The sequence below is a fragment of the Gracilinanus agilis genome, chromosome 5 (assembly GCF_016433145.1).
Source record: "Gracilinanus agilis isolate LMUSP501 chromosome 5, AgileGrace, whole genome shotgun sequence".
Classification (NCBI taxonomy): Eukaryota; Metazoa; Chordata; class Mammalia; order Didelphimorphia; family Didelphidae; genus Gracilinanus; species Gracilinanus agilis.
Genome location: NC_058134.1, coordinates 294,595,757 through 294,657,218, shown reverse-complemented (window position 1 = coordinate 294,657,218; position 61,462 = coordinate 294,595,757). Strand labels below are relative to the sequence as shown.

Here is a 61,462-nt window from a genome sequence, read left to right as displayed (position 1 = left end):
AATGGTCATTTTTATTATGTTAGCTCATCCTACCCATGAGCAATCAATGGCTTTCCAATTGTTTAGATCTAGTTTTATTTGTTTGGAAAGTCTTTTGTAGTTGTTTTCATATAATTGCTGCGTTTGTTTTGGTAGATAGATTCCTAAGTATTTTATATTGTCTAGGGTGATTTTAAATGGTGTTTCTCTTTCTACCTCTTGCTGCTCTAATGTGTTGGAAATATATAGAAATGCTGATGATTTATGTGCATTTATTTTGTATCCTGCAACTCTGCTAAAGTTGTTGATTATTTCTACAAGCTTCTTAGTTGATTCTCTGGGATTTTTTAAGTAGACCATCATCTCATCTGCAAAGAGTGATAGCTTAGTCTCCTCTTTGCCTATTTTGATACCCTCAATTTCTTTTTCTTCTCTAATTGCTACTGCTAGTGTTTCTAATACTATGTTGAATAATAGAGGTGATAATGAGCATCCTTGTTTCACTCCTGATCTTATTGGGAAGGTTTCTAATTTATCCCCATTGCATATGATGTTTGTTGATGGTTTTAGGTATATACTGTTTATTATTTTTAGGAAAGGTCCTTCTATTCCTATACTTTTCAGTGTTTTCAATAGGAATGGATGCTGTATTTTGTCAAAGGCTTTTTCAGCATCTATTGAGATGATCATGTGATTTTTGTTTGTTAGACTGTTGATATGGTCAATTATGTGGATGGTTTTCCTAATGTTGAACCAACCTTGCATTCCTGGTATAAATCCCACCTGATCATGGTGGATGATCTTCTTAATTACTTGCTAGAGTCTCTTTGCTAGTATTCTATTTAAGGTTTTTGCATCTATGTTCATTAGGGAGATTGGTCTGTAGTTTTCTTTCTCTGTTTTTGATCTCCCTGGCTTTGGAATCAGTACCATATTTGTGTCGTAAAAGGAATTTGGTAGGACTTCTTCTTTGCTTATCATATCAAATAATTTGTATAGTATTGGGATTATTTGCTCTTTGAATGTCTGATAGAATTCACTTGTGAATCCATCAGGCCCTGGCGATTTTTTCTTAGGGAGTTCTTTGATGGCTTCTTCAATTTCTTTTTCTGATATGGGATTATTTAGGTATTCTATTTCTTCTGCTGTTAATCTAGGCAATTTATATTTTTGAAAATATTCATCCATATCTCCTAAATTGTTATATTTATTGCCATATAATTGGGCAAAATAGTTTTTAATGATTGCCTTAATTTCCCCTTCATTAGAGGTGAGGTCTCCCTTTTCATCTTTGATACTGTCAATTTGGTTTTCTTCTTTCCTTTTATTTTATTACATTGACCAGTACTTTGTCTATTTTATCTGTTTTTTCAAACTACCAGCTTCTAGTCTTATTTATTAATTCAATAGTTCTTTTGCTTTCGATTTTATTAATTTTGGCCTTGATTTTTAATATTTCTAATTTTGTTTTTCATCTGGGGATTTTTAATTTGCTCTCTTTCTAGTTTTCTAAGTTGCATGCCCAATTCACTAATCTCTGCCCTCCCTAATTTGTTAATATATGCACTCAAGGATATAAATTTCCCCCTGAGTACTGCCTTGGCTGCGTCCCACAGAGTTTGGTAGGATGTCTCATCATTGTCATTCTCTTCAATGAAATTGTTGATTGTTTCTATGATTTCTTCTTTGACAAATTGGTTTTGGAGAATCATATTGTTTAATTCCAATTGGTTTTTGATTTGCCTGTCCAGGTGCCCTTACTAATAATTATTTTTATTGCATTATGATCTGAGAAAGTTACATTTATTATATCTGCTCTTTTGCATTTGTTTGCAATGATTCTATGCCCTATTACATGGTCAATCTTTGTGAATGTAACATGTGCAGCTGAAAAGAAGGTGTATTCCTTTTTGTCCCTACTTATTTTTCTCCACATATCAATTAAATCTAATTTTTCTAGGACTTCATTCACCTCTCTTACCTCTTTCTTATTTATTTTTTGGTTTGATTTATCTAGATCTGAAAGAGGAATATTTAGATCTCCCACTATTATGGTTTTACTATCTATTTCCTTCTTGAACTCTGCCAGTTTCTCCTTTATGAATTTGGATGCTATGCCACTTGGTGCATACATATTGAGCACTTTTATTTCCTCATTGTCTATATTGCCTTTAATCAGGATGTAATGACCTTCCCTGTCTTTTTTAATCATATCTATTTTTACTTTGGCTTTGTCAGAAATCTTAATAGCCACTCCTGCCTTCTTTTTCTCATTTGATGTCCAAAAGATTTTGCTCAAGCCCTTAACCTTAAACTTGTGTATGTCCACCCGCCTCATATGTGTTTCTTGTAGACAACATATGTTAGGATTTTGTTTTCTAATCTACTCTGCTATTTGCTTCCATTTTATGAGCAAGTTCATCCCATTCACATTCAGAGTTATAATTATCAGTTGTGCATTCTCTGACATTTTTGTATCCTCCCCTAGTTCTACCCCTTCTTCTTGCACTATTTCCTTTTAAACCAGTGCTTTGCTTTAAGCCGGTAACCCTTATCCCCTCCCTTGATTAACTTCCCTTTCTACCCCCTCCCTTATTATTCCCCTATTTTTATTTTTAAAGGCCTAATGAATTCCCTCCCTCTTCTTCTCCCCTCCCTTTTTTGACCTCCCCACTCCCCTGCTCCCCTTGGTTTATCCCTTCTGACTTTCTCAGTAGGATTAGATAGAGTTTTATATCCCAGTGGATAATATAGCTACTCTTCCCTCTCAGGGTTAGTTACACTGAGAGTAAGGTTTAAATATTACCTCTTAATGCTCTCTTCTTCTCCTTCTTATAATAGTATTTGTCCCCTCCCCTTCCCATGCCCTCGTTGTGTGTAATAGAATATCCTATTTTTCTTATTCAATCAAGTTTCTCTTAGTGTCCCCTACTATTCACCCCCCTCTTTCTTACCCCCCATATCATCTTAGACCATTTAGTATTCCAACCTCTCCCTATTAATTATTCTTCTGATTACTATAATAGCGAATACTATAATAGTTAATAGAGTTCTCTACAGAGAATTATACATAGCATTTCTCCACATAGGAATGCAGATAATTAGATCTTATTGAAGCCCTTAAAGAGGCAAATTTAAAAAATATGAGTTTTCTTTCTTTCCCCTTTGTTTCTTATTTACCTTTTCATGTTTCTCTTGGTTTTTGTGGTTGGATATCAAATGTTCCATTTAGTCCTGGTCTTTTCTGTGCAAATACTTGGAAATCTTCTATCTTGTTGAAAGCCCATACTTCTCCTAGAAGTATATAGTCAGTTTTGATGGGTAGTTGATCCGTGGTTGAAGACCAAGTTCTCTTGCCTTTCTGAATATCATATTCCAAGCCTTGCGGTCTTTTAGCGTGGAGGCTGCCAGATGCTGTATGATCTTGATTGGTGCTCCTTGATATCTGAATTGTCTCTTTCTGGCTTCTTGTAAAATTTTTTCTTTTACTTGGAAGCTCTTGAATTTGACTATTATATTCCTGGGGGTTGTCTTTTCAGGGTCTAGTGTAGAGGGTGATTTTTGGATCCTTTGAATGTCTATATTGCCCTCTTGTTGTAGAACTTCAGGGCAATTTTGCTGAATAATTTCTTTTAGTATGGAGTCCAAATTTCTATTAATTTCTGCTTTTTCAAGAAGACCAATGATTCTCAGATTGTCTCTTCTGGTCTCGTTTTCTTGGTCTGTCACTTTCTCATTGAGATATTTCATGTTTCCTTCTATTTTATCAGTCTTTTGACTTTGTTTTATTTGTTCTTGCTGTCTTGAGAGATCATTGGCTTCTAATTGCTCAATTCTAGCCTTTAGGGACTGGTTTTCGGCTATAATCTTTTGGTTTTCCTTTTCAATCTGGTCATTTCTGGTGTTCAATTTGCTTATCAGTTCATTTGATTTCTGAGCCTCACTTTCCAATTGCAAAATTCTGTCTTTTAAACTGTTATTTTCTTGCCTGATTTCCTTTTGAGCTATTTCCCATTTCTCTAGCCAAATCTTTTCCAACTTTCTCGTCATCTCAGATTTGAACTCTTCAAGAGCTTGTGACCAGTTTTCATTATTTTCGGAGGGTTCGGATGTGATTGCTTGTTTGTTCTCCTCTTCTGCTTGCTCTATTGTCTGGATTTTCTCTGTGTAAAAGTTGTCGAGTGTTAAAGATTTCTTCTTCTTGTGGTTAATCTTTCTCTTCTGGGCTTCCTGATTCTGGGTTGCCATTTTAAGCCCAGCACCTTCTCAGCTTTATCCTCACACTCAGGGTCTGTCTGCGCCCCTTAGGCTCCTAAGGTCTCAGGTCTGGTTATTCTCAAGGTCAAGCCTCCTGGTGGTCCCCCTTGCTTGATCCTCTGCTGGAGGCTCGTTTACAAGTCTCAGGGAGCTGCTTCCACAGTCGTATACCCGTCTGCACTGGTTCCCCACTCAAGGTTTCAGAGCCTTCGCTCGCGCCTGAGTCCGCCTCCACCCGAGCCTACGCTCAGTGTCAGCGCTCAAAGTCCGCACACATTCTCTAGCCTTTTGGGGTCTTAAGTCTTGCTGCTTTCAGGAGCAGGCCCTGGAGCTGCCAATGACTCAATAGGTGCCCCAAACTTGCTCTAATTCTTTTGCGCTGGCTTTGGAAATGTAGGTGTGTGTCGGGGGGAGGGGGTTGCTCAGCCCGCAATTTAGTGAGAGCTATTTCACCCCTTTATAGCATGAAAATGCCCCGATTCCATGTACCTTCCATGCTGCGCCCTGTTGTGGGGTCCCTCCTTTCGTCTGGATTTGTTTTTATGTCCCCTTGAGGAGTCCTGTATGTTTCGGTTAGGAGAGGTTGAGCCACTGCTTTTTACTCTGCCACCATCTTAACCCAGAAACTGTTTTGGTATTTTTTTGCATTGGCCAAAACATAATAAATTCTATTCCAGCCCTTTATTTTTACTCTATGCTTGTCTCTCATTTCTAAATGTGTTTCCAGTAAATAGGTTGTTGGATTCCAAGTTTTGATCCATTCTGTTATCCATTTCCATTTTATGGGTAAATTCATCCCATTGGCAAAGAGACAACTTTTATTATATTAAACTTAAAAAGTTTTGTACAAATAAAACCAATGTAGCCAAGATTAGAAAAAAAAATCAGAAAATGGGTAGGGGTGGGGGAGAATTTTCGTAGACAGTTTCCTTGATAGAGGTCTCATATCTCAAATAGAGAGAAAGCTTTGTTAAATTATAAGACTATGATGTCAATCCAAACTCATAAATCCAAACTGGTCAAAGGATAAGAACAGGCAATTTTTGGATAAAAAAATCAAAGCCATGTAGTTGTATGAAAAAAATGTTCTAAATCATTAATAGAGAAATGGAAATTAAAGCAATTTTCAGACATCATCTCACACTCATCAAATTGGCTGAAATTATAGAAGGGGAAAATACAAAATGTTGTCAAGGATGAGGAAAAGTTGGGACACTAATATACTGTTGGTGGAACTGTGAACTGATCTAACATTTTGGAATGCAATCTGGAATTTTACTCAAAGAGTTATAAAGCTCTGTATATCCTTTGACCCAGCAACACCAATATTAGGTCTGTTACCCAAGGAGATCAGGATAAAAAGGGAAAGGACCTATATGTTCTAAAATATTTATAGTAGTTATCTTTATATAAACAAAGAACTGGGAATTGAGGGAATGCCCATCAATTGGGAAATGGATAAGTAAGTTGTGGAATGATTGTGATGTATTAGCATGGTGCTAGAAAAGAGCAGGCTGATTTTAGAAAAACCTAGAAAGACTCGCATAGAATTTTTAAGCGGAATGAGCAGAACCAAGAGAACTTTTTGTGACAGTAACCAAATATCATTCAAAGCATAACTGCAAAATAACTAAGCTTTTCTGAATGTGAATATTCAAATCAAAGGATCTATAAAGGAAGATACTATCTACCTCCAGAGAACTGATAAATAGAAGTACACATTGCATGACTTTACATATCTGTTATCTTTATATCTGTTTCAAATGGTGGCTTTCTCTAGTATGGGATGGGAAGGAGATAGCTCAAAACTTAAAATGAACACCCCCTTCAAATTTTAACTTAATTTAAAAAATAATGTATAATGTTGGTCCATCTGGACTTATGCTTTGGAAAGATGTTGTATATGGGAAACAAATGTGGCAGAAGTTTTATATCTTAACTTCTCTTTCCAGGTAGGTCAGTGAGGGTTAGTTTTTCCTTAAAAGATATTGAGATGTTCCTCAAGACTTGGTTGGCTCCAGGGATTAAGGGCTCACACTACTGACCTCATTACTTAAATACAAAACAAAGACAAAGAACTCCAGGCCAGCTCTCTGATCCTTGGTTGGTGGATTACAATGCATTGCTATAAATTATATGTCATTATAATAATATTAGCATTATTATTAACAATATGATTGATTATAATTGTCTAGCTCTTACTGCTCTTCTGCCTTAGAACTGATACATAGTATAGATTCTAAGACAGAAGGGCTTTAAAAAGATAGAAATTATTATCCAAGAGATAAATGAACAGAAAAGTTGACTGGTTGTATATCAGAATCAAGGGATAAGATAAGCTTTCATGCTACACACTGATATCCACTTTTTATTTTCAAATAAAAATCCATTTTTTTCTTCCTTCTGTCTGATGCACAACTGAAAAAACAAAGCAAAACAAAAAACACTGCCCCATTTAAAAAAAAAGCAAATATGCATAGTAAAGTAAAACAAATTCCTATATTAGCCACATCCAAGAAATAGATGTCTTATTCTGTACCCTGAGTCCATTGCATTTCTGGTCAGGACGTGACTAGCCTGCTTCTTCATTGGGTCTTGGCCATTTAGGTTGCTACACACTACTGTTCAAATAACTAGCAAAAGACTCAAGATGTGGGGTAAATCTTCTATGGAGGAATTAATGGGAGGACAAGGCATGAATGTGTTGAAATCTGCATAAATGGAAGGTATACCCAACATTTACAGGGATCAGATCCACTGAGGTAAACACAAAGCATTATGCCATCCCCAAGGAACTCATAAAAAGGGGTATATAACATGCCCACAAATAAATAGGATATACAGTAAAATGTGAGAAAGGCAAAGGAGAAATTATTATAAGATTTTTTCTTTTTACTAGACGCTTCTGATTTCATCGGTTTAGAGAATTCTGGTAATTTCCTCTACCAATATAGATTTTTATTAATGGACAAATGTAGTTAAGTAACTTGCCCAGGGTCACCTAGCTAGGAAGTGTCTGAGACCAGGTCCTCCTGACTCCAGGTCTGGCTCTCTATCCACCCAATCTGCCCCATACTTGTATATTTTCACAGTCATCTTCTGGATATGGTACCCTCACCCTTTGTTGTTTGGCTCCTGAGGATTTGGCTCTGTGGTCTTAATTTCAGGTCAAAGAGGGAGGGCAGCATATTATAAACTGATTGAGAAGATTTTTTTAGAATACAGAGGATATCACTTGAATCATACAACATCTTAGCATCTATGGTGATTTCATTCCCTCTGGAATATAGAATAAAATAATAAAAATAATAAACACGACAACTGTGTCCTTGATGTAGGTGAATCTTTATTTGTCTGTTTAGTTATTTAATGAGTTATTTCTTGGACAACTTCTGGTGGCAGAAGATTTGGGTGTCCAAGTCTTATCCCAAGGCCAGAACTTCCTGCTTCAGCTGGTGTCTTGCCCAATGGTAATGGTGTCTTCTGTCGCGATATCCATGCCATTGCTTCTCCTTCACCACTGACAGATTCAATAGGAGCAAAAGAAACGATTCTCTTCCTCCCGGAGCCTCTACTGCTGAACTAGGCCAGAGCAGCGTCAAAGGGCTTCTCTCAACCCATATTTCCCTCACTTCCTGGGCTCTCTTGTCACCCAGAGGACCCATGCTGCCATTTTCACTCTTGCATTCCCCTCTCTATTCACTGGGCTACCTAGCTGCCCTGAGTTTCATATGCTTGTCATCAGAAATTTTTCACTTATATCTTCTTTCATATATTTAAAAGTCTCTACCCTTCCCCCTCCTATACTCACAGTAGTTTATCTTTCTATTCTTACACTGCCTTCTGCCCAAATCCCTCTATTCCTTCCTTGATTCAACTCAATACAAAGTCCCCCCACTTTAAATTAATCCCATCCCAAGTGAAGTTAATACTCACAGTAGTTTGTCTTTCTCTCTCTTCTTATACCACCCCAAATCCCTCTATTCCTTCCTTGATTCAACTCAATACAAAGTCCCCCCACTTTAAACTAATCTCCATCCTAAGTGAAATTAATTTAACTTAACTGTAAACCTAATTTACAGTAAGCTTATATTTGACACATCTATGTATGTAGTTCTTGGTCTTGCTTACAGAGATTACGCAAGTCCCGTTAGTTACTGGGCCTCACCTGCTCAACAGTGTGTCACTACTTCGGGTTGGGGCAATGGTGCGAAGGGCCTTGGTCTTCTTCTTGATCATAGCCGTCACAGGTGGGGCGGCGTTCCATGGGACCAACCCTTGGGAGTATAGTCTTATGAGGCCGGTGGGTGGAACAGGAGCCGAGGAAGCGTGTTCTCCAGAGTGCAGCCCTAGGGTCCTGGGAATCAGGGTAGATCTGGGAGAGAGGCCCTCTGGGAGTGGACAGAAGAGCCTGAGGCTGGGTTCAACAATAGTGTTCCCTTTGGATTTGTTCTCTAATCTAGAGACTTGAGGTTTCTATGTTAAAAGAGAGAAGGTACAAGGTAGGTGAATGAGTAGAGGAAGCTTCCCTGTCTTTATCAGCATCCTCTCTTCATTCATGACTTTTAGGACTTCTGATACCATGCTGACTGTGTAGCCCAGAGGAAAGAACATGGACCTAGGAGTCAAGGGCCCTAATTTATCACCTTAGAGAAGTCTTTCCCCTACTTCACGGCTGCATTTCCTCATTTATAAAACAGGGACTGTCATTCCTGCCCTATGAACCTCATGTAGCTATTCAGGAAAGAGAAATGGAAGCATATTGAAAAGTAAAAAAAGCCAAATAAATGTAAGGGATTGTTAAGAATTTTCATAATATCCTTTTCAATTTGTTTGCATAGATCATCCACAAAAAATTCCTTTAGAGAAAATCAAAACAAAAGACTGTCTTTTTAATGTCTTCTCACCTAGATATCTCACTCTAAATCCTGGATATTTCCTATAAAACATATCTTCTACTCCTCTCATGTAGCCAAATATGGTTCATGACATAGTGTTTATTAGGTCCATTTAAAATTCATGCTAACCTCAAATTGGTTTCACTGCAGTCTGCAATGCCTTTCCAAACATTTTCTCTCCTCAAGTTCATCTTTCTCCCTCTTACTCTCAGTAGATCATTCTACCCTTTTGTTTTAAACCCTTACCTTCCATCTTGGAGTCAATACTTTGTATTGGCTCCACGGCAGAAAAGTGGTAAGGGCTAGGCAATGGGGGTTAAGTGACTTGCCCAGGGTCACACAGCTGGGAAAAGTGCCTGAGACCAGATTTGAACCTAGGACCCTCCTTCCTTTCTCTAGGCCTGGCTCTCAACCCACTGAGCCACTCAGCTTCCCCCTCACCCTATTCTCTTGAGAAGATTGGGCCCTCTGGCATCAATTCCCTCAGCTCCCCTCTATTCCTCTCAGCTTCTGTGCCCTCATCCATTTCTCTCCTCCTTCCACAATACTTGGCAATGTATTAATGCTCTCCTCTCTCCCTCTCCTCTCTCTCTTTCTGTCTGTCTGTCTGTCTGTCTGTCTTTCTCAAAAAGTAGCCCTCCCTGATGTGGATATTAATGGGGATGTAGACACTAAACGATAACTCTAGTCCAACTATCAATAATATGGAATTAGGTCTTAATCAATGATACATGTAAAACCCAGTGGAATTGTGCATTGACTAAGGGGCTTGGGGGAGAGGGGAACATGAAACTATGGGAAAATATTCAAAATAAAAATTTTTTAAATAAAAAAAGTAGCCCTCCTCTGTGTCCTACCTAAATATATCCTTCAATACCATCCCTTTCTCTTTTCCATTACTTTGACTAGTAATCCCTTCTCATGCATCCCTTAATCTCTTCTTCCCTTAGACCTAATAAACATGCTCAAGTTTAACTTATTATAAAAAGTAAAAATCCTTTACTCTACCATCCCCTCAAACTATAGTCCTATCTCTTTCTGCTCCCTCCCCCCTTCATGGCTTAATGTGTAGAAATAATCCATACTTCCTTGCCTCTACTTTCTTACCAATATCCTATAACATGTCATGTATTCCCACCATTCTAATGAAATAATTTTCTCCAGTCCCCTTCTTACCAGGGAAAAATGCTGCTAAAGCTGGTCTCAGGGTTCTGTCCATTATCTGAAGGTCTTCCTCCCAGAACTCCTCTTAACTGGCAGTCTTGCTATAAACCCTTTCCAAGCCAACCTTCCTACTATTTCCCAAGTGTTATAAGAGAAGCATTATTCTGAGCATATCATTACTCTATCCAAAAATCTTTTGTGGTTCCTCATTACCTAAAGTACAAAACAGCCAAGACCCTCCAAAATCTAGTTCCAACTATCTATTCCAACCTCAACTGAAGGCTACATTCTATCCAAAGAACACTTCAATCCATCTCCTGTTTTTGTTTTGTCTTTTCAACTCTATGCCCTTTCTCATGTTTCTTTTCCCTGATGTTTCTCATTCTCCATATCTATCTCCTTTTCCATAGCTTCATTTTCACTCCTTCCCACATTTCCCTATGCCCCTCTTTAGAAAAAATGTTTCTGGGGAAATGAGGACTTTAGTCCTATCCAGGACTAAAGTCAAGGGGAGACTTTCTAGTGTTGCATCCTTGAACAACTCAGGATGATGATGTGTCCCCTAAAGACGATTGACATCTCTATAATGAAAGCTGTCAACATAGGAATCACTCACCCAGGCCTGGGTACTGATGACTTGGATTTCATGGAACAGGTTTTCATACCTGAGGGCAAAATAGGAAGAAGGCATAGGAGTGTGAATGAGACTTTCAGAGGGCTTTGATTGAATCTGTCATGTTAAGGTCTGACTGTTCAAGCTACGTGCTGTTCTCCGATTGTATGGACAAACAGGAGCCAGGTATGTGAGGCCCTGGGTAGTGTCATGGACTGTCACAATCTTGCCTCTGCTTCTATATTCGGGGAGGACTAGGGTCCTTGAAAGTTAGAACTCCTAGTTTCTGTTTTCATCTCACCACTGGAGCAGAATGTTTTCACTCTAGAGCAAGTCTCTAATCTTCCATCCCTTCTTGTCTCAATATTCCCTTGTAGAAAAAGGGCATGATGAGACTTCATGTCCACTTGACCCACTCTAATGTTCCTCACCAAACCCCTTCATCCCCACACCCAACTCCCCCACAGAAGACATTAGGTGACAAGTTTAGGTGTGAGAACTCTGGGTTTTCATTCCACAGTTTGAGTAGTGGGGACATGCCTCAGAAATGGCATCAATTGACCAGAACCCTGCAATGATCATCCCATGAGTCAGGCTTAGACCCTGATGTTGGGGCTCTTTAGTCTCTTTGTCCCAGCTACAATGTACAAAGTCAACGTACAAAGGATGGGTCCTTTACTGCTTAGTAAAGGAAGTAAAGTAAAGTATACAATCAATAAGCATAAAGAAAGGTTCAAAGAAGGTCTCTAAGAAGATTTTATTCTGATCTTAATGGAACCTGAGAAGGTTGGAGGCAATTCTAGGACTCCTGTTAAAGATTGTTTTAGGAAAGAGGCCGAGAAAGCCTAGTATAGTCCAAACCCCTCAATACGTTAGTACGTTCTGTCCCTATTTCTCCTACTCCATAATTTTAGATCTTCCTTACATGGTAGCCAAGGAGTTCTGAGTTCTTCCCACTCATCTTTAGTTGAACACTAAAGGTTCTTGCTTCTGTACTCAATTCTATTAAAGATATTCAGTGGGTAAGATGGGGGAAAGACTGTGTTCTCCATGTGTATTTTAAGGCATATTGTTAGTCTCCCATGACTATTTTTGAATCCCATTTGACAGTAATATATAAATCTGGAGTGGGACATCTAAGAATTTGAATTTGATGCCCAACCCTCTACCCCTGACCCCCAGGGAATTCCCTTGTACCTGCACCAAGATGTGCCAGACCTAAACAGCCAAGCTGGAAGAACTGATTACCTCTGTTCACGTTTCCTCTCCTCTGCTGCAAAGAAACACATCCGGACTGGACAATTAGCCTGAGGCCCACATGAAAGTCCCCAATTCCCATACATGTTCCCTTTCACTTTGGAATATTGCCCTGTGCCAGAAGTAATAACTGGACCCAGGGAGGGATCTTTGGACATAATTTCCCTATTCTCAGGGTATCATTTTCTCACCTCTGACCCGAGCATCTTCCTGAAGCTGAAAAAAAAAAAAAAGATCAGTATGAGTGAGCAGGGTTGGGGTGAAGTGTTGTCCCTTCCTGTCTCCTATCCACCCCACAGAGCCCACATTTAATATTTAAGTCAACTTCCCAGGTTTTCCTCATTATAGAAAGGAGAGAAAAAGGATGGGGTAAGGATTTTCTGTGCCTTTCTCTAGGCAGTGCTCACAGGGTCAGAGTTGAGAATTTCTACTTGTGAATGAGAGTAGCCTTTTTAGTTAACATGACCTCCAAGAGAAGGTTGAATTCATCACTAACCATTGCTATCAGTTACGAGCACCATTTTGGGAGGGTCATTTTCTGCCATCAGGGTCAACCTCTCAATGATCCAGGCCAATTCTGAAGGAGTTAGGACAAAGAATGGTATCCATCTCTAGAGAAAGTACTGTTGGAACCAGCATGCAGATCAAAGCAGACTATCTTTTACAACATTTTTGGTTTTATATGAATATTCTTTTACAACATAACTGATATGAAAGTATGTTTTGCATGATAATACATGTATAAGCCAGATCAAATTGCTTACCATCTCTGGGAAGAGGGAGGGAAACAATTTGGATCTTATAATTTTGGGAAAGCATGTTAAAATTGTTATTATGTGTAATTGAGAAAATAAGATATTTTTTAAAATAAAAAAACACCCAGTCTAACCCTCCCCATCCCAATGTCATTCCTTGGGTCATCTAAGCTTGGGTGAGTCAGCTGGGCTGGTTCTTATCAGCAAGGACCCAGGCACTGTGCCTGCCTGGTGGACATGAAGTGCCACCAGAAAGGGAAGAACAAGTCTTTGCCCCAGCATTCTGACATGGTAGAGGAAGAAGGGAAGATTGCTTCCTGAATCTTTTGATAATCCAAAGCACAATATCTTGTAGCAATCCTTGAGAACACCACACATTTCCCATCACCATGATTTTGTTATCCTTCCCTTTACAGCCCACTTTCCCCACCCCAAGCCCATCTGCCTGTAGAGTCCGATTGTTCTCTCTATTGTGATCTTCCACCTTGTTTTACTCACCTGTTTTTTGCCCAGGTAAGAATAGCACTAGTTATGGCTGAGTGAATGAGTGCACTGAGTATGACCAAATTCCTTGCCCTGCTGTTATCTCCTCATGCACTCTCTACTCTCCCTGGGGTTCTTCCCCTCAGCACAAGAGTTTTCCCTTGTGCTCTGGGTATATATTATTTCTCTATCAGACTAGTCTCTTTCTCCTCAGAAATAATCCTATTTTTCCCTAACCACCAGTTCCCAAGACAGGACTTTGCACAATGCAAGGGAATAATTGACTTGACTGACTGTTACAAACAGATTCCGAGTCAGGTCAAGGACATCCCCAACCTAACATTCATAAGTAGGAGAACTCTCTTCTGCACTTGGATTGAAGCACCTATAGCAATGTGAGAGATTCAAGGGATTAAGAAGAGATGGCTTGGGGAAAGGGGGAGGCATCCAAGTGTCTCAATGGATTGAGAGCCAGGCTAGACGTCAGAAGGACCTGGGTTCAAATCTGGTCTTGGACACTTCCTAGCTGTATGACCCTGGACAAGTTACTTAGCCTCCATTGCCTAACCCTTACTACTCTTCTGCCTTAGAACCAATACTATGTATTGGTTCTAAGGCAGAAGATAGAGATGTAAAAGAGAAGAGAAGAAGAGATAAGTGAAAAAGGTCATATCTGAGATCTCTTAAGTCTCAATCCACTAGAGGTGGGAATGGGATGGTGGGTGGAGTTTCTGGGATAGTGTCTGGTTGAAAATGTCCAAGAAGATTTCTGTCTCTAGCCCTGTGGCAGCCCCTATCCTCTGTGTGCCCCATACAACCAAAAGTAACTCCAGCAACCCAAGATTAGACTGTGGTCAGACAAGAAGAAAAGCTAAGACTAGATTGATCAGGTCTGACACAGTTTGAAGAAGCTAATCTAGAAGCCAGTGAATAAATTCCTCATTCCCAGTATCTCCAAAGGCAGAAATCTGAGGCATGGACGCTTAATGGTTAAGGTGACTTCCATCCACTGTCTAAAGAAAAATCACTGGACGCTCTGTGCTTAGGGAAGATAAACAGAATTACAAAATTTCAGCATTGGAAGGAATCTTCAAGCCCATCCAGCCCAACCTATACCCACAAACAAGAAACCCCTCTATAGCATTGCTAACAAGCAGTGACCTTGAATTTTTCCTATTCATTGAGGAAATGGGCAGAGCTGTAATGGATCATTTTAGGGATTTGGTGGAACAAGTACTCCTCAGAGATGTTTTGTTTGAAAGGCAGTGTGAAGAGTGGCAAGAATTCAAATCTTGACCATGACATTTGCTAGCTATGTGTTCATGTTACTTAATCTTCCTGAACCTCAGTTTCCTCATCTGTAAAATGGAAAAATAACTCCAGTACCGGCTTCATGGTATTGTTTTGCTATATTTAGTGTAAGCTTCTACCTTTTCCTACACATACATCATATAAGCACCTATATACATCCTACACGCATCATATCACTCGTATTCTATTTTCAGACTGATATCGCCTATTAGATAATAAGCTTCTTGAGGACAAGGAATTTATATCTTACTTGTCTTTTTATCTCTCACACCTAGAACTGGTTTGGTACATAGTATATGCTTAACAAATAACTTTTCAAACTGAATTAAAAATGAAAGAATTTTTCATTTTTTAACTATTCTAGAAGGGGTATCATATAAACAACAATCCTAAGTGGCCAATAGCCTGAGAGGGAAAGAGGGGAGGAGTGGGGTTATACAGAGACATCCATTCTTTCCTAAGTCAGGAAAACCAGTAAATAAGAGTTTGCCGGTGTCTGCAGTCTGTCCCCCAGAAAAAGTGCTTACAGGCTGCAGACCAAATGTCCCTTGGCTTCTTAAACTTATTCCACCCAGTTTATATTGGTTTTCTTCTATCTTTTTCAGATGCTACAGTCAGATATAAAACATCTGTCCAAGAACTTGGAATAGAGACAGGGGTTTCTGGTGGAAAGGGTGTAGAATTTGGAGGCAAAAGACTTGCGATTTTCAAATCGCAGCCCTAACATAGCACCTATATGAATCCTGGCAAGTTGAGTAAGGGTAGAAAAGTGAGGAAAAGGAGGAGGGAAAAAGGGGGTGATCTTGTGCCCAGCCTCTGGGCAAAGGAGAGTAAAATAAATAACCACTGAGGGGGGCAGGCACTTCCTAGCTGTGTGGCCCTGGGCAAGTCACTTAAACTCCATTGCCTAGTCCTTACCATTCTTCTACCTTGGTACCAATACTCAGTAGCAATTCCATGCCAGAAAGGAAAGGTTAAAAAGAAAGAACCACTAAGCTATGATTGAGGGTAGAGGGGGGGGGGGGGGCTAGAGTGGGAGGGAGTGCCCTTACCTCCTTTTGCAGCTTTTTGAATACAGCCAGCACCTGATGAGGGAAAAGAACATAAATGGTTAGAAGTTGAGAGATTAAGAATTCCAGTGGAGCCTCTGAGGTGAAGTCCTATCTATGGCTTCCTCCTGAGTTACTCCTTATGTTTCACAATCTACATTTTTCTACCTTTAAGTGGAGTTCAAAGGGGTGTCTTTCAGTCAGAAAGGCTGAGAGGAATAGTCCAGATGGAAAAGAAATGATTAGCAAATTTATTAATTTGATATTCAGTTCCTCATGTGAGTTTTTGTTTTATCTCTTTCAATATCTTCAAACCCATAAACAAGCAACTCCAAAGGCAAATTTGATTGTAATGTTAAGGGAGAATGAGAGGTATTCATTTTTGTTCACCTCTACAAGGGGGAAAAAAGTCCTTTTTTAAGTCTCTCATCGTTAAAAGTAAAATTTAGGGCAGCTAGGTGGCTCAGTAGATAGAAAGCCAGGCTTGGAGGTGATGGGAGGTCCTAGGTTCAAATCTGATCTCAGATACTTTCCTAGTTGTTGGACCCTGGGCAAGTCACTTAACTCCCAAGTGTTTAGAAGAATTGCCATTCTTCTGCTTTAGAATACTTAGTGTTGATTCTAAGACAGAAGATTATGGGTTAAAAAAAATGAAATTAATTATACATGGGGCTTGATATGCCCAGAAGGAGTGGAACATATGAGCCTTCTTGGCACTGGCCCAGCAAAAACTGACTCCAGTAGAGACAAGGCACCTTAGAGGAATTGCCAGTCCCTTCTAGACCTTAATTTAGGACTTTGAATGGAATACTGGGTTTGGCTTGGTAGATTGATTTTTGGAAAGCATGTAATGAATTACTCTGGATAGATGGCTACTGGCCTGTTTGTACCAATCTAGCAATATATTTGCTTTGAGTTCCTTCCTTCGGTTGCAATCAAAGTTGTGATAGGCCATCCTGCACCTGTTCGGTCCAAGCTCAGAAGCTAGTTTCACAACAGGTTTGGAGTGTGGTTCAATTCAAGGGGTACAACTTTATGGTCCTTCTGGCTCATTGTGAAGCACCAATCAACAATGACCAGCAAGAGTAACCCACAAGAGAGTAAAAATACAGAAGAAAACATGTAATTTATCACTCGTTTATATGGGTATGTGATTTAGGGTTTTGGTTTTAAAGGATTACTCTTTTACAAAAATGAATAATATGGAAATGGATGTGTGTGTGTGTATGTGTGTGTGTGTGTGTGTGTGTGTGTGTGTGTGTGTGTGTGTGTGTGTGTATCTGAGTGAGGGGAGGAATTAGAGGAGGGAGAAAACATGAATCATGGAACCATGGAAAAAAATTTAAAATTTAAAAATAAAATAAAAAAATAAGAGTAGCCCAAAAGAGACCCAGTGTGCTGTGAAGGTGATAAAACTTTTGCTTTTTTTAAAAAAACCCTTCCCTTCCATCTTAGAATAAATACTGTGTATTTGTCCCAAGGTAAAAGAGTGGTAAGGGCTGGGCAATGGGGATTAAGTGACTTACCCAGGGGTCACATCTTTATGGCTTTCAAGATTGAAGTTCTTCCTCCTTCCACTTACCAGTGGTCTCTTTCACAATTACAGTTTTCATACTCTACACACTGTGCCACCTAGCTGCCTCTGATGAATTGGGATTCCTAGAGACTGGATTTCATATGATGAACTTCATTCCAAGGACAGCTGTTACCAAAACCTTACTACAATGACTGGGACATGAACATGTGTATGATAATTGCCTCAGAGCTCTAACACAAGATAGTGAGGTTTGGTGGTGCTGACAGGATTGATGAAATTGGGCACTTTAAGATACCAAATAAAAATCCTGATTTAACTCAGTCCTGAGTTCAAAGCCAGTTTGTTAGCATTTAACTATGATCTCACGAAGAAGACAGTGAAGCACATTACAAATGGCTCAGAGTAAAGCCATAGGCCAGTGATGGTGAACCTATGGCAAGGGTGCCAAAGACGGCATACAGAGTGCTCTCTGTGAGCACGCGCTTTTACTTTTAAAAAGAAGCATCCATTTTTAAGTGAAAATTTCATGGGGCAGCTAGGTGGCACAATAGATAAGAGTGCCAGGCCCGGAGTCAGGAAGACCTGGGTTCAAATCTAGCCTCAGACATTTCCTACCTGTGTGTGACCCTGGGCAAATCACTTAACCCCAATTGCCTAGCCCCCTGCTGCTCTTCTGTTTTAGAATTGATACTCAGAAAGAAGATAAGTTTTTAAAAATATATTAGTATTTATTTTTAATTTATTTAAGTTTTATACTTTTAATTTTAAAAGGGTTGGGATGAGCTTGAAAATATAAAACTGCCATATTGAATTTCAGGAAAATTCCATACAACAGTTTAAAGATGAAAGACCAGAACACATTTCATTTAATTAGAAGCCAATATAACTTCTGAAAGTTAAAACTACAAAAAACTATTTAAAAAAGTATTGATTTGTAACAACTTTGTGAGGAGGACTAGAACAGGGTTTTTAACGTAGGGTTAGTAAATTTTTTTTGTTTATTTTAAACTATTCTGATCATTGTATTTCAATATAATTATCTTCCTTTTAATCATATATGTTTTATTTTATACATTTTGAAACATTAATATAAGGAGAGTTCATGGTCTTCACCAAACTGCTAGAGGATCCAAGAAACAAAAAGGTTAACTGCTGATCTAGAAGGAATTCCTGGATTTTCTAGGGGAAGATGAAAAAGTAGGATGAGGATGGAGGGGTATGGACTTATGGGAGCAGAGGAATCTTCCTGAAATAGACACATCCTTCCTGAATATGTATGCACATGCACAAACATACCACACTTGCATGCATACCATGAACCTGCATACTTACCTGGAGCCATTGTGTTCTGGCCATCATCAACTGGGTATCCTGTTGAAGTGAAGACAGAATTAAGGAGTGTCGCATGGACTCCCCCCACTACCACCACCATCAATCCCAAATTTAATCAGAGAATCTTTAAAACATAGTTACTTGGAGTTGAGGACTGACAATGTTATTTTAGTTAATCCCATCACTGACTTTTCCAGGGTTAAAACAAAAAAACTAAAAATGATTGAATTGATTATGAATTGGTCTTGCCTAGTTCCTTGAAACTGGGGGACTGAATTAGAGATTGGTCAAATCTGAAAGGCCAGATATCCACTTCCAGCCAATCTAGTCACTCCTTAAAGACAGACAAAGATTGAATTAACTTTGAGTTTAAAGAAGACAATAAACAATCACATCTCAATCACCCAAGCATCTGGGACTATGGTTAATGCATCTTTCCCAAGCATCCATGACTGTGACTATCGACTATCCCTTCTTTCCCAAGCTTCAATGAGCTAATATAATTAGATTGTTGCTTTTCCCCTTTTCCTAAAAATTATATAAGCACTCCACTGGTTTTAGATCAGCAGAAATTCCCAGCATTACATTGCTGGTATCTTTTCAGAGACCATAATCTTCCCAGGGCAGTGACTTTGTGTGGAGTTTTTGGTTATAGTCTCCTCATCCTTGTTTAGATTTGCAATTATAACTACTCTGGTAGTTCTGATTATTTTTTAGATTGACAGTATTCATGCTAAATCATTTCAAAATCTCTCCCATTCCAGTTAAAACTATTTTCAATTCATGCTACCTTTTCCCTTTGTGGGTCTTGGTGAGTAACTTGCTCAGCTGATAGGAATTCGCAGGACCCTATAAAGACCCAACTCTATATAAGGTTTCCTGTTTCCCTTATCTCCCTCTCCCCAAATAATAAAAATAACAGTGATAATAACAATTGATATTTAAGATCTGCAAAGAGTGTTGGACTTGATGTCTGGAAGTCTTGAGTTCAAATGTGCCTCAGAAGATAATTACAAACTTTATGACTCTGGGAAAGTCACTCTCTCAGCCCCAGTTTCCTCATCTATAAAATGGGGGTCATAACTTCACCTACCTCACAGAGTTATTGTAAGGATTGAATGAGATAACGCATCTAAAGTGCTTAGCAAACCTTAAAAGTGCCATATAAATGTTTAAGTGATTTACATATATCATCTTATGGGGGGATAGGAGGAGGGAGGAGGGAGGTAGAGTGTTGGAAGAAAGATTGGTTACACTCAGTAGCTGGAGATGGTCTCCAATATGGAGAATACCAAGCTCTCCTGTGTAGGAACTGTCTGCTTCTCAGTTACAGCTTTACTTTCTTCCTTCTCTTGTTTCCTTCCAGCACAAGGCTCCCTTAAAGTAAGGAGGGTCCCTACTCACCTGTGCTTTCACTTTCTCCTCCAAGTCTTTGCTAGAAGAAAGAGGAGGATATAAGCCTAATGCAGAGCAGGAGAGAAGGTTCCCCATGTTTCCCACCTACTGCTTCTATCTAGCTCCACACTTCTGCTTTAGCTTTTAAATTATCCCAAAGGACAAACTCCATACCCTTGCCCTCCCGGGATACTTACCCCTCCGGGATTTAGGCATTTTGACCTCTTTCCTGAACATCAAACACTGTTCCTCTAAGTCTCACAAAACATTCAAAACTCTCTACTATCTTTAACTCCACCCAACCCTCCCTTAATTAATTTTGGAGCAGCCCAAAAGTTCTCTTGAAAGAGGAGGACATTTTTAACAATGGTCCCCTTCGTCTCCTCCCAGAACGTTTCTTTACCATCTGTGTGTGGGAATTTATGGGGCTGGAGGACATGTTACTCACATTTTGAGGCACAGTTGCTCCTCAATTTCCTAAATGTCAATAGAAAGAGCACCACAGCCACTAGGGCAACTCTCTATAGGGTTAGGGAGGAACATCTGACAAAAGATGAGGGATGGAAAGGGGCTGAACTTGGGGAGGGAGAAGCATGTAGGGTTATGTGGATAACAAGGTCAGAACAAACCTTCTTGGGACAGCCTGGTGAAAACCTGGGCCAAGTACTCCTGGCTGCCAGAGGCTAAGGAGAATACAAAAAAAAGGGGAATGGAGACATCTCCATTGTCTCCAGAAGATTTCCTTAGAGGAGTGAGAAAGAAGCCTAAGAAGTGGGAGAGTCAGGTTCTGACATCTCCAGGAAGGAAACTAGGTAAATAGGAAAGAGCAGGAGGGAACATAAAGGATGAGGGTAGAGTGAATGACTTGCTTCAAGACCCAGGGAGGCTTACATCTCTGATTTGGACCTCTTCATGGTACTGCAGCATCTGCAAAGAAAAGAATCATGTTACTTCAGGTGAGTGCAAGATGAGAATGCTGGGGGCAATGGGACAGGAAGGGGGTAGGGGGAACAAAAGAAAGCAGTGACCAGGGATGCAAAGATTTTGTCTCCATCACCACTGAAGAAGCCCAGATACAAGGGTAGGCCGACTTCCTAGTTCTGAGGGAGTCTCCTTTCAGAGACACTCAGGATTCAGTCCTGCATGTGGGGATGGCAGAGTTCCTTTCCTTCTCCTCCCTCCTTTCATCCCTCCATTTATTAATTAATCTATCTATCTATCCATCCATGCATCAGAGTGTCACCCTATCAGTCTGCCTCTGGCCATCCTTCTGAGTTTTTGTTTCCTTTTTTCTCTTTTTCTGGTTCTCTCTCTCTCTCTCTCTCTCTCTCTCTCTCTCTCTCTCTCTTCCTTCATTTAGAAATCTCCATTCCAGGCTCACCTATCCATAATTTTGCATACATGGGAGTGTTTTCTATAGAGAAACTAGAGATTCTCAACTGCTTTTCTCTAAATCCATTCCACCCTTTCAGTCAGTGCTCACTTTCCAAGCTCCAGTTCCCTATCCAGAGAGCTCTCTCAGGGAAAGGAGCAATAAGACTAAGGAGTTAAAAAGGATTCCCTTCCCTTGGGACCTGGACCTGGTCTAAACCTGACAACTCATAAACATAGTACAAGAAGTTGCTTCATCAAGTTTGATAAGGGGCAGAGTGGATAGGGAAGTGGAAGTCAGAACATATACACTTTTAAGTGCGAGAGAGAGTGAGAAAAGGAATGAGAATAAATGGGAGGCTGAAGAATAGAGGGAGAGAAACACAGAGAGCGACTACTATGGATCTGACAGCAGAAATGAATATAGGAATTCTGGGGCCCAGGACAAATTCATTTGAGGGACAGCTCTGGGGAAGGTGGTCCACATCTAATGTAGAAATGCCAGGTGATCTTGGGGAAAACAGCAGCAGAAAGGATGAAAGGATAAGATCCTGGCAATGGGAGGTAAGCTTCAGTCAGAGTGAGGTACCACATGGCCCTCCAGGGAATACCGGCCAAGTTCCAGTCACCCTTACCTTAGTTACTGTATATTTGTATGGGTGAAAGAAAGCAAGAAGGTGCGAGGGAAAGAAAACAGAATCCTCAAATTTTAAAAATGAAAGGGCCCTTAGAAATCATCCAAATCATCCCTCCCACTACCACCTCTCCCATTTTATAAATAAGCCAGAGATTATATCTTTCCTAAGGTTCTGTGGAAAATGCTTACACCATGCTAATAGACTCATTTAGCTACTCACTATTTTTTCCACGTGATCTTGTAGATTACTGGAAGAGAATGCACACTCTTAGACAAATTAGCTTCCTGTTCTGAAGAAAAGAAGAAGCCCTGGGAGAACCAGACAAAGTCCTGATTCTCCTATAGCTCCCTGCCCTCCAGCATCCCACTCACTGTTTCCCAGTTGCCCTGGAATCTGTGCATTTGGCTAGGGACGTGAAACTTTTTTGGTTTATTTTTGTTATAATTTTTTATTAAATATTACTTTTTTTTCAATTTCGTGTTAGAAACAATTTTTAATAATTGTTTTCTGACATTTTGCACTTCAGATTCTCTACCTCCCTCTTTCCCTCAAGGCAATAAATAGTCTGATATAGGTTTTACCAGTGTTTTCATGCAATATGTATTTCCATATTCCCCATGTTGTGACAGAAGACATATCACATATACAATAAAAAACTCATTAAGGAAATAAGGTGTATTTTGATCTGTAATCAGATTCCAACAGTTCCTTCTTTGGTAGTGAAGAACAATTTTTTTTTTTAAATCATGAATCTCTTGGGGTTATCTTAGAGCCTTGGGGAAATGAAACTAAAAACATTGCAGCAGTCTGACTGCCCTCTAAATCTCCGTGGTCCTCAATATCCAGTTAGTCACTAAATCTTGACAATTCTTTCTTCAAACCTATCCTATCCTCCTAGACCCAGAATAAGTCCCATTTCTTCTATAAAGTTTTCTCTGATTGTGGTATTCTTTCTCTCCTTCCTCATCATTTATAGGACTTGTAGTCTGTACAGGTCATTTGTCACTTACCATAGACAGCCTCATGATACCAGATTTAGTAGCTGTTGCAGGCTCTGCTCCCCCACACTACACCCTACCCCTAAGCCCAAGGACAGGAATATTTTCTACTCTGCGGTGAGTATTGAAAAAACAAGCACATATCCAAGATGTTCTCCAGTTCCCCCTTTCTATCTTAGTGGTATTTGAAATAGAACCCCCATCCCCACCACCCATCCCCACCACCCACCACCCACCACCACCACCATCACCCACCACCACTTCTCAGTAAGGATAAATATGTCCATTTATTTTTCTGTATATAAGGGAGTTGAGGAAGGAGGGGATTAGATTCATCCTTTCCTTCCTGTCCTCCTGTCTATGCTTTGCTAATGAGAAAGGGAAGGTGTTTGTACTTCATGGAAAGCAGCAGATCAGTGGCACACACACACACACACACACACACACACACACAAAGATCAGTGGCTTAGAAAGCCACAGAATATTCCCATACCACCCCCCTCCTCCTTGGTCTTACTTTAAAACACATACCTTTTGTTGACGTTAGGGGGCTCTCCTGTCCCCTGACTTGTTTGCTCTGCCATTAATCCCTGGATAGAGAGAAGAAACTCTGGGACCCTGTGGACTGAGAGCCTAGTGGGTCCCAGGACCCCAGGAATGAGGATAGGGAAGGAGTGGGCATCTTCCTAAGACCAAGGTGGTAGGTAGGCTCTAGTAGTCCTTTTGTATTTGGAATATTACAACAGTATGTGTATATGATTATAAGGAAGGGATTGGTAAGGAAAGGTAGCTACATGAAGCCAAGGAAAACTTCCTTATACTCAGAGAACAGGCAGATGGGTAAACAAGGGACTTGTGAGGAGAAAGAACACATCAAGAACCAGTCCCAGAGTCTAAACTGAGCTAAAGGGACATGGGAGAGGGAGAGAAAGAAAGGATAAAGAAGTAGAAGGAGGTGGGGGTAGATGGTCAGCCTCACTTTTACTAAGGATGGGGAACCTTGTGCACAAAACTTAGAACAGAAAAACCCCCTTTTGACAAGTCCCAGACTCCCCTGCCCCAGCCAAAACCTTTTTGCTGAATGGCGACTGGAGGTCCATCAGATGCTTGGTGTTTTCAGAAGGCTCCACAGAATACAGTCACAGATATAATGGGGCTCAAGGGAAAAGATACAATTTCTCCAAGCTCATTCTTCATTAAAGGAATTCCTCTTTTTTGCCCCTAAAGCCTGCTGAAACAACAAACAATTTTTGGATTTTATCCCAGGAGTCCAGATCACTGAATGCTTCCAGGAAGGAAACAATCAGCCCTGAAGATGTTCTGCTCTCTCTCCCTATCAAGGCTAGTCCAAATCCAGCCTTAAAAACTAGTTCAGTCCTTTCTTATTAATTTACCTAGATGGAGTCCAAAAGCTGCATTCCTAAACCCAGCCTCTAACCCTCTCCTGCCAGGCTCACGTCCCAACCCCACCCCAATCTAGTCTCTGTATGATATCAACCATGACCTCATAAGTACAAAGCAGTTGATTCAAGCAGCTCATTACAGAGGAAAGACTCTAGTGGTAAAACATGGTTTCTACCTCCTATGCATACTACTGTGTGACCTTGTGTCATTTAAATCAGCCTGGGTCCCAGCTTCACATTCTATAAGATAAATGGATTTGATTAGATAACTTCTGAAATTCCTCCTAGCTTTAGATTTCTAATTTCAGGATATCCTTTATTCTTAGACTTACATAAACCATGAGCATAAACCATAAAGGGACTGGGGCAGAATTAGAGAAAGATCTCAACATAGTTGTCTCCATCACCCTTATTTGAGAAGAGATATTCTTGGTGGCTTAGGTTAGCCCTGGAAAGACATTTGACAGGAACATTGATTCAATACCTCCCAAACTAAAGTCTACCAGAGGAAAATAAATAAATATCAGAAATAAATATCGGATTCCCCATAGGCCTAAAAACTTAATAGAGTTTCTAGAAGTGATCTCCCTATTACAAGCTCTGGTAAGAGCAGATGGACAAAATAAGATTTCACAGCTAGGTGTGATTAGACTCCACATAGCCTACTTTAGTTTTTGCCCAAGTATTGAATATACTCTAGGCTTGTGTTCAGAGCCAGGCTAGCTACATTATCCCAGCAGGGTCCTGTGGGTCCCCTAATGGGTTGGGGTGACTTCTCTAATGTTATCAGCTCAAGCCCCAATGTGTTTTTCCTACTGTTAGTTGCTACCAATAAGTGCCCCAGTTCTCCTTAACTGATTAATACCAATTAGCTTTTTACAAAGGGATATTTATTTTGAAGGCATAGCATGAAAGAATCATCCTGTACCCAACCTCAGGATCACGCTGTCCCTATACAACTTCAATCTCTGGGGAAAGTGGGTTTACATTTAATACATTTTCTACATAGCATTGAACTCACATCCCTTAGTTCCTTTAGTCTACAAAGTTGGGCTGGCTTCTAGATTCTAAAATGTTGGGCAGCTCACTCTGCTGACGTCTCTCAAATCTCACAAAGTTGGAGTCATCTCTGATTTCTTTACCCTAAATCAAAATAACAATCACTGGGGCCAGGAACTTAGTCCTGTGTTCCTAGATCGCATGGTTCAGTTGTCTCTAGAAGAGTCATTGAGATGGCAATAGCAGGCAGAAGTCACTCAAAGTAGAGGGCCAAGGCTTTGGTCAGTTATTGATCTGGTAAGTAGACCGATGGTCGTGCTCCGAATCTCTCCAAAGCAATTGTGTTATATATCACACCTCTCCTGGAAGCTTCCACATGGAGAATTGCATCAGCAGCATTCTGCACAGGCTTATTTGACAACATTGAGCTCAATGGTCAAGCCTCTATAATGCTTGGGTGGTCTCTTCTCCCAGCAGTAGTCAGGGATGAGGAGATATACCTTTTTCTTCCTGTAAGGAGGGACTGAAGGAGCCAGTTGCAAGTAAATGGTGCTGTTACCCCAACATGAATAAAATCATAAATAGTTGGAGCCTTGACTAGGTCACTGCTCCATTTAAGGAGTGATCTGAATAGACAAAATTCAGTGTTTGTCTGAATATATCTGCCTTGCTACTACTGGGTTGTGGTGAATTTTTCCCTTTTCCCCCTGCCTCATTTCTGCATAATGAACCATTATCACCTTGGGAGTTTCTTGCTCTTTTTTAAAAAAAAAATCTTATTTATTTACTGTCTGTCCTTTTATAATGGGTTTTGTCTGATTTTTATTGTGTTCTAAGGAGTGAGAAAGAACCCATGAAACCAACTGCCTGGAACTTTAAGGGAAAAAGAAATAAAACAAAACCCTGCAAACTTATATTAGTTCTGTACTAATTCACCTTCCCCTCCAAGGCCTCTTGCAGCATTGTCTCTCTCATCTGAACAGCAGATAGTCAGGAAAGAGCCAGAACAAAGTTGAGGCCACGTTCCGAATGCCTGCCAGTTCTATCACACAATTAATCTGCTGTCCATGTCTTTATCATACAGAGAGCAGATAGGAACCAGCCACAGAATGTCCATACATGCTCCAGGTTGGGAAACAGTAGACTTCCTTTACATAATGCTTATAGGAATGTGATTTTTCCCCCCCTGAAGACTGCTTTACCTGCATCTCAGAAATTTTGGTATATTTTTTCATTATTATCATTTTATTTCACAAGTTCATATTTCTATAATTTGTTATTTAAGCCACTCGTTATTTAGGATTTCATTGTTAAGTCTACATTTGATTCAATGTCTTTTGGTTTTGGTCCTTAAACCAATGAACATTTTATTCTATCTGTAAAGAATGTTTACTATTTCTATCTTTTTATGTTTGTTTTCTATATCTCTGTGCCCTAATACTTGGTTAGTTTCTATAAAAGTTCCACAAAATGCTAAGAAATATGTATATTCCTTTGTAGGTCCTTTTAGAAGACATGATTTTTAGCTCTAGTTTCTCCAGCAATTTGTTTGGTTCCATAGTTTTCTTTTTGCTTCTCTCTGTTAGACTTATCCAAAACTGAGAAAGTGATATTGAAAACTCATTATCGTGTTACTATGTAAAGCTTCTTGTAGCTCAATGTTTTTGTTTTTTTATAAATTTGAATACTAAGGCATTTGGATTATATTGGTTAATTGTCTTGTGGTTCCTTTTACAGCATAATGTTTCCTTGCTTATCCCTCTTTATTTTTTTGTGTTTGTTTTTGCTTTGTCAGATAGAATAATTGTAATTTTTGCTTCTTTGGATTCACTTTATGAATAACGAAAAATAAAATATTCCACCATCTCAGTTTTATTGTGTAATCGTTGGTTTTTACTTTAATTTTGTTTTAATCAGCCACGATCTGCCTTCTCACTCCTCCTACCCACTACCAAATTGAGATCACTGAGGGAAAATAAAACCCATTACAAACATTATAGTCAGTCAATTGAAACATATCTACATTGGTCATATTTTAAAAAATGTATCTCATTCTATATTCCAAGTTCAGCACTCCATCATGTTTATATACTTGTTCGTCCTTTCCCTAGTTTACGGGTACCTCCTCACATTTTCATTCTTCACCAAACTAAAAAGGGCTATAAATATTCTTGCTCATCCTTAGAGTTTGTTTTGCATTCCTTAAATGCTTTCCTTATTTACTCTGTGATAACACATCTAGGAAGTGTCTGTGGTCAAATTTGAACCCAGGACCTCCTGTCTTCAAGTCTCAATCTCTAACCACTGAGTCACCCAGATGTCTCTAACAGGTTTTTTTTTTTAAATCATACCTGTTCCAAATATTTATGTGATTTCCCATTTTCTTATATCCTTTGGCCAATTAAGTTCCTTAAAATGCTTTCCTTATTTACTCTCTCTCTAATTCTCCCTCTCCCTCTTTCCTTTTACCTCCTATTTTCCTGTGGAGTGAAATATATTTCTGGATCCAATTCTTTGTGTATGTGTATTCTTCCTTCTTTGAGATTCAAGTGACAACTCCCCTCTATTCCTTCCTCCTTATTTGTGTAGATGTCTCCTTGTGTACACTCAGTATGTGAAATAATTTTTTTCTAATCTTTTTTTAACCCTTTCTCCAAACCCCACCTCCCTGCCCTTGTCTTCCTATTCTCTTTCTATTTTTTCTTTAAGAGCATGAAAACATACCAGAACTACTCCCAGGTCTTATCTAATTGAACTCCTTCTATGACCCCTGATGATATGGTTCAGAAGAGACTCTTGTATCATTTCCTCATATTTGAATAGAAGTAGTTTATCCCTTTATCATTATCCATTCATATTTACTTTTGTTTCTCTTCACTCCTGTATTTGAATTTCTCCAAAGCTCTGGTCTTTTTTTTTTTAATCAGGAATCGTTGAAAATTTTCTATTTCTTTAAAAATCCATTTCCCCCTGTAGTATTATACTTGGTTTTGCTGAGGAAGTTGTTCTTGACTATGTCATATTCTTTGCCTTCTGGAATATTGCATTCCAATTTCTCCACTACTTTATTGTGGTGGCTGCTGCATAAATTATATGTGATCCTGACTATGGCTCCTCAGTGCTTAAAGTCTTTCTGGCTGCTTGCATTATTTTTTTCCTTTACTTGGAAGCTCTGAATTTTGGTAATAAGGTTTTATGGGAGTCTTTGTTTTGGTGTTTCTTCCAGCAGATAAACGGTAGGTTCTCACCCCCACTCAACCCCCAGTCATTTCTACTTTGCCCTCTAGTTCTAAGGGATCTAGGTAGTTTTCTTTAAAGAGTTCTTGAAATAGAATGCTTAGCTTCTTTTTGGGTCATGGTGTTTAGATAATCCAATCATTAAAAAAAATTTTTTCCTCTGTTTTCTGTCATTTGTAGTTTGAGTCTGTAAAGTTCTAGGGGAAGGGTGAGTTGGAATACATACTATTGATCTCTATTTCAAACCCAGACAGTTGTGCTGCCCTGTTCCCTCTGTTTCTCCACTCTTGCAAAAATTTCCTGCAACACAGAATGTTGCACTTTGGGCTTGGATTAGCTAGCACAACCTTGCTGCTGGTAGTGTAGTAAACAGTGGGGAAAGGAGTTCAGCATGAGCTCAATATAGGCATCAGTTTATGGGTGTATTATTGAACCTCCTTTTGGATTCTGGAAATAGCTCAAGTTTTTTTTTCTATCTGGTTTGCAGAGGTTAGACAGGTTATAGGAATCAGAGAAAATATCTAGTCCTTCAATTTTAGTCAAATAACCTCAAAGTTCAACTTCATTTTTAATAAATACCTGTAGACCAATATAACAAGGGAAAATGTTTTTTAAACCCTTACCTTCCATGTTAGAATCAATACTGTGTATTAGTTCTATGTCAGAAGAGCAGTAAGGGCAAGGCAATGGAGGTTAAATGACTTACCCAGGATAACACAGCTAAGAAGTGTCTGTGGTCAAATTTGAACCCAGGACCTCCTGTCTTCAAGTCTCGATCTCTAACCACTGAGTCACCCAGATGCCTCTAACAGGTTTTTTTTTTAATCATACCTGTTCCAAATGTTTATGTGATTTTCCATTTTCTTATATCCTTTAGCCATTAAAATGTGTATATGCCAATTAAAGGAAATGTTATCATGCCTCAACTCTGAAATTCTCAACAGGGTACTGGTTTCTTTACACATTTCTCTGGTTGGAGACAAAGGTATGATTGTAAAAAGGGATGTTGATTTAACCAGAGAAATATGGGGAGTTGTGACTTTTTAAGGAAAAGATGAATCATTGAAAATCAAGTTTCTCATTTAAGCATTTAAAGAGAGTGCACCAGGAGAATAAGAAATAATGGGTAATATGGGAGTAGCTAAAGACATAGCAGGAGGACTAAACAACTGCTCCCTTATAATGGTGGGAATAATAGGAGTTAATTGGAAGAAGGCTTCAACTGTTTCCAAAGGAGTATAATCCAGAAATATCCACTTGGATGAACTTGGAAGTTCTTTGGTTTAAAGAAAATAGCAATATTTAGGGTTGAGAAGTAAGGCTGCCTTGAAGTCTGGTGCTTTGGAGGACTCAATCATTAAGCCCCCAAAAGTATGATAAAAATGAAATATGCAGACTAGAACAGGATAATCATGAATGACCTGCATATGGACTATGCTGTTTTGAAGAAAATGCCTAAATTAAGTCAAATGCTTGTCCGATATTATGTGGTACACAATTAATGTGAAAGAGTACAAGAGCTGGCTCCTTATAATAATATAATATAATAATAAGAACAACTACAACTCCATCAGCATGGCTTGTAAGAGGGCAATGGCATGTGGGGGGGGGAAGGGGGGATGCTTTTTGCTGTTGTAGTCATTAATATAAATTATATATGTCCACAAGGATTTGTTTTGATGTCACTGGCAAGGAAGCAAGAATAGACATCTCTAGTGTCTCCTATCCAACCTTTTCCAAGGGAGGCTCCTCCCAGGAGAAACAAGAGGTTGGGGCCAAAGGCTAGCCTCTCTGTTACCTTTGAGGAGTGGGGATATTGGGCTAGAATTATATCTTCTCCACATTTCCTACCAGCTATCCTGCTTTTGGACTTCTTTGGACCTTTCTATCATGTCCCCACACTGGATATCACCTTCCTCCCTCCTCCATCATATCTCTCTACTTTTTTAGCTTCCTTCCTTCATTTTGTGTGTTTTCTCCATAAGCTCCTTGAAGGCAGGGATAGTTTTTGCTTAATTTGTATTCATATACCTAGGTTCTTGGAGCCACACTTGATTGTTAGGTGAAAGATGAACATCAAGGTGAATGAACAGCTCGGAAAAAGGATCATACCAGAGGTGTGAATACCCTATATACTCCAGTAAAAACCTCTCAGCAGACAGGCTAAATCAGGTTATCAGACAGGCTTCAAACCTGTTGGTAAATTAGGAGGATGTCCACCCCAAGCATGAAGACTTCCTCCACCAGAATTGATGAATGAGAACAATTTGTTCCAACAGCTTGAAGCAAATACGGTGGCATGCTTAGAACTTGGTCAGAAATGGCAGTCACCAAGATCATCATCAACCAGTTATCTTGACTTTCGTCTTGCCACTGGACTTTGATGGCTCTGGAAGACAGAGTGAGGCTGATGATTTTGTACATCTCTGCCTCACTTAAATCCAATTCATGTGCATTTCAAGACATCACTCTCATGATGTCATTGGTCTTCTTCAAAATGAAGGATGAAAAAGATTTGTATTCCCAGGGCTTGGCAGAATGCCTGGATGTGAATGTTTGTTGGCTAAAGCCTAACAACCTTTTGTAAGGTAAGAGTGGGGGTCCCCCAAAGCTCTTTCCTGGAAAATGGGCCCTTTTCTTTTTGCTCTCTATACTATTTCACTTGGTAATCTCATTAGTCCCTGTAGCTCCAATTATCATCTATGCAGATGACTCTCAGATGTACTTGTGTCCAGCCCTAACCTCTCTCTTTGCTAGCTGTATCAGTCCAGTTGGACTTTCCCAGTTTGGGTATGAACTAGGGAAGATTACACTTACCATTCAAAAGGAACATACATATTCATTTTACCTAAAGTTACTTCTGATACTCAGATACATAATAGACACATGATGTCATAGAAAACAGTAGTCTTCCTCAAAGTGTCTGAATTGTAGTTGGGTTACTGGTATTCAGAATTAGAATTCAAGCTCTACAATAAGAAATTTTTCCTTGACCTGATTTTAGATCAGGAACCTGCTGTCTGAGATGAGGTGATGCTGTGGGCTAGATAAATGTGCACTTTTAAAAATATAATTTCTAGTAGCATTAACTCAACAAACGTTATAGTCCCTGGGGGGCAGCTGGGTAGTTCAATGGATTGAGAACCAGGCCTAGAGACGGGAGGTCCTAGGTTCAAGTCTGGTCTCAGATACTTCCCAGCTATGTGACCCTGGGCAAGTCACTTGACCCCCATTGCCTATTAAAAAAAAAAAAAGTTATAGTCCCAACCAAACTTTAGTGGTATGCAATGAAGAAAAGCATTTCTAGAATTTTTTTGATAGGGACCCTCAAATGATGGCATGTTCTTACCATTTACACTTGAACCAGTTTGCTTTTTTTTAACATTTTAACTTGAGGGTAATTGATCATTTATTATTCCTTATTCCCAGAAAGAAATCATTATGGAGGTAGAAGTAGAGGGAGCAATGGGAAGAGAATGTTAATATCCTCAGGATATTAACAAAGTTCATTGGGAAAAGATGCATTGGATTAGATGTGAAAGATAAGCCAATCTTTTGAGGCTCTGAAAACCTGTCTCCTAGGCCAGAGAAACTCTTTACATATACAAACTATCTTATTCCATCCCATTTTCATCACATTGCTCCATCTCCCAATCATCTCCATGTTCTCAGTTATCTTCATATTTCCTTGTTTACTGATTGCATCTCTACTTCCTACAAACATACCCTTCACCACTTTCAAAAAACCCTTACTTAATCCATTCATCTCCATCATCATGGCATATATCTCCCTTTTCTTTAAGAGGCCTTCTATAATAGGTGTCTTTACTTCCCTTTTCTTTCACCTTCCTCTGAATTCTCTACAGTCTAGTTTCTAACTTCATAGTTCAATTGAAACTGCTCTCGAAAGTAACCAATGATCCTTTTATTGCATAATTGAACATCCTTTTCTCAATACTCATCCTCTTAAATCTCTCTGTAACCCTTGACATTGGCAATAACTCTCTTCTTGATACTCTCTTATCTCTAGATTTCTGTGACAATACTCTTTCCTAGTTCTCTTCCTACCAATCTGACTGCTTTTCTCACTCTCCTTTCCTGAATCTTCATCCAGGTCATGCCTGGTTATCATAGGTTATCATAAGTCTTTGTCCTGAGCCTTCTGCCCAGATGATTTCACTTAGTGATCTCATCAGCTCTTGTGGATTCAGTTATCTATATGTTGATGGCTCTCAGATCTTCCTATCCAGCCCTCACTTTTTTACTGACTTTTAGTTTCTCATCTCAACTTCCCATTGGACATCTCAAACTGGATGTCCCATAGATATCCTAAATTCAAAATATCCAACACTAAAGTTATTATATATCCTTTCTCCCAAATTCTTCCCTCTTCTGAATTTCCCTATTACTGTCAAGGAGAGCACCATTTTCCCAGTTATACAGGTTCACAACCAAGGTCTCATTCTTGACTCTACTTTTTTTCACCCTACATGTGCACTCATATCCAATGTACTACCAAGACGTGTTGATTTTTAACTTTATAACATCTCTTACATAACCCACTCCACTTCTATCCTTTGACACTGTCACCATCCTTGCACAGGCTCTCATCTCACCTTTCCAGTTTTGTTACAACTTAACTCCCACCCAATATATTCTACTATCCAATGACATGAGCTTCCTTACTGTTCCTTGCTAGGAAAAAGACACCCCATTTCCTGACTACACATGCCTGGCGGGATGTTTTCTCTCCTCCTCTCTGCTTCCAGGATTGCCTGACTTCCTATAAGTCCCAGCTAAAATCCCACCTTCTACACCACTTAAATGCTCATATAAATGTTCATTATTAGTATTATTTATTAATCAAGATTAGCTTAAATTTCATTTTCCCCACTAGGTTGTATTTCTTTCAGAAATCAATCACTTAAAGGTGATATCACCTTTAGGTCTTCCTCTACCAAAAGGGTCTCCATAGCTTAGATACTCTTTGTGATTTTTATAACTAAACTGCTATTATATTGCAACTCCCTGGGAATTTTTTTATCTTCTGAATTAGTATATAAACTTTGGGGGTTTGATTTTTTTTGGATGGGAAAAAAAGGAAGTAATATTTAATTTACTCCAGAAATCAAAACACTCCAGTTTTAAATGCTCTTTTAGAATGTGTCTTAAGGAAAAGAAATAACCTTTTTTACAATAGAAAACTAGTCTCTACCTTTGATATTAAGATATTTATAGAAATGGGAACAGCACTTACTTAAAAAAGATTGTCTAAGTACCTTTATAATTAGAAATTTTAGAAATATTGTGGTCATAAAATATTAAAACTTGAAAAGAGTAGAGAACATTATCCCACCCCCCTCATTTTACAAATGAAGAAAATGAAGCCTTACGCATATCATGTTTGTTCGAAGCCTAAATGTATATGTTATTTCTTATGTGTAGGCATTAATGCTTTTTTTAAACCTTTATCTTCTGTCTTAAAGTCATTAAGAAATATCAGTTCCAAGTAGGAGCAGTGGTAAGGGATAGACAACTGGGGTTAAGTGACTTGCCCAAGGTCACACAGCTAGGAAGTATTTGAAGTCCATTTTGAACCCAGGACCTCACATCTCAAAGGCTGGCTCTTTATCCACCTAGCCGCCCCTAAACAAGAATCAACAGTTGCTTTTCCATCAAAATACTCTTTTTTTACTGTTTCCTTTAAATATTTAGCATGCCATATTGTATTATGTCAACAAACATCCATAAAGTACAAAACAAGACATCAAATTCACAGATTCATGGCACAAAAGTGCTGGATGTAACAAAGGAGTTTTAAAAACTTCAAATATGTCATACAACAGAGGGGACTTACTAAACTCATTTACACAACGTGTAAATAAGTATTTAAATAAGATCATAAAAATCAAGGGGAAACCGTTGCATAGACTCCCTCTTTAATAATTAGCTCTGTATTCCACTGGCAAACACTTGGGCACTGCTTTTCAAGAGACAAAATGTCCTCGCAAGAAGAACTCATTTCTCATTCGTAGAACAGCTGGAATCACATTCAGAACCGTCACAAAGGATGCTCTGGGCCAGGTTTTCCGGGGAATCCCAATGTAAAGCCACGTTTGGCCACCAGACTCGGGTCTCGGTGCTGCAGCCCGAGAGGCTGGTGGATCCAGCGGGCTGCCCGCACCATCCGCTCGCGCTCGGCTGGCTCCAGGGACACGGTGGTCACTCCATCCCCGCAGCGTGAGGACCAGGCCGGGCTCCTCCACCAAGAGGCGGCGGGAGTGTCCGGGCCTCGGCTGCAGGGAAGAAGCTGCCTCCTCAGGCCCAGCTCCTCAGCCCGCATCTGAGCCAGACCAGCGACTGGACGCAGCAGCGGCCCGGTGGCCTGCAGGGCTTCCAGGGTCGGAGCGGGACAGCTCCCCGGGCGCAGCCGGGAGTCCCGCTGGAGTATTCCTCGACGGTAGGGCTGGTGCTGGGCCCAGTGAGACTGGAGCGGCGGCAGCGGCTCCTTCTGCGGCTCTGGGCAACGATGGAAACAGGGGCCGCTGCAGTGTCCCTCGACAGCAGGGCTGAAGCCATGGTAGCGCCTCGGGGCACCGCTGTAGACTGAGGCCACTCCCCCGGTTGCGGGACTGGGGAGGCATGTTTCTGGGCGGGAGCCGTATCCGAGGATGCTTGTAGAGGAGGCTCGACCCAAGGCCCGGCGGAGGCCAGCGGGTCTCAGAGTAGCGGACTCGGCTCCCCACCCCCGCGGTGTCAGGGCGTGGGAGGAGCGTGTCTTTTTGCCAAACACCACGAACTTGAGCCCGTCCAGTTCTTACACTTACCGCCACGTCTTTGACAATTGCGTCCCTGCCACGGCCCAGTCACCCGGGTTCCCTACTCCAGAAGCGGTTTCTAGCTGTTCTCGAACTCCAAGCTGCTCAGCTTCCCCTCCCCTCCCCCTCCTCCAGGAAGTCCAACACGCTCCCTCCCCCCACTCACTCCCGCAGGCCCCGGGGCATCGGGACCCTCTCCCGTCTTTGGCAGCCTCCCCTGGGCTAGCCCGTTCTCCGCTTGCGGGCCCTGGCTGGCAGCGTCTTCCCCAGGGCCCTGTCGCAGTCGCAGAAACTGTATAAAATTCCGATACCTTTTCCTAGAAGAGGTTCACTTAAAAGTGAGGGAAACGTGTCTTGTCAAGTGATCTCCAAACCTCCAGCTGTCAAAGCTCTGCGAACTCACCCAGAGGCAGCAAATGAGGGCCTAGAGGCAAAGAAGGTCTACTAGACCATTTGGGCTCTAGTCACCCCTCATGTCTAGAGTAGAACTTCAGGGCCAGAGATTTCAGACAGACCACAGGGCTGCTACTTCCTTCTGAATGGTCTTGTGTATCTTTGAGATAAAGCTACCCTGTATAGGATCTATGTATTTGGCTTCCTGAAAACCCTTATTTACCAATTCCCTTCTAGCACTTGAGACAATGTGGCTTAACGGTTCTGGAGATCCAGAACCTGGGTTCAAATTATACCTCTAATACTTCCTTCTTGGCAAGTCATTTCATCAATATGGGTCATAGTTCCCTCAACTAGAAAAAAAGAGTTGGATTCTGAGGTTTAGATCTGTGATGATGTAATAATAGTTTGCATTTTTATAGAACTTTAAGGCTTACAAAGGATTTTTTAATACATTTTCTCTTCTGATTCCCACAATAACCCTGTGGAGGCAAGTGCTATTATTATCTCCATTTTATAGATGAGAAAATAGAGGATCTTTGAGATTAGGTAGCTTGTTTGGAGTCAGATGGTTAGCTAAGGCAGAACTCAAGCCAGGGTTGTGACCTCTCCAAGTACAAGAATCCAACCACTATAACACCCCTCCTCTCCTCAGCAGGGCATTAGAGTAGGACTTAGAAAGTGTAATATTAGTCTGTGTAGACAAAAACATGGAAATCAGAATGAGAGAAGTGAAAGTTGCATTGGACTGTGCCCTAGTCTAACCACACCTAGAGTATTGTGTTTAGATCTAGATGCCACATTTTTAAAAGCACAATGGCAAAATGGAATATATGTTGTGATAATTAGATTAAGTCTACACTGCCCATCTTTAGATTTGATCACCAAATGCTGAGAGCACCTCTAATTCTGAGAGGTGGGTAACCCAGAAGAGTGATGTGTGTTAGAGTGATTCTGATAATCAACTGACTGCCCCCTAGGCAGTACTATGAGAAGTGTCTATTGTGATTGGACACCCAAATTAGAAGGGAGGCACAAGAAGTGACGCATAAGTGACCCCTTTAAAAGGAGAAGGTGCTCAGTCAGCTGAGAGCTTCTGGTGAAGAGAGGGCTGGTGAAGGAGGTCTTCTAGTTCTTCTGGTCTGTGGAGGAGTGCTGGCTGGAACACTGAGACCTTGGTAAGACTGCTTCAATATCTTCTTTAGAAGTCCATGTGGTGAGTTTAAAGACTGAATCTTCTGAACTTCTCTCAAAGAACTTCTTTAAATAGACTCTGTGAATAAAGCAAAGCTTCATTCATCTCCGGGCCTCTGGCCCTCTGACTCTCTGCTGAGGGTTAATAGATCCTTTAACATAATGTGCCCCCAACAGTGGAGAGTTTATACTGGGAAATGTGTTTAGGTGAGCAAGTTCTAGGGTAGATGGGGGTCAAATTGGAATAACTAAACAGCCCTGCTCACCACACCTCCCTATCCCTGTACACAAGTGTAAGAAATTTCCAATATCAAACAAGGAAAAAAATCACTTAACAATTAGGCTTGACCAAAAGTGAATGAGGTACCATGGCACAGAGGAGAGGGGGCCAGTTCTAGAATCAGGACAACCTGGGTTAATAGTCCTGCTGTGCCATATACTGTCTATGTTATTCTAGCAAAGGACTTAGAAGCCCCTTTGCAAGCCCAGGAGGCAGATCTCTCAACGGACAAGTTGTAGCACATTTGTTGTAGCACATTGTCTCAATCAGTAGAGAGTGCTTTCTCCCCCTTGTAATGAATGAAATTCTCTGGACACTGTATATATTAAGTTTAAGTTAATTTATTAACCAACTACTCAAGATTTATAACTAGCTAGTGGACTCCTTCCATAATCTGAACAGACACCACAGGGGCCCAAGATGGCTCAAGCAACCAGGCAGCCATGCTGGGCTAGAGAGAGCAAATGCTTAAGTGAGAGCAACTAAGCAGCTAGGCTTGAGAAGAAAGGAGAGAGGGTCTGAAAGAGAGGGTAAAAGAGATCGACTTCCTCTTCATCAAGGGTTAAATACCCCTTGTGACATCATCAACCAGTCTCTCCTCAGGACAACAGTTGAGAAGGAAGTAACCTCAGAGACTTCAATTCCTCCCTTACCACTTCATCTCAGGAGGATGCCAACCTTTCCTCTTTTCCTCCTTTCCACCTGGACCTCCATGGTGGCTTGAGCTGACTGACTTTATTACCTAAAGCTAACTGGCTCCCTTGCCCAAGAGAGTTCTAGTTTACAGATAAATAAGGAGCAGGTCTCTACCCTGACTGCAACAAAAGCAAACTCAGTGATATGCCTTTAACTCTGCTGGACCCAACCTAGTTTCATAGCCTTGGGGAGAGACTTTTGTAGTTTTAAAATCAAAACTGTTCTTGGGGGCCAAAGGGGTAACCAATTCAATATCACAATTTAGTATTAATTTTCCACACTAATGAAGTCACAAGTCAAGAACAAGAGTATATTGATCTGTTTAGGAAATAGTGAGTTTTCTATCACTTCATGGGCTCTGAGCTGAAAATGATAATAAACTGAACTGGCCTACTATATGGGGGCCAATAGAGAGAAATGGAGGGGTACATACTGAGGGTGTGCATAGTGCGGGGACTGAGGATGGCCTGCTTTGATTTATTCCTACAGTTCTAATTAGAACTCCTATAAAGTATATTTTGTAAATAACTAAGTGAAATTCAGCTGACAAGAAATCACTAGGAAAAGGATCTTTGTTAAATGATGCAGATATACTTGAATGATTCCTTCATTCCCTCATCTTGTAGCCCTAATGAGAAGTTCTAAAATCTCCATCTTATTACAGTTGTCATCCTTTTTACTCTTTACTTAACAGCGATGGAAAATAAACTGTTCAAATTGGGTGTTCACCTGCCCACCCCATCCATTCCTCCAATAAACACATATAGCCTTTTAGAGATAGACTCTTTATTCAAGACAGATAGTGAAATATCCCTAGTCTCTGTGGAGTAAGTAGCCTCAGCAGAACTCTAAGCCTACTGAAGTAGCAGCTCTTCATTCTAGAACACAATCTTGAGGTGCCCATAGTATCATTCCTTGGAGGAAAGCATAAAGGTCTTAGAGCAAGCAGCTTAGAGTCACTTAATTCAAACACCTCCATTGGTCTAGGTTCTCGCGGCAGAATGTTTTGTGGGCTTTCCTATAAAAGTTAAAAAGAAGACAATGTGGTTAACAGCCCTCACCCAGGCAAAGAATAAGGGAAGAGGAAGCTTGGTGAAGGTGAGAGTGAGGGTGTTTCTATCTTGATGGAGTACTTGGGTAACAGATGGGAAGAGAAAATGGAATGGGGCTAAATGGAGGTCTTCCTAGACTGATCATAAGAGACAACATCTAATCATGACCATGGGGTCATTGACAGGCCAATGATCTACTGACTAAGAGAAGGGAATATTCTGAAGTTATAGAGGACAATTAGATGATGTCTGACACTCAATTTGGGGTTAGGATCAAGGTCTGAGAATGAGCATGGAAAATAAGGGAAGTATTTCTATTCTTATACACATGGAAGAAGTGATGTGAAGGGAAAGCTGGTTCTCAGCTTTCTGTGGAGACTTCATGCCAGAGAATTTGGTAGGTGAGAATAGGATGACTAGATAAGAACTAAAGATCTGGGACTATTATACTATGTTCCTTTTGGATCCCAAGGCTAAGAGATCACTAAGTGAGGGAAATATTTAAGGCAGGTAGGTAATGGATGGAGATGTCTTTTACCAGTAGTCAATTCCTTTGGGTTGCTCTAAGATCTTCTTGGCACACACAATGTCATCATTAATGTCATCATCCAAGAGTTCTGGAATTAGGAAAGAAGATGGGAATTAAAGAGTGTTGCTTAGAAAGATGAGCCTTTTCCAAGTTTCCTCATTGCTGGAAATAGAACCCCCTAGTTGGAATCACTCCCAGCCTAGCAATAGTGCTTTCAAACTTTGAGTTTGATTTCCTATCACTACATAGGAATTATATCCAGTACTCTGGGAATAGAGGATATTCAGGGACCTTTCTTGGGAGAGAACCCAGTGTCAGAAGCTAATGTCACCCAAGAAATGAAATATGCCAGCCCCCAAATCTCTGACCAGCCCATTCTATCTTGAGACCCTAAGAAAAGTAGAGAAAAAGTCAAAGTCCTCAGTTTAGGTTAAAGTTAAGGTTAAGTTAAGATTAATATACACTGTCAATGGTGCAAAAGGAAATACCCTCAAAACAAATCAAACGATATTGAAGATCAGGGGTTAAAAGAGCAATTATAGGGCATGAAATTACTCACTGGAGCAAAGAATGTCACAAGTACTTTTTGCCACATCTTCCTGCTTTTCAGCACACCAACCATTGTTGCTGATCTGGAATATTCCATATTCTGTGTTGCCATTGTTACTGACTTTATTTTGGGTGTTAAAGCCACTGCTATGGAATGTAGTGCAGATTACTAAGAGAAATAAAGTGAGAAAGGTAAAACAGTGACTTCCAGGCTGGGTTAAGATGGGAACCTGAGGTCCCCAAGCTAATTAGGGCTATTCAGTAGGTCTTTCTGGGAAGCCAAAGGACAGCAGAGATCAGAAGATAGGAATGCAGAGAGAGGAGAGAATAGACAGAGAATATGGAAGAATAGAGTAAGAAAAGAGATAAGGAGAGGAGAGATTAATAGGAACATCCATGAGGTAGATACAGAAAATCTAAGTAGAGTTTGGACTTGGTGACCTCTGATATTCCTTCCAAGTGCAAATTTATGATTTGAAAAAAGGAGTGATAAGAAATGGAAAAGTGAAGGAAGTAGGAAACCTCTTGTAAATGAAAATAGGGGTGCAAAAGAAGGAAAGGAAAAGGAACAGTAAAAGGAAGGAAAAAAGAGATGAAGAGGAAGAGTAATTAAAGGTAAACATAGGAGAGGACAAGGAGGAGAGAAAGAAGTTAATGGGGATATTGGTGACAGATTGAAAAGAAACCGTTTGTAGACAAGAGCCAACTACAATTTCAACTACAATTCAAAAAGAGTTAGTGATGGAGAAAGGAAAGAGAAGATGAAATTTTATAATAGGGATACCCGTGATCATTTATATAAGATTCACGATTTGACTAAGGGTTGAATTTGATGGCTAATGAGGTCCCTTTACAACACTTCCATAGTTCAGAGAAAAAAAGAGAGAGGAAGAAAAAAGAAAGGGATAATTAATAACGAAGAAAATAACAGAAAAGAGAGGAGACAAATACTAAAAAGACTGTCATGAATGAAAGGACTGAAGACAGACAAAGGATAGAGAGAACTCACTTTCATTCAAATGGAAGTCTTCATATTTGTCCATGCCATGATTCCTTAGTTCCTGGGTCAGTTCACATTTTGTAAATTCTCTAGCCTGGGTGGCTGAGAGTATGATGCTGAGTAGGAGCAGACACTTCATCTTGGCCACTTCAGGGATCTGGGACAGAGGAACCACTCTGAGCCCCTGACTTTTATCCTGATCTTGTACAATGGGGGAGGTGGGACAGCTCAAGTAATCTTGCAAAAAGGCACTGCCCCCAGGAAGATGATAATTGAGGCACTGATAGATCAACTCTCTTTCCTAATACTTCCCTGTCCCCTTCCTCTCCTCACCCCAATCTCACCCTCACTGGCTCAGTTCTTTACCCTGAGGCATCCTGTTGGCCCTATTCTCAGATCCTTTGTTTTTTGTAGGTTTCTAGGAATCAGAGCCTGCCTACCTTGTTACTGAAGGCAAGAAAGCAGCCCTCTGGGTAGACATGGGTAATCATGGGTAATCAAGGGTGTCAGGGAAAATCACAGCCTGGCCGAGAGTCTCTGAGCAAAGAGCACTCTCTGCAGGGCCCTACAAGTGTTTCTGTCTCACCAAAGCCTCATTTTTGAAACCTCTCTGTTTCATAAGAAGGAGTCTTCACTGAGGACAAGAAAGGAGGCAGAGGAATAGTGGAGATGCAACCAGTCAAATCTCCTGGGCAGAAGGTAGTCATTGGACAAAAGCAAGGTCTAGCCAGCCTGGTCTGATTAATACCTCACTCTGTAATCCAAAAACCTGTCAGTTCTACTTCCATAGTACTGCTCACATCAGCTCTTCACTCACATAGCTAGCTACTACCCTAGTTCAAGATGGTGGTATAGTGGAAAATCTTCAGATCTCCCCTTTACAGACCCCCTTATGCTCTAAGGACTGGCTTTGCAAGGCTGACCCACCCAGAAGCTTGCTTCAAACAGGATGACCAATAGCTCCTCCTTCCCCTGCACCTGTTAGAACTCCAGAACAAAGCAAGTGGTTCCACTTCATAGGAAACTATTACTTCCCATGCTGTGACCTGACAAATCCATGATGGATTGATGTACCATCTGTACCATACTAAGGACTATATAAGTTGTAATCGGTATAGGCTTTAAAAGTATAAAGGCAGGTTTTTGCAAGCATATTAGGGAAAGCCTGTGCTGGAAGTCATGGGCATTCTGAATAGAATGCAAGGGGTAGAGAGGAGAGAGCTAAGCAACAGACATTGCTGTTTTGAGAGGGGTTTGGAGCAGAAGTGCAATTAGTAGTCCCTATTTGACCTGGGATCTTGGAGATAGGTGAAGGTTGTAAAGGCTGAAGATAACATCCTGTAAGACAACTCTGAGTAGGAAAGAGGCCTGTGTTCTGTTGGAGAGTTTGTGAGTATCTTTCCCTACCTGGTTACTTTTGGATCATAGGCTGAGGAGGAGTTGGTTCCTGGTATCCTGAAGACATCTTTAGATCAGCTGTGAGAATCCAAACTCAAGCCCCTCTTCCTCAGGTCCTTAGCCAAGCTGTCACCTGGCCAAAGCCAAGTTGGCTAAGGAACTTACCCTTTTGACTCCATTCCTGGGTAATTAGACATAGTTTCACCTCACCCCCTCTCCTATCCTCTAAAAAACAATTAAACTATTTCCCTGTTTGTTTTCTTTGTACCTTAAAGTTCCCATAGTGTGTGTATTTATTATACTCTGTGTTTATCCCTTATCTAGGTGGAGCAGGGTGACAGTTAGGGCCTAACTGTCACTTCTGTCAATAGTCATTTCCCCTAACAGCTAAACCCAGTTTCCCTAACTTGTTAAGTCCCCACCTATTGTCCATTCCTGTCTCCTACTCACCCTTCTGAACCCACATATAATATTTAAGTTAACTCCCCTGTTTTTCCCCACAAGAAAGTCTACCTGACCCCTTGATGTCTGTCCTTGTATATGTTCTGATGCCTTTACTTGCCCATCATGTTTGTGTTTATAACTCACAGAAACCCATAGAAACCCTGATTGTATATGTACCATGTAACCAATGGAGACTCTTGTATATGTATCATGTAACCTATGGAAACCCTCCCCAATTGGTGGTGTATAAAATACCCAGAGCCCCTTCCCTCTGGGGTCCAGAACTTTGAGGAAAGATCCCATCTGGGTCCACATGCACATGTATAATAATAAATCTCCTTCTTTACTTACTCTAAGAGATTTTTGGTTTCCTCTCGCCTGGCTAAACAGAAAATTCTGTAACAATGGCATCTCTCACCTAGATTATTATACTGACCTCCTTCCAGGATCTCCCCTATGTCATATTTCCTCCACATAGCTCTCAAATTGGTATTTCTAATGACCATGTCACTCTTCTGAGTCTTCAGCGACTCCGCACTGACTTTAAGATAAAATTTTTTTTTTCACCATCTGACTCCAGCCTTCCTTCAAAACTTATGATAAATTGTTCATGTTCGTTCACTCTATAGTCTAAATAAATTGACCTATTGGCTTTTTGAAAAACTCTATATTCCATCTCCCACCTCTGTGTCTGTAAAAACTGCATCCAAAATGTTTTCCCTCCTTACCTCCATCTCCTGGACTCTTGTTTCCTTCAAAGCCTATGTCAGTTGCCAGCTTATACACAGAACCTTCCTTGATTCCCCTAGTAGTTAGTGCATCCCATCAATTACTCTGAATTAACATTGTATATAAGTATATTTCATTATCTAAGTATAATTATATTATCTCCTTAAATCTCAGATTGGGAGGTAATGTGGCAATAGAGATCTGAAATCAGGAAGACCAAAATTATAAATTCACATGTTAATTACTATCTGGATAAACCTGGGCAAGTCACATAACCTGTCAGCCTTAGCTTCTTCATCTATAAAATAGGGATAATAAAACATTTGCCTAATAGGACTGTTGTGAGGATTAAGGTGGATACAATAGAATCTTAGGAAAATAGATATAAATCTCTAAGGAGCTTCAGAGGTTACTTTGTCCAACTCTCTCATTTTATAGATAAGGAAACTTGAGGCTAGAGGATAGTAGGTGACCTGCCCAAGGTCACATGTAGTAAACATCAGAACTATTATATAAAGTGTTGTTTTTTTGTGAGCCTTAAAGTATTATATATGTTAGCTATTATTCTCTAATCTTTTCCCCACAAAATGTAAACACAATACCTTGCAGAAAGATGTTCATTAACAAATACTCATAGAATTAACTAACTAATTAGTTAGCTGAGATTTGGGAAGCAGGATTTCGTAGATTAAAAAACAACCTCTAAGTGAGAAGACCTTAGCATCTGGTTCAATTCTGTGTTTTACCAATTATTATCTGTGACCTTGGGCAAATTTTATTTTTTTAACTTCTCCAAAACTGTTTCTTGTGATAATTAGATTAAGTCTACACTGCCCATGTTCAGATTTAATCACCAAAGGTAAGAACACCTCCAATTTTGGGAGGTCCGTAACCCATGTGTGCTAGAGTGGATGACAAATCAGAATCAACTGACTGCCCCCTAGGCAATCCTAAGAGAAGTGTCTGTTGTGATTGGACACACAAACTAGGAGGGAGGCACAGGAAGTGATGCATAAGTGACCCCTTTAAAAAGAGAGAGTTGAGTGAGTCAAAGAGCCTTCTGCTAGAGAAGGAACTCTTCTAGTTTGTGGAGGAGTGCTGGCTGGGACCCTGAAACCTTGGTGAGACCTGTATATTTGGAATTTTTTTTAATCTTAACAGACCATTCTTAATATCTTCTTGGAATTCCACGTGGTGAGTTTAAAGACTGAATCTTCCTGAACTTCTCTTAAGGAAATTCCCTTTAATAGAGACTCTGTGACTGAAGCCTTTGCTTTATTTGCCTCCAGGCCTCTGGCCCTCTGACTCTCAGTTTGGTAACCCAAGATCTACCTGGATTAACTAGGGGATTATAACAATTTACCTACTGTGTTAGATTCTTATTTCCTTATATCTTCTACCTCTTCTTAATTGTAAATAAACATCCATAAAATCAATTTTGACTTAAGATTATTCTTAATTGAGGATTGATAATTGTTCAATCCTCTGGCAACCAATCTTTAATATATTCAAACCCCAAAACCTTTTTCCCCCCTTACATTCCCTATTTATAAAATGGCTTAATAATACATGTCATATGAAAATAAGCATCTGGAGGACCTCACTAGTCATAGGGAGTCCCTCTTTTACTTGAAATATGGGCTAGCTCTCCTACACCATAGTGGCAAATACCTTTGTTGAGCACACACACATCTCCGTTTCATGCCAAGCCTTATAATCAGACATTAAGCTCAGGAGTTGGGGGCAGCTAGTTGGCTCAGTGGATTGAGAGCCAGGCCTGGAGATGGGAGGTCCTAGGTTCAAATCTAGCCTGAGACAATCCTACTTGTTTGAATCTGGGCAAGTCACTTGGCCCCCATTGCCTAGCCCTTACCTTACCTTACTTTACATAGTATTGATTCCAAGACAGAAGGTAAGGGTTTTTAAAAACCATCAGGAATTGGGATAAGGACAGGAAACACTATTAGAAAAGATGATATTTGAAATGTATCCAGGCTCATCAACATCTAATTATAGGCCCATAAAAACAGCTATGATCTTCCTCCATTTCACTCATCACCCACAATACACCACCAGCTCGTTAGACATTGCTAGAATCAAATCAAAGCCACTCCCTGAAAATTGTCTCAAGATGCCATTCTAATTTGTGGACATCTAGAAATAGAAATAGTGATTCTTACAAACCAACATAGCTTCATCAAGAGGTCATGCTAGACTAGGTTTATTTCTTTTTTTGGTAGGATTACAAATTTTTGGTAGGTCAGAGAAATGTTCTAGACATAGTTTATCTATATGATTACGTAGCAGATACAGGACGAGAGTTAGACAACAAAGTGTTACACAGCAGCTCTCATCTATGTTTCTGATCATGCTAACAGCATTTGGGTACAAGATGGAGATTTGTTGGCTAGACAAAGAAAGTGACTTCAGCACTGATTGAATTCATGAACCCAGGTAGTCATTAATAAATACAATGTCAATTTGAAGAAAAACACTAGGGCCCTTTTCTGTTCAATATTCTACTTAGTTCAATACTCTGCAATACTGTTCAATTCCCTCTTTAGGTTAAACTCAATTTCATGAGGGTGAGAGTAAAGATTAGGCCACAATTTACATGAAAAAGTATCTGAAGGTTTTAGCAGATTGGTTGTACTATGTGTGTCAAAAGCATGTTTATGGTCAATATGAGCAAAAAATGTGATATGGCTACCAAAAAAAGTTAATGCAAACTTAGGCTACATTAAGAGATATATGACTTCATCATATACCTAATCTCAGGGTCTGGTGGCATGCCTTTAATCCCTGCTAATGGGGAAACTGAGGCTAGTAGATTAGTAAATTTAGGACTTCTGAGCTGCGGTAGGGATAATCAAGTGCCTTTATTAAGTCTTTCACCAAAAGGATAAAAGGATGAGGAAGAGGAGGAGAGAGTAAAGAAGGAGGGAAGGACTTGCAGTAGTAACAGCCAAATTTTAATCTGTTGGTCAGATCCTACCTGGAATAATCTATTAAACTTTGCTTAAATTAAATTTAGAAAGGATATTGATAAAATGAAAAGTATCAGAGAAAGAATGATAACAAGGATGGTTAAGAGCCATGCCATATGATAATCTGTTGAAAGAATTGGGTATGTTTAGCCAAAAGAAGGGATGTCTCAAATGGGATACTCTAGTTTGGTCTATTTTTTAAAAGGCCATACCAAAGAGGTATCAACTTCTTCCAGTAAGATCCATAGAGCAGAACTAAGAACAATGGATGGAAGTTACAGGGGGTTAGGTTTAGGGTTGAGGTAAGGAAAGAATTCTAAGAATTAGGATTATCCCACAGCGAAATGGATGGAGTTGTGAATTGACCTAACCATTCTGGAGGACAATTAGGAACTATGTCCAAAGGGCTTTAAAAGACTACCTATCCTTTAAAAGACTACTAGCCATACCACTGCTGGGTTTATACCCCAAAGAGATAATAGGGGAAAAGACTCATACAAAAATATTTATAGCCAAGCTATTTGTGGTGGCAAAAAATTGGAAAATGAAAGAATGCCCTTCGATTGGAGAATGGCCAAACAAATTGTGGTGTATGTTGCTGATGTTTAGCAATTGTGCTAAACAGAATAATGAACTGGAGGAATTCCATGTGAACTGGAATGACTTCCAGGAATTAATGCAGAGTGAGGACAGAGAGAACAGAGAACAGAGCAGAACCAGGAGAACCATATATACAGAGACGGATACACTGTGGGACAATTGAATGTAATGGACTTCTCCACTAGCAGCAATGCAATGATCCAAAGCATTTCTGAGGGACTTATGAGAAAGAATGCTATCCACATCCAGAGAAAGAACTATAGGAGCAGAAACACAGAAGAAAAACAACTACTTAATCATATGGGTCGATGGGGATTTGATTGGGGATGCAGACTCTAAATCAGGGATCAGCAACCTTTTTGGCCGGGAGAGCCATAAACACCACATTTTTAAAAATGTAATTTTGTGAGAGCCGAACAGTGCTCACAGTGCCGCTCCTGTAACAGTGCCTGGAAAAAAATTGACTTTATGGCTCCTGCAGAATGAGCCATATCTGGCCCTCAAAAGAGCCAGATATGGCTCGAGAACCATACATTGCTGACCCCTGCTCTAAATGATCACCCTAGTGTAACTATTAATAATATGGAAATGGGTCTTGATTAATAACACATGTAAAAAAAGGTTTTTTTAGGTTAAAAAAATAACACATGTAAAACCCAGTGGAATTGTGCATTGGCTATGGAAGGGGGAGGGGAGGAGGGGAGGGAAAGAACATGAATCATGTAACCATGGAAATTTTTTTTCTTAATTAATCAATAAAATAAAAATAAATAAAATAAATGAATGAATAAACAAAAATAAATTTTAAATAAAATTTTTTAAAAAGTGAAATGAATCTATAAGGGTAAGTTCCCTTGCACAGAAAGTCTTAAGGAAAAGGCTGAATAAAGACGCAGCTAGGTAACTCAAATAGAGAGCTAAGCTTGGAGAAAGGAGGACCTAGGTTCAAATGTGGCCTCAAATACTTCCTAGCTATGTGTGACTAGGCAAGTCTCTTAACCCCTGATTACCTAGCCACTCTTCTGTATTAGAATTGATACTTTAAAAAAATGAAAGAAAGAGTTGGGGGAGGCTAAATTATAATTTAGGTAAATGGCAGAGGAGATTCTTGTTTAAATACTAGCTAGACTAGATGACCTCTGAGGTGTTTTCCAAGTCAGAGATTCAATGATAATGTCCACATCATAATGCAGTAACAGGAGGACTTTAAAGGAGAAATTCAAAGGAGAGGCCATACTGAGGGAAGAAGTGGGGATGACGAGATAGGAAGCAACAACAGCCAGATGTCAGGTATAGATACTATAGGAGAGAAAGATTTTTTGAATCTTTCTAGCCTGGGAGAGGAGTTTCAAGAAAAGAGAATCCAACAAATACAGTGCCATTATGGCAAAACCATGAGAAGAGTGGCCAGGGAATGGGAGGTAAGGCACATCACCAAGATGGCACTTCCTTCAGAGGAAACTCCTTTCTCTGAATGTCAATGCCCTTGGGGGAAAGCCCTGCTAGATGAATTAATGGAATATTATTCCATTGTAAGAAATGAGGAAAGATGATTTCAGAGAATCTTATGAAATACAAATTGATATTGCGTGAAGTAGCAGAATGAAGAAACAATTTATCCAAAGACAACAAGATGGTAGGGGAAATAACTGAGTTAACTCTTACCAAGATAATGGTAACTGTGTCTACAGAGGACCTATGATGAAGCATGTTACCAGCCTCCTGACATCAAGGTGATAGACACAAATGAAGAGAGATTTTTTTAGGCAAAGATGATTATTTTAATTCATTCTGCTTGACTCTGCTTATTTACTACAAAGTTTTTTTTAACATTTCAAATTTTTAATTAGACAACAATTAGTTATTGCATCAATAGTAACCATGGAAAACATTTTTCTAAAAACAACAATAGCAAATAGATATGACTTTACCTGGATATTCCTCTTAGAGACAGGAAAGGAAACATCCAGTCATGGCTTTCCTGTGCACAACAAAAGCAAAAATCACAACCTTTCTTAAGAGACTAGGTGGGCCAGTAAACAGACCAAATATCTAAATATTTGACATACCACAAATGGGCCAGCATTCTGTTAGACAGTCGCTTTATGTTACATATAAGTTAACTCACTGTAGAAGGAGCATATTGTGAATAAAGAACTAAGCCTAAATTTAGAAAGATCTCCGTTCAAATCCTGATTATGACAATAGCTATGTGACCCCAGGCAACTCACTCTCTGAGCCTTAATTTAAAGAAAATGATACTACAGGGTCATTGTGAGACTTAAATGATTAAATTTTACATACATGTGAAAAGCTTTGAAAACTTCAAAATGCTCATTAATATCCACCAATATTATTTTTACCATATAAGGTTTGTGAGACTTAAATAACATATATAAACAATTTTGCAAACCTTAAACATTATATAAATATCAACAACTATTTGATTTCCACAACAACCATATAAGAACTACTCTTTAAAGAAATTCCTATTTTTTGGATAAGGCAATTGAGCCTCACTTAAATAAAATTATTTGTCTAAGGTTAATAAACTCAGCAGAACCCAGACTTTAAAACTGCTCTTCTAATTCCAAACCCAGTGCTTTTTCTATCATACTTCCCTCTGGGTGGGAAGAAGGTTTTAGTTCTGGTACCAAGAGATTTTAGATTGAGTAAAGGTACTGAATCCTCATTGTGACTAAATAAGAGAACCTTAAAAGGCACCATTCCTCAGGGTTCATTGATTCACTTCTAGGAATAAACCATGTGCTAGACAGGGGCTCTGGAACAAGAGGAGCTTTTACATAAACAAATAGGTCAGACCAACTTGTAGTTAAACTTGTACCTCTGCCCTGGAGGTTGGGGTGGGGGGGTAGATATGGGCTGAAGCTATAGGAACTCCAGGTAAGTAACTAAAGAGTATAAAGGAACAGAACTCAGAATCCCTGAAAATGCTTGTGAAACACATCCCTAGGGAGGCACTTAGGGAAAAGAAAGTAAGTTCTAAAGGAACAATAGAAAACATTGAGAGGAAGATAAAGAGACTTGGAAATGGCTCACAGAAGAATAAATAGTGAATAAAGGACTAGAAGAAGGAACCCTACTAGGAGATACTAGTAGAGATACTATAATCAGGAGCACTATGAAATCTTACTCTCTAAGGAGCAATAGGATAGCTAAGAGCCATATAGGTTGCACAATGTCATGCCTGCAGAGGAGAGGACCTGAGTTGAAATTTGGTTTCAGATACCTTCTAGCTGTATGAATCTGGGAAAATCACTTAACCCTGATTGTCTAGATATTGGCCATTTGTCTCTCTTAGAACTGATAGTAAGACAGAAGGTAAGGTTTTAAAAATTATTAAAAAAAAAAAAAAGAATAACTTCCATAAGGGTTATCCATAGGGGTAATTCCCATAAGGGGGTTAACTAAATGACCTTCTGTGGGAAGCCAATAAGAGAATAGATAAAAATCTGAGACTCCTCTTTTGACCCCTTTTGTGATCCTTGTGATTTCTTGTTGAAAAGTATTGTGGCCTTATTGAAGAGCTTTAGGTTCCTAGCAGGGCAGCATTTAAAAGGTTAACACTCTCCCCCTTTGGCCAGGAATGCAGCTGCCTGGTATATCCAAGGCCAAAACCTTAGCAGGGACAATTCAACCCTGAGAAAAATATTCCCCAACTTGGCTTTCTGATAACAACCTAGTCAAAATTCAGCCTTGGCCTTGGTCTGTGCTGAAGCCAATGAAAGCTTTTGTGTTTTGATATGACGTAATTTATAACTTCTGCGCATCTGCAAAGTTTCGGCGGGGGGGTTCTTTTGTGTGAAATTAGTCTTGAAATATATATAATAAACTCCATGCTCCTGGAGCCAGAGCTAAAAGATGTTCAGTGTCCTTTATTTCCTTATCAACTAAACTGTCCTTATCAGATTATTGGAGATGATAAAGAGATCACAAGAACCTTCAAAGCTCCTTCAAGCTGAATGGTAAAGTATAATATTCCTTTGGAATACCACTGGCATAACTGTTCATTATACCTATGATAATTCTCTCAGAACTTCTCAGATACTCCAGGGAATTATTGAGTTTTTGAAAACTAGAATCTGGATGTTTATGGTGGTCAGAGAAATTTCCAAGAGAGATACAGAAGTGAATATCATACAGTTATTTGTTGGTGGCCACAGAAAGTTAGATAACTACATAAATAACATAGATACATAGCCAAACAGATATGGAAGACATTTATTAAACAGTTAATGTACTAAGGATGCAAATAAAAACAAACACATCACAGTCTCTGGCCTCAAAGAGTTTACCTTCTGAAAAGGGAAGACAACATATAAAGGGGAAATGGAAAGAGGAGTTACTAACAAGGGGATATGATGCGAAAATTGCCAGGGGTGATGTGGAGGCCTATTTCTTATTTTTCTAAATATTTTCCCCTATTTATATGTAATAACAATTTTAACATTCATTTTTTAAAGTTTTGAGTTAAAAATTCTCTCCTTCTTTCCCACCTGCCCACCTCCCACTTCTCTTCCCTCCCTGAGACAGTAAGCAATCTAATATAGACTTCACATGGAAATGCACCTGGAGAAGCTAGGTGGCTCAATGGATTGAGAGCCAGAACTAGAGAAGGGAGGTCCTAGATTTAAATCTGGCCTCAGATACTCCCTAGCTGTGTGACCCTTAAGTCACTTAACCCTCATTGCCTAGCCCTTTCTACTCTTCTGCCTTAGAATCAATATATAGTTTTTTATGGGCTGTTTTTTAAAAAAGGATATGCACAGTTTTAGAGTCCTTTGAGCATAGTTCTAAATTGCCCTCCAGAATAGCAGGATGAAGACCTGTTCCTTGGAAAGATATGGTTAGTTCTTTCACATCAAAAACCAGCAACCCAGTGTGAAATTCATGATTGCAATGAGGGGAAATTGTAGTGGCATATGTTTGTAATGCAGGAAGTATGATGAGGAGATAGCCAGAGCATTTGGATGACAGTTCTCTTCTACCTCTTGGCCATCTTCATGCATTGTTCAATGAACTCTCCGTCCTAACTCAAAAACATCTGCTAAGGGGATGGGAGGGACTTCAGAGATGCTGTTTGGTCATGTAATTGATAGTATTAACTTTGATTTTAGTGGTCATGTTAAAAGCTTTGAGCATGCAATGTATTTTCAATGTTTTCACTCCAATTCTGTAATATCCACATTTTACATTCTAAAATAGTTTGCCTCACTAAAGCATCATTTTGATTTCATAAGAATATGCTTATCATGTTAAGTCTGTTAAGGTTCCTCTAAAATGGAATCAGTCTTATTGTTCCTCTTCACTAGCTAGTGTACAATGCTCTTCTGGTTCTTCTCACTTCACTTTATATCAGTTCATGTAAGTCTTTCCAGATTTTTTCAAAACCATTGTAATGATATTTTGCAAAGCAATATGTAAAGCAAGATGATGGACAGTTACCTGATTAGAATGTGGAATGGACTGAGCCTGGCAGGGGCTGGCTTGTGCCAAATCAGTTGATGCTCAAATATAAAAGGAAGGATTTGAACTGAGACAGGTCTTAATCTGAGATATTTGGGGTAGTGGGAAGTTTGTGGTGGTGGTGAGGGTAGGCCTTAGGTCAACTTGAATTACCAGCAAACTCCACTGACCAATCTTACAGTCCCAGATACCATGATACTGTTATGCTGAGTAACCTGATCCTGATTCATACTCCAAGAAGAAACAACAACATCCTTCAGCAAATGACCTAATTTGGGTGAACCAGTCTGGCACTGCCAGACTGGCAACTGGCAATTATCAATTGACAACTGATTATCCTGATTACCTTCGATTCAAGTACCATCTTTGTCAGCATTAGCTTAGATCAAGATCTTCCTGTTTCCCTCCTTCCCAGCTATTTACCCTGCTCCCCTCCTAAGCCTGAAGCACATTAAATCTTTGAATTTACCTAGATTTGTGTCATCTCTATCTTTAGGCTTAGTGATTGTCCCTGGGACATTTGAGGGAAAGGAGAATAGTAACATTCATAGCAAAATATAATCCACAGTCAAACTCTAGCATTATCCTACTAGGCAGATTAGTCAGTTAGAAGTATCTACAATTCTATTCACAGATTCTCTATTTGGCTGGCTATTCTGGAACACTGTTATTCTGAAGTTGAATTTAGCAGATTCAATACAATTATCTTGTGGGGCCCTTTGTGTTTCACTATCACAACTTAAGTGTTACACTTAGGTATCACCCCCACACACTCAGCTTCAGCTCCTCATATCACCAGGACCTTTATAACACCATCCATTTGTAATTTCTTATGACAAAATAGTATTACATTACAATCATTTACCACAACTTGTTCAGCCATTCCCCAATTGATGTCCTTCAGAGAACTACCTCTGGATATGGCCAGAGTTCCTCATCATCAGATATCTTCAAAGGATGGCTATGTTAGGATTGCCTGGATGAAGGCACAAGATCATAGATTTAGTTTCGGAAGGAACCTTAGAGGCAATGTAAATCATTTTATAGTTGAGGAAACTAAGGCCCAGAGGGATACAATTATTTACCTAAGATCACACAAGTAATAAGTGACAATGGCAGGATTGGAACCCAGTTCTTCTAAATCCAAATCCAGTGCTTTTTCCACTATCCCATGCTGCCTCTGCCTAATGTGCAGAAGGAGACTTCTATTCAGGTACAGGTTGTACTAGATTGCTGTGATCCCTTCCAACTCTGAAGTCCTGTGATTCTAAGGATGATTCTATTGCATGGGTAAGGAGGGAGAGTCTTAAGGTGCAATCCTTTGTGATCCCTAGATGAAGCAGGACCACAGACCACAAAGAACATCAGCTAGTCCAAAAGATAGGAAAGAACCTATGGAGTCAATTTACCCTATATTCAGGGAGATGACCAAGGTCACTCATACCAAGTTAAACTCCAGAATTGGAGTAGTAAATTGTTCAGAAATAAGACCCTATTGGTCATGATAGGAAATTAATATACCTCATTTTCACATCTATTGACCAACTTCTATATGACCAAGAATATGGAAGACATTTTTCCCGATACTTACAACCTTCATAGCTCTGCAAACTAAGAATTATTTTCAAGAGTTCTAGTAATTGTACTTGTGTTTAGTCTCTAAGATACCAAGAACCTCCAACAAGGTTACAGCTTGATGAACTAACTACAGAGAAAATTAATCCTTTATACATAAAGCCTTCACTCAGCATTCCCTCTCCCATCACTCTCCATACTCTGACAGAACTTTACAATAAAATCCATACTCTTGCATTCTGTTGTCTGCTCAGAAATTTCCCTGCTGGTGCTACTGAATTCCTTGTCAGCTGACAATCCCCTCTTTCCCCTGCCCTCATGCAGAATGTCGATTCTGAGGCAACAAGTGATAGAACTTAACTCTGTACACTTACCCATAGACCCTATGTGGAAAAGGTGAAAGTACAGAAAAACAGAAATCATGTTCTGCTTGGGGCAACAGCCCCAAGGTTTGGCCAGAGAACTAATTCAGTGGAAGATCTTGGCATCTTGATGTCTGTTTTTACAACAAATTGTTCTCATTCTGCCACCCTGCCAGGGGAAGTTTCATGTGCTTTTGGTAGACATCCCCCTAAGTCGCCAATGGGTTTCAGGTCTTATCCTTAACATGGTATGACAGTTGCTTATGCTACAACTTCTTGAAGCCATAAATAAGAGTGATATGAAAGGTGAACACCAAAAATAGAGTAGAATCCTGCCTTCTTTGGGCTTCTGTGCCAGAATTCTGGCTCCAAGGCCACCAGAGTTCAAACTACTAGGTTTGACTCTAGGTTTCACATAAAACTGAGAAAGACAGGCCAGGAGTGTTTCTTTTTGTTATGTGTCATCTGTCTTTCTCAGTCTTAGAAGCTTATATTCCAAGCAGGTGGTAGAGGCGGCAAGGCTAGACTTAGTTGGAACTGAGGCAACTTTAATTAAATTCATTTAAAAATAAATTTAATTTAATTAATGCTCCCCTGAGGAATTGGGAGACATTTTCTGCAGTTTTTAAGTCTCCTTGGGAAATCACAACCAATGAAGAAGAAATTAAAGCAATTATTGGAAGTTATGTCAATAACTCTAATAATAGATGATTATTTACAAAAATAATTTAATATTTACAAAAATATAAAATACCCAGATTAATAAAAGAAGAAATAGAATACTTAGACAACCCCATCACAGAAAAAAGAATTGAATAAACCATCAAAGAACTCCCTAAGAAAATGATGGGACTGCTTAACAAGGATGCCTATTTTCACCATTAATATTAATATTTAATATTGTCCTAGAAATGCTCCCTATTGCAATAAGAGCAGAAAAATAAATTAGAATAGGGAATGAAAGCTATCACTCTTTGCAGATGATATGATGGTATACCTAGAAAAATAAACCAAAATATTAATGGAAATATTAACAACTTTTGAAAAGTCTTAGAATACAAAATAAACCCATATAAATTATGAGCATTTCTATCTACCACCAACAAAAACAAATAGAAGAGACAGAAAAGGAAATTCCATTCAAAAGAATTCTAGACCATATAAAATACCTGGGGGCATTTTTACCAAAACAAATCCATGCAGGGTAAGCATGCAAAAGGGAAGCTGGGTAAGATGAGCTAGATCAGAAGAGCCTTGGGGAGAGAATTCTATCTACATATATCCCAAAGAGATCAGAGATAGGGGCAAAGGACCTACCTGTACCAAAATATTTTAGTATTCTTTTTATAGTGGGAAAGACCTGGAAGCTGAGGGGTTGATGTCCATTACTTGAGGAATAAATGAACAAATTGTGGCATATGATTATAATGGAATACTATTGCACTATGAGAAACGATGAACAGGATGAGTTCAGAAAAACCTGGAAAGAATTATATGAACTGATGCAAAGCGAAGTGAGCAGAACCAGGAGGACAATGTATATAGTAACATGAATACTATGTGATGATCAACCATTAATGATAATCAATCATTATCAGCAAAACAAGTTCTCAAGATAACCATAAGGAACTCATGATGAAAATGCTAACCATAGCCAAAGAATGAACTGCTGGAGTCTGAGGCCTATCAAAGTATGCCATCTTCCTCTTTATTTCCTTCATGAGATTTGTATTGTATATGTGATATGTGTCTTCTATCACAACATGAACAATATATATTATATTAAAGTGTTGATATTCCCTGTATCAGACTATATCATCTGGTGGGAAGAAGGGGGGAGAGAAAATCTGAATCCTAAATTATCAGAAAACAATTGTCAAAAATTGTTTCTACATATAACTAACTAAATAAATAAATTTCTAAAGGCTTACTTGGTTTCTAAAGGTAGAAAATATGATAAAGTTGATTGTCAGAAATGCTGTATGAGACAGATACACTGTGGCACAATCGAATGTAATGTACTTTTCTACTAGCAGCAATGTAATGATACAGGACAATTCTGAGGGACTTATGAGAAATAACACTATTCACATCCACAGAAAGAACTGTGGGAGCAGAAACACAGAAGAAAAACAACTGCTTGATCACATGGTTCGATGGCGATATGATTGGGAATGTAGACTCTAAGCAATCACCCTAATGCAAATATTAATAATATGGAAATAGGTCTTGATTAATGACACATGTAAAACCCAGTGGAATTGCTCATTGGCCATGGGAGGGGGGTGAGAGGAAGGGCGGGGAAAGAACATGAATCATGTAGCCATGGAAAAATATTCTAAATTAATTAAATAAAATTTTTCAACTAAAAAAATACTAAGCTGTGTGAACTACCTATTTAATGCTTACAGAGGGACAAGACAAAAAGCATTCTTTACTTTGGAACAAGAGTTCTTAATCTGGGTCCATGAACTTGTTTTTCAAAATTTTTACAATTGTATTTCAATTCTTTTTTAATCCTATGTATATCATTTTATTTATTTATAAATATTCTGTATGGGGATTCAGATACTTCACCAGACACTGTTTAATGTTTTGCTTGAACTTTGTGTTTATATTTCAGGTTTGTTATTGATGTTGTTGAAAATTTTACTTTGTTACTTGCTACTATGTACTTTGAACTACTATGATATTTGGGGTTCCTTGAACTTATATTGAGATCCCTGATCTAAATTTCCTGTGGACATCTAAGACTCTCAAAAACTACATTTCCCATGATTCCTCTTACGTAATACAGGTGGGCAGGAAGTGTGATTACGTAAACAAAGGTATAAAGACTCAGGACAGAATTTGTACTTCCTCTTTCCTGCTGAACAAGCCAGGTAGACAGAGGTAATAGCATGGCAATTTTGAATGAGCTCTTATCAGCCATGTGGCTATAACTATCAAAATGGCTTTAAATAAAACCCTAATATTTTAAATATATCCTTCTATATTAATTTTATTTGTAACAGGCAACAGTGTGCAGTGGATAGAGTGATGGGCCTGGAGTCAGGAAGGCATGAGTTTAAATCTGGCCTCAAGACATTTAACTAGTTTTGTGACTTTGGACAAGTCATTTAAACTCAGTTTCCTCAAATGTAAAATAGGGATAATAATAGCTGTTACCTTCCAGGGTCATTGGGGATCAAATGAGATAATATAAAAATTGTTTCTAGTACATAATAGATACTATATTAGCTATTATTAATTCCATATTCTTCAGGGTACTTTTAAATATTATATTCTCCAATCAACAAGAGTCAATTAAAGTAGATTTACAAATTTATATGATGAAAAATTTACTATAATAGGAATTGATTGAAAAATACAGTCTAGTCCAACACCCCTATTTACAGATAAGGCCTAAAAAAAGTTAAGTGATTTTTCCCAAGTTCACATAGTCAGTAAGTAATTCAATTTAACAAACATTTATTAAGCACCTATTATGTATAAAAGGTGGTGTCAACATGGTAAAATGGCTGGAATAAGAAAAATCTGGGTTTAAATCTAGCCTCATACATATTTGCTGTGCAATTCTGGAAAAATCACTTCTTAATACTCCAGACAACTCTCTTTGTCTGTTAATTATAGAAGATTTGCAGGTCTGCATTGGTAGATAGAATTCCCATACAAGGGGTTCTGTATACCAATAAAATAATAGCTCTAGATCAAAAGGAGGAAAATATGTTCGTATGTATACCTATAGATATATAGATATATATGCATTTGTTATACCACATATACAGATATGTCATTATATATACTTTGGTTCCTAGAAAGGTAGGTGGATGCAGAGAGGGAATATGAAGGAATAAAAAGAACTGTGGGTTTGGAGTCAAAAGTCAAGGTATAAACAAGTTGCTAATCAGTAACAATGGAGGAATTTTCAGCATCAAGAGTTCCCTACAATGATGAAATAATTGGATCTAGACTACTCCCCACAAAAACAAAATAAAACAAACAAACAAAAAACTCAAGGAGCTTTGATTTCCAAGAGTTTACATTCTACTGAATGTCACAATCAAAATTTAAACCCAAGTTCTCTGAGTCCAAATCTAATATGCTTCCCACTATACCATGCTACCTTAAGCTCATGTTTGCGAATATTCATTAAGTACCTCTCTCTTGTGCATAATCATGTGTTGAGAGGAACTCAGTCTACTAGGGTATCCTGAAATAAACTATTTTTATAATCCTAAAACTTGGTGGCCTTAAAGGAGAAGTTATCAGTGCATTCACCAAATCTGGTCCTCCAGTAGTATTGCTAACACAATCTATTTCATAAAGATGTCTTTTGGAGCGCAATTTATATGTGTCTTTGAATGAAGCTATACTACATTTTCCATAATTTCTTGTCTTTATCACTACTCTAGTTGCTTTAAATCTGTTCCAATTTCTGTCCCTTTAACTCCCTCATTCTACACCTCCTTCAAAGCTTGCTCCTTTCTTAGACTTGATTTCTTCCTCTTTTACCTTTTAACTACCACACTCTTCATTGATTCAATTAATCCTAACTCCCCATAATCTTCTTTTGAATCACCTTTGGAATTGAACCCGAGGACAGGAACTTCTCTTCCACGACTAACTGTTTGACAATAGTTCTCTACAATTTTTGCAGGAAGAATGCTTTTCTAAAAATTTCTCACTTGCAAAGCACCAATATAATCTTTTGGAAAAGAATTTAAAAACTATATATATCAGTTTCAAAAGTTTAAGCGTAATTTATTTTCCCAGGTGCCACACATATCGTTTATCCTTCAATTCCCATGATAAGGATCCTGTATTTCACATCCCAAAGAATCCACAGAACATTCCATATTTTTCAATTTCTCTTTGATGAAATACTTATTCTTTAAAATAATAGTGTATACAAATCATAATGCAGCTATGTCCTTTGTACATTAGAGTCAAAAAAGGCTTCCAAGTTCATGACGTTTATACTATGGTGATTCTCTTGTCTTGTTAAATTCCTTAAAACTGAATTCTATTGGCTTTTTCACTACTTCAGGGGCAGGGTGGGGAAAAAAAAGAGGGAGGAAAAATATGGCCACATCCCCTGGATCTGTGGTGGTGAACCCATGTTGCATGTGCACCTGAGAAGGTTTTTCACATCACCTACCCCTCTCTGAAAGGTTCATCATCACTGCCCTAGATGGAAGGTCAGACAAGTGGCAAAGTCTCTTCTGTAGTCATGTACCTCTTACTAAGCTTAATACTTTAAGGCTCTGTAACACCAATGTTTTAGGTACTCTCTCAGCCAAAATAGATCAAAGGATATTATGGCTAAAAAAGTTATAACCTTTCAGTCAATTTTTTAATAAGACTTTCTGAACTATTCTTCTAATAAGAGAAATCACTGGAATCATACTTGAAACTTTTCCACTTTGTCAGAGCCTACTAGAATTAGTGTTATGCTAGCATGATTTACAAAAACAAAGTGATTTCCATATCATGATGGATGGAGCAAAGATCCTCTGGCTTAAGTGATATTAAATTGTGATTAAAAGTGGGAGTGATGAAAGCTTAGGAAAGATAGAATATCATAATGTCTCCATTTCCATAATTTCTAGATGTGTTACAAGAAGAAGAAAAGTATAGATTCTCTGTCTTTAGGAAAGAAGAAACTTGGAGAGGTATATAAATATAAATTAAATCATTTATCTACTGCCTCATTGTCACAGGGAAACAAAATAACTAAACAAATATTTCAAAATGATAAACTTAACATAAAATTCTGCTAGTTTGTTTAAATATGTTTGAATAATTAACAATTCAGTTCATATCTTACTATTTCCAAGAGCTTGTTTGTCCCCTTTGTCTTAGCAGGTCCAGTTTAATTGTCTAAAAGCAAATGCTTTAACATGGATGATTGTCCAAAGATGCCTGGTATCTAACCTGAAAACCTTCAACAACTCATCTAAGTTAGCCTCTTTGGTATCTTACCTTATATTTTCCTTTCACATAATAAAATTCATTGGTATTGTGGTTAAAATCCAAAACCCCTAAATGTTCTTTCCTTTCCACTCTTGGAAGAATTTATCTGGAAAAATTTATAGGCTGACCTAAATTATTATTAATTAAATCATTAATTTTAAACATAAATGTCAGAGGCTTTAGGGACAATTAATAGGCCAACTGTATTTTAAAAGTAAATAACTTGCCCACAAACTTCATTGCCCTAGTCCATTGATGGTGAACCTATGGCATGGGTACCAAAGATGGCACACAGAGTGCTCTCTGTGGACACCCTGAGTTTGTTACTAGAAAGGCTGTGGGGCTCTGGCAGAGCTGCTCCCCTCCTTCTCTCCACTGTGCTGGATAACATTTTTTCACATGCCCCCCCACCCATCAGCCCTGTAGCCCAATGAGAGTGCATAGTAGGTCAGGTGGGCAGCTCACAGGTGGCAGAGCTGTAGGGGAGTAGAGTGCTCAGGCCACTCTCCTCCCCTTCTCTACCCTTGCTGAGAACATTCCTCACTCTACCCACCCTTTCTCCCAGCAGCCCCAATAAGAGTGTTTTTTCCCTCTAGGTGTAGGTAAGTGGGGGAATGGGAGGCAGGGCACAGCCAACACTCAGTTGGGGGTAGGACATGGAACTTGGTCTTTGGTGGGGAGGGCACTGCACTTGTTTTGGGTGGGGTGGGAGCAGGG

The 61,462-nt window shown here is 39.3% G+C and overlaps 1 protein-coding gene across 1 annotated transcript; it reads right to left on the bottom strand.

The window, feature by feature from the left end:
- Positions 1-39,002: 39,002 nt before the first annotated feature.
- LALBA (lactalbumin alpha) lies at positions 39,003-42,652 on the bottom strand. Its single transcript, XM_044679267.1, has 5 exons — positions 42,603-42,652; positions 41,197-41,438; positions 40,198-40,356; positions 39,648-39,726; positions 39,003-39,075 (listed from the first exon to the last, which is right to left on the bottom strand). Exons 1-5 carry the CDS (start codon positions 42,650-42,652, stop codon positions 39,018-39,020), a joined length of 588 nt encoding a protein of 195 aa, XP_044535202.1. The 3' UTR covers positions 39,003-39,017.
- Between the last annotated feature and the right edge of the window lie 18,810 nt (positions 42,653-61,462).

Coding starts and splice junctions, on each gene's coding strand:
- LALBA (XM_044679267.1), bottom strand. CDS start 42,652: ATGTCTTCAGGATACCAGGAACCAACTCCTCCTCAGCCTATGATCCAA. Junction 40,357..41,196: donor AGACTTCCATTTGAATGAAA/GTGAGTTCTCTC, acceptor TATTTCTCTTAG/TAATCTGCACTACATTCCAT. Junction 39,076..39,647: donor CCCAAAGGAATTGACTACTG/GTAAAAGACATC, acceptor TAACTTTTATAG/GAAAGCCCACAAAACATTCT.